Source organism: Silene latifolia, chromosome Y (assembly GCF_048544455.1).
Source record: "Silene latifolia isolate original U9 population chromosome Y, ASM4854445v1, whole genome shotgun sequence".
NCBI classification, from domain to species: domain Eukaryota; kingdom Viridiplantae; phylum Streptophyta; class Magnoliopsida; order Caryophyllales; family Caryophyllaceae; genus Silene; species Silene latifolia.
Genome location: NC_133538.1, coordinates 281,016,323 through 281,088,411, shown reverse-complemented (window position 1 = coordinate 281,088,411; position 72,089 = coordinate 281,016,323). Strand labels below are relative to the sequence as shown.

At 39.0% G+C, this 72,089-nt stretch overlaps 2 protein-coding genes and 1 long non-coding RNA gene across 4 annotated transcripts; 1 reads left to right on the top strand and 2 right to left on the bottom strand.

Annotated features, from left to right (window-relative positions):
• Positions 1-2,874: 2,874 nt before the first annotated feature.
• Positions 2,875-4,763, bottom strand: LOC141630791 (uncharacterized). The gene is made up of 4 exons (XM_074443545.1): positions 4,300-4,763; positions 3,507-4,230; positions 3,264-3,399; positions 2,875-3,074 (listed from the first exon to the last, which is right to left on the bottom strand). The coding sequence occupies exons 1-4, from the start codon at positions 4,761-4,763 to the stop codon at positions 2,875-2,877; spliced, it is 1,524 nt and encodes a 507-aa protein (XP_074299646.1).
• Positions 4,764-28,268: 23,505 nt separating this feature from the next.
• Positions 28,269-33,909, bottom strand: LOC141626241 (uncharacterized). Of its 2 annotated transcripts, none has more exons than XR_012535855.1 (7): positions 32,770-33,909; positions 31,550-31,603; positions 31,331-31,428; positions 30,297-30,500; positions 30,010-30,164; positions 29,268-29,349; positions 28,269-28,703 (listed from the first exon to the last, which is right to left on the bottom strand). It is a non-coding gene; the product is annotated as an uncharacterized LOC141626241 (long non-coding RNA). The 2 variants fall into 2 exon arrangements; XR_012535854.1 differs by lacking the exon at positions 32,770-33,909 and adding an exon at positions 31,717-31,954.
• Positions 33,910-49,014: 15,105 nt separating this feature from the next.
• On the top strand, positions 49,015-53,148 carry LOC141630789 (uncharacterized). The gene is made up of 3 exons (XM_074443544.1): positions 49,015-49,204; positions 49,322-49,647; positions 49,894-53,148. Exons 1-3 carry the CDS (start codon positions 49,015-49,017, stop codon positions 53,146-53,148), a joined length of 3,771 nt encoding a protein of 1,256 aa, XP_074299645.1.
• Positions 53,149-72,089: the final 18,941 nt, after the last annotated feature.

The following is a 72,089-nucleotide window of genomic DNA, read 5'->3' as shown; positions in this document are numbered from 1 at the left end:
CAAGTGGGGGTGACTATAACACCCCACGGTAATTGAAGAGGTCCAGTGATAGGCTTAAATGACTAGTGCTTAAAGGGATTGAATATACTACTCATATCAACAAAGTTCACTTTCTTTTATGGTCATCCATGCGAAAGAACTCCAAAGTTAAGCGTGCTTGACTGAGAGTAGTCTTAGGATGGGTGACCTCCTGGGAAGGTTTCCGGGATGCGCATGAGTGAGGACAAAATGCGCTGTAAAGGACCCGTGTTGATCTGTGGGCCATGTACACAGCCTGGTGAGCTATCACAAGTAACCGCTCCCAACCCGGTTTGGGCCGGGGTGTTATAACATAATCCTTAGAAGTTATAACCCATTAGTAATATTGAGAATCTTCTTGATGCAAAGCCCTGGTTCAAAAGGTTGGTCACTAGATTTAGATTAAAAATCAGCACATAAAACTCCAAATCATCTATCGTTGGAAAAAAAGAGTAATATTGTAGAGAATAAAAGAACTTACGTTTTTGGTTTCATTTGGGCACCCATCTTTCAAAAAACAGAAGAAAAGAAGTCGAATGAAGAAATAACGACTTTTGTTTCTTGGTAGACATGAAGCTATATCTCCGGATTTGTCATTACTTCTTAACTTGTAAGATTAACAGGCAAAAAAGGCAAGTCATTTAACTTCTTCAATATATACTTACATATATAAGAATCTTTATGTTTGTTTCATGGAAACTTACAAACTGTATTCGCTATCAGTGATATTGGCAAGCCGAAGAACTGTGAAGGATACCACATTTTTTACGTATGTATCTGCTATAGAATTGGGCTTCTTGTTAGACACAACTGTAATTTGCTTGGATGTCCTAGCACGGGATAGAGCTACGTACAACTGTCTACGTGAGAAGCAAGGCTTAGGGAGGTACACAGCCACTTGGCTCAGAGTCTGACCTTGTGATTTGTTTATTGTCATTGCAAAGCTAAGCTTCAATGGAAACTGATTCCTCTGGAATTGAAATGGATAGTTATCTGACGTTGATGGCCGCAACTTTACCCGTGGAATGAAAACATGCTCCCCTTTATGATGGCCAACTGTTATGATGCATTCAATTAAGTTAGGGAAAAAATGTATGCAAAGTAGTCGTGTTCCGTTACAGAGGCCAAATGATGGGAGTATGTTCCGTAACAGTATAACCGGACAATTCTCCTTTAAGACAAGCTCGTGCGGACTCATGCCTCCCGGACAAAGTTTGTTAACAAACTCAGCAGGATATATATTACACTTGTCGTCTAGGACTGTGTCATAGCTCTTGTACGTTACAACTTCTCCTGGAAATTTGTTTATCAACACAGAGTGGATTGCATCGATGATACCGTCGTAGAGTACCAAAGATAAATTTATAGTCCAAACTACTACTATAGTTAGTGGCAGTCAGGGTCGAACCACAGAAAGGCGATGCAATTTATAGTTGTCTAATTCTAGTCTAAGGTAACAATTGTGAGGGGGATTTGATTTGAGTTGATCTATAACTACAGGCAACAAATGAAAAGTAAACTAAGCTAATGGATGAAATCAAATATTAAAAGGGTGCTAAGATGGTCAGTTCACTATAGATTCGGCGGCAGTATCCTAGTTTAAGTCTGAAATAAACACATGAGACGGGAAAATAAGAAGTCCTCTCGGTCCATTCTTAACAGGTAGCATCTTTCGATCTCGCTACAGGTCCCTAATATCACTAATGCTAACTTTCATCCTGAAAGTGATTTAAAAGTCTAAATTAACTTGTCTCTCGATCTTATTAATTTAGCCGTCTTAATTAGGCAGTCTATTTTCCTCCCCTATCTTTCGATCTTACTGGGTCGGTCAATTCCTAAGCATTCAACTAGTCGCGTGCACTCGATTCGTCAAAAATAGCAATTAAATTAATTAAAACGAAACTGATCTCACGTGGCCAGTCGATCGACCAGGGTATGCGGTCAATCGACCATGGCGCGATTCAGGTATACTATTCTACACCGCCTACTTCTACAGATTCCCTACATCCTAGCACAGGGCATTTAGCTACTCATGTTTACGATAAAAACAACAACAACAAGATTAACGAATAAAGATACTGAATTCGTGATTAAATTTACTAAATGAACAATTAACATAAAATGACAATTGGCTTTGGGAATTCTAACCTAACAATTCTAGCTATGGAAAAATTAAAGCAGTAAACTGAATAATAGAACAGAAGAATACCGTATGAAAACAGGAGGAAGAATCAAAAGTACAAACGAAAATAAACCAACAAAACCGATTGTATTGAATGATTAAGAAATCTAATGCTAAACTTGAACGCAAATCCTAATTGTTTTTCTCAAACTGATGATATATGACTTGATGATTATTCTGAAAAACCAGGTTACGTTATATAGAAATATTACGCAACTCTTATTCCTAAACCTAATTATAATGGGCTTCGGAATTCTCGTTCTATTAATTCACGTCAGAATTAACGGCTTGGTCGATCGACCACTAGGTCCGGTCGATCGATCGACTGACTTTGTCACGGGAGCTCTTTGGAAGTCGTGCTCTGGTCGATCGACCAGAGGCATCGGTCGATCGACCACTGTAGCTGGTAGTCGTTTCTAAATTCTTCATAAAGTTGTCTTTCAGGCCTTAAAACGCGCACCAAGTTCATTTCTCAAGTCACTACTTCATGTCAAATAAAATGCCAAGTACTTGGGGACGAATTTAGCTTGATTTCTACTTATTTCCGCATAAATCTGCAATATTACATAAAAATACGAAAGTAGACAAAATGGGGCAAATAGTAGCATAAACTACATAAATGAGCTCTGAAATGCGTGTAAAGGGGGTGAAAAACATCATATAAATGACACGCATCAATCGACATCGTCATTGATTGGTGTTAGGATTGCGCGAGTCGTAAAAATGTCTGAATTAAATTCAGTGACATTAAGCTCTGGAAATGCAACACTTGTTATTTCATTTATAGGATCTGGCCCACCTTCTGAAGAACGCCGAACAATCTCACTTGGGAGTTGTACAAATTCATTTTCTTTTGTTTGCAATTCTCCATTTCCTAGAGCCAATTAGAATCTAGAGTAGTCAGGATCTTCCCATGCTCGCATATTTTCAGTTAATCGGAATTTGATAAACCCTGACCAGAATATGGAGTTAACTAAGCTAGCTTCTACTGCTTCTCGTTGGGTTTTATGAGGAATTACTGGCAGTACTTATCGGAAATCTCCACCAAAAACAATGATTTTACCTCCAAACACAAGTTCAGGATGGCACAAATCTCGAAGCAATAGATCAAGAGCTTCAACGTTAGCTTTTTTCGCCATTGAAGCTTCATCCCATATAATTAGACTGGTTTCTCTTATTAATGCAGCAAGGCTGCTTTGCTTTGGTACATCGCATGTCAGCGATCCATCAGTGTCAAGACGAAGTTTAAATCGAGAGTGTGTTGTTCTTCCCGAATGTATATAAGCAGCAGCTATGCCAGAAGTACTTCTGCATATAATGCATATAATGCAATATAGAGGAAAGTTTTACCCGTACCCCCCGGGCCATCAATAAAAAATGCTCCAGGCTTTCCTTCTTTTACATGAGTCACTATACTGTCAAATGCTTCCTTTTTCTTAGCATTTAACATATAGCAACAATCAATACACTCCTGGGGAATAGGACTATCAAGTGCGTCGATAATGTCCTTTGTTCTTCGGATTTCATCATCTTCAAATGCTACTAAGTTCTCTAAGTTGAAACTCTTTAAATATTTACCCATTGCTTCCAGAGAGTTTTCAACGGAAGAAGCCGTGAGATGACTTACTTTATTGGGTTCATTTGGAAATTTATGTTGGAAATTCTGAGACAAATGTGGGTAGTATTTTGTCCACAGGTCAGCTGGATCTTTTGGTTGGCAAAAAATGAGCAACACTGCAAAAAGATGTCTCAAGGCACAAGGCATCTGAACAGTCCATGCTTCGGTTAAACACATATCAACTGTGTTGTCTTCTTCAATTAAGTGACGTTGCAACCCAGCCTCTTGAAATGTTGTGTATGTATGTCCATTAACAGTGCGCAAATCTTCAAAAGACTTAGGTCCGCGTACCTGAAGAAGTAGTATTCTGAGAAAGTAACGTTCCCCTTCGGAAGGTGAAACAAAAACAATCCTGCCAATGACCACAAGTTTTGTTCTCCTCTTGAACCACCTTTTCTGTCCCTTATCCCACCTAAATTTCTTTGTAAAGTTACCATATGTCAATTGTTCAGCACCTTCCTTTGAATTTTATGCAAAAAACTCTATAAGAAGAGTTCGAGCACGTTTCTCATTGGCAATAACTGTTTCTAAATTTTCCTCCATGTTCAAGCGCAATGACTGCATATTTTGCAAATGCACAGGCAACACAAAAACAGGTGGTTGTGCTTCAAACAAATCGAATCCATAAATACGCCACATTGCTTCGCATGGTGAAACCCATCTACCAGATTGATATTGCTCAATTTCATCAACAGGTTTGGGGTCGCTGCTTCGCACAACATTGAAAGAGATTTTATCATGCCCTTTGTATACATATTTGTATAAATATTTAACAGCTTCAATTGTTGAGCATACTTCCACATTCAAATGATAATCGAACATTGATAATAAATATGTGTTATATGGTATAACCCACCTGTTGTCCAATTTTTCCTTACGAACAACTGCAGTTTGTCCATCATTTCGTCTTCTATATTCTGGATAGCCATCTGAATTGGTCGTCATCTCATTTGTGAAGCTCTTTGGGTAGTTGTATTTACACCGACCCATACTGGTTTTTTCTTCATGCATTGGTATTCAGGATTGAATTTACCACAAGGCCCATGCATCATATGTTTCAACACTAATGCACGTAAGGTTGGATTTCCTGAATTAGGTATTTCAGTTGATACAAATTTATCGAAAGTATCAGGTGAGTTAAGCTTGTAGGCTGGCTTTAGGATGAGCAACATGTGCGCGTGTGGGAGCCCCCTCTTCTGGAATTCAACCACATAAATGAAAGCTGCAACTTCTCCAAATATATGTTTCTCCATTATCTGTTTCTTTAGAGCTATTAACTTAGCATGAAAAACCCTTACTACAATATCAGGCCGATTTTTAGCTTCTTCTCCAGGTCCAAGTTGCTCTTTAATTTCTGGCCAGCTTGCATTACATGTCATTGTTAGAAACAGATCAGGTTTTCCATAATCATGAACAAGTGACATAGCATTGAGATATCTTTTTTTAATGTCACGTGGTCCACCTATATAGGTTGGCGGCAAAATAACCTTGCGTCCAACATTAGCAGCACAACACTCTCCAGCATCCACAGTATCTAATATACCTTGATACAATTCAGCCCGAATGGTTTCCTGATTATTTCTCAAGAAATCCAGTCTTGTATTTTTAACTTTCACATACATATCAACAACATATTGCTGGAGACATCGACCCGCCCTTAATAGCATATTCCCAGGTCTATTTTGCAACTTGTAACAATAATATTCCCGGCAAGAAATCTGCTTTTCATCTTCATCATGTGTTGTTGTCGTACCTATCAACAGAGGAATATTTAATTATAATTATAATATAAAAGTGTACATATTTAATGAATATAGTTTCATAAATAAATGACAAGGAAAAGTCAATATGCTCACGTGTTTCTTCGGCTTCTAAAAGGGCCTCAACACTTTCAACAGAAGCTGAAAGTGGTGTTGGTTGAGTGTTAACAGGTTGAATTTGCGGTTTTTTTTTTTTTAACCCTTGTGTCCATCCGGATTCACCAGAGGGAAACAAAAGTGGGTATAGCAATGGATCATAGCAACCGTAATAATGCATGATCCTGTGACTGTCATTTTCCTTTCCAGAGAATGAAATGTGGGGTCCTTCAGATAGACTTGATAAAGAGCTATCAGACCAAATCACAGCAACTTCATCAGAAGAAGGTGCGTTATAGACATTTTGGTCTGCACGAGGATTTTTGTTTATCAAAATTTATGTGGTCTCATCTACACTTATATCTTTCAGTGACCGAAAGAACCGTGCATATGGATTTGTCTGTGTCACACGCATAAGGATATCTATAACATCTTGCCTTAATTTAGACAAACAATTAGCACGGTTTTCAGCCTCGTGTTGGCCATCATAAAAATAAAGTTGCAGATACCTTGGTTTACCATCGGTAGGTAATAAATTAGGTACATGATAATACATTTATCCTTGGAGTTTGAAAAAATAAATGCCTTTTTCGGTTTGGGCGTCAAAGTCTCCACCAATAGAGCTAAAAGCAAATAAATTATTGTACACCCTATCATACTTGTGAAAATGTATTGCATCCTCCGTATTGGCAGTATATAATCTTGCCAATTCAGAAGGATATTCATGTTGAGGAATTTGTATAGTACCATCTCCACAACAAAAGTTTTTGGTCTCAAATCCAATTTTATATGCCAAGCATTTCTGGCATTGCTGAAGAGATGGCAATCGCAAAGGTGCCCGAGGCAAAGGCTGGCCTATGGTTGTAATAGGTATTCCTAATGGAAAGCCAAAATAAATTACATTGGCAAAAATAAATAACATGTCGAGGAATAAATAATAAAAACCAGATTAAGAAATAAGTATAAAAGAGACACTGCAAATCAACCATGAAAAGGACTACAACTTACTATTAATCTGAGTTATAGGATGCCTTGTCCGAGGTTTTTTAGGTTGTCTAGCAACAACGCCACCCATTCCGCTTTACAAGAACAAAAGAAACAAAACGTTAAAACTGATTAGTAAAACAACCATTACCCATTAGAAAAATGGAACTTACACAGATGTCGGTACTTGTGACTGTAAGGAAGCTTGGCGCAAACGTTTAGGCCTACCCATCGCCACTGTCTCTGTATAATAAGGAAAAGTATCTACATTTTGCAATATAAATGTTGTCAAAAATCTCAAAGTTGTGAATGCTATTTCTATTCTCTTCTTAGATAGATAATGATAAAACATTAATAATATAGTCTATTGTAATTTTTTTGGCTCTTAAATGTGTAATCTTACCCATCAAAGTAACTTTTACCAGCACTTGAGGCTTGTATTTTTCTGAATTTTCGATCAAATAATATGATGCTGTGAAGGATAACAGGCAGCTAATCCAAAATTTAAATGAAATTTTGTTTATTAAAGAAACTTATGTAAACCATTAATATCATGGAAACAGAAGCATTTAGCATAAATCATATTCTAGAAGGGATAGCATAATTTACAAATATCCATACACATGTACAAGCAAATTTTCATTTAATATTACATAAGAAAATTACATTCAGAACTTTTCAAAAACAGCAAAATAATTCCTGTTTCTGAAATGTTCATAAGAGTAGTGTACATGAACACAAGATCTTACATCAAAGATGCCTAAGTAAAAACAAAATGGCATAATTACATTATGCTATAAGAACACCCAATACCTAGGTTATATAGCTTAACAACATTCTAGGGTAGCTAAGACATTGCTAAATGCATAAGCAGTTTACTTATGCTTAAGCAAAAACAAAAAGGCCTAAATACATTATTCTAGGATAACAACCAGTACCTAGGTTTTATAGTTGAACACTATTCTAACGTAGCAAATTCCTGGGAAAGTGCCTAAGTAGTGTAGTTATATTTTGCCCTTTTGAAAACTGGAGACAGCGCTTAAGGAACCTTGAAATTTTGTCTCTGTCCATTTTCCATTTTGTTCCTAATAGACAGCAGCATTGACGATCAATTCAAGGTCCTTTTTTTAGGTGGAACTGGAACTGAAATCATAGTAGGAATCTTAAGCTCTTGCTCTTTTGATTTGGAACATTTATGCACAGGTAGCAATCTTGAAGTTGCAGTTGCAAGTTCCAGTCCTAAAAAGCGCTCTTTTGCAGCTATGTAACTTTCCATTTCTAGAGCACATAAGATAGCCGCATATGCTGTGAGTCTTAGATTATAATTTGCATCGATAATTTCCAGGTTGTACAAAGGTATGAGAAACTCAATTACTTGTTTGGCCAAGCTATTCTTTGCATCCTCAATATGATCACAGCAAATACTGTAAAATGTTTTACTGTTGTAGCCGTCTTTTGCATAAGTGATCATGACCCAAGCAGTATATTTAGAGCGACCATGCGAAACTATTTCTAATTCAGAACTTTCAATGCCACATTTGCTTACAATCAACCTGAATATAGCTGTGTAATCTATAATCACCGGTTCACTACCAATAGGTGCACCCCTACCTAGCTTCTCAATTAAGGGAACACCTACAAATCCCTTACTAAGATGACGTATTTCTTGACGTTTTAACTTGTACAGACCAGCACACCGCTCATATTCGCGCCTTTTCAAAACAGATATATCTTCAACCCACACATTAAACCTATCCATTAAATCTTTAACAGCAAATTGTGCAGCTTTTTCACAAGATTTTTCTAAGCTTGAAGATGGGCCACCTACAAAAGTGTACACTCCTGGCCCACTATCAGGGAAAACTAACACAGCTGCATTGTTTTTTTGGATATCTAAGAACTCATATTTCGGGGCAGGAAAGTGAAGGTATTGAGTAATCTGCAATAGCAAAGGTTGGAAAGGGATCACTATTTGTGTAGCCTGATCTGATCCAGACATTTCCATACCCCTCTTAATATGTGCAGTTGTGCAACCGCGTAGCATCAACTGCATGAAAAAATTGCTAAGTATTTTAGAATTTCCAACTACTACATATATCTATCTACATGCTTACATTTTACTGACAAAGTAACTTTATACGTTAGAAAAGAAGTGGTGATCTAAGCACTATCGACTAAAGTAAATAGTATATAGAATTTACTACTTTTACATCGTCGTCTAACAAGCAACAACTACCTCCACTTTAAAACACCAAAATAAAAAAACATTAAGGATTATGGTATTTCTAATTTCGTCAATATGCATTATCATAAAAAAAAGGGTAATCTAATCACTATGAATTAAAGTTAATTGTATGTAAATAGACAACACTTTTGCAAAAACACTTAATAACCAGTAATTAACTTCACTTGTAAAGACCACAATAACCAACATGTAAACCTTTACACTGTCTTTCAATCATTAACAAATAAACATAATATAATCTACACTACTTTTGCATGCACACATAACAGTAATAAAACAATAATTAAAAGGATTGTCCTTCAATCATTAACAAATAAACATAATATAATCTACACTACTTTTGCATGCACACATAACAGTAATAAAATAACAATTAAAACGACCTATACTGTGTGGAATAGAAATTTAGAAATTGTTGAATGGCACCAGTGATCCTCAAAACCAACATGCATGCATATTGACAAACCCAATTTAAAATAAGAAACCTATAAGTTGTAAGGAAGATACCTTTGAACTGGACGATAGCACTGGCTCCAAATTCTGGCAAGCAATATTGACCTTGAACATCAAATGAACAAACTCAATGTTAAAAAGATAGGCATATTCCTATATATATAGGATAAGAAATATTGATATACTAAAACACCTAATTAAAACTCTTATCAACTACAAAACATATATATATATATATATATATATATATATATATATATATATATATATATATATAACAATAGACAATAGACAATAATTAGTGGCCTGCCATGTGAACAGTGGTTGATTACTATTCAGGATCATATGAGAACCACTAGGATGATGAGAACCATGAGAACCACTAATAATACTACTAATATTAACATTACTAATTAATATTACTAATAATATTACAACTTTACGCGCTCAACTCCCCAAACCCTTCAATTTCATTCATTTCCTAATTTTCTCTTTCTCACTCATCTTCTTCTCTCTCTACGACCCTCATCATCCCCGTTTCCGATCGTCGCCATTTCCGTTCGTCTTCTCCGATCGTCCGCCGCTCATCTCTATCCTACCTTCATCGTTTCCGATCATCATCGCTTCTCATATTACGTTCAATCCATTCATCGGGGAGCATTTTCGCGAGATTTATCAATCTCATTCCTACAAATTCGTACTATGCTTGAATAATGGTGATTGTACTGTAATTTTATCATGCATGTATTTTTTCCTTCGACATTCATCAATTCCCCCGACATTCATCAATTCATATTAAACTATTAACCCTAATTTCCAGTAATTTCCCTAATTAAGGTCTTTTAATTGTTATTCTATAATGAATTCTTAGATTCGGAAGAAAAATTGAGTTTTAATGTATTGAAAACATTTGCATAGAAAATCAGAGTTTATACGTTGCTTATAGTTTAGCGATTTCTGCATTTTTGTTCTGATTGCATGTTCAAGTAATTTTTAATAATTGAATTTGCGGATTTGTGAGTTTTTATTCTGATTGCATGTTCAAGTACTTTTAAATAATTGAATTTGCGTATTTTGTGAGGGTCTTTTGGTTTTAAATGATCTATATTGTTTGGATCTGAAAGAATAGTCGAGTTGCTTGTTGTTTTCAGTATTTTTTAGCCAAGTAAGCTGAGGTTTTAGGATACCCGTCCTCTGTCCGTGCATGAAATAAGGTCCAGCGTGCATAAAATAGGGTTCAATGTGCATCAAATAACGCCTTGTCCGCATCAAACACGGCGTCACTTTAAAATTAGCAGTAGGTTCATTGTCGATAAGGTGCCAATGCTTAATTAGTAGAGGGCCCTTGACTCGGAAAATCTGCATATTTTCCAAAATCTAAATGCTCTCGGTTGTGCATTGGCGTCGAAATTTCTATTTTCACTGTGTTAACATCGGTCAATACGTTCACGGATATGAGGCGAAAAGACTCTGTTGCAAGGAAGAAAAGCACACCAGTCAAAATTACACAAATAAAAGGAGGTAGATCAGTGAAAGATTATTTCCCACCAAACCCAACAAATTCAACTCTAAATGATGCTGTTGACCAAAGTATGTTGTAAGAAAATCTGCATAGTTTGTCTGTTTTTATGTTTCATCCCTTCCTTACCGCAAAATAATGATAGACTACATTTTAATGCTCTCTCTAAACTTGGATGCAATACCTGTATTGCTTGCTTAATGTGATATTTCCTGAATTTATCTTAGTGTTTTTCTGCATGCTTTATGTGATTTTCAAATGACGAACTGCTTGTACTCTTTTCCTTACTTGTTCCTATTTCTAGTTTTTTCATTCGAGAGTTCAATTTGTGATGCTTGTAGGTCATTCTCTTACTGGTCAACTAGTTATACATAGCCAAGTATGGCCAATTGGTGCAAAGGGTGGGTAGTCAATATTTATGAAGAAGATAAAGCACTTTTTGTCAAGAATTACGTAAGAGAAAAAAAAGAGGCTATGGGTTTGTCATTTTCTCCCTTAGACAAAGTTCAGCTTACCGACAACTGTTATCAAGCCCAACTTGATGATGTTTTCAATAATCAAGATCTAGTGACTAACATATTTAACCAACTAGATTTTAACGAAGATAAGGCAAATATGGCGTTGGTCTGTAGGAATTGGTCTCAGCTTTTCCTCATACACCCAACTGCACCTCGCATTGAACATGCTTATGGCATTTCTCTACGGACCAATGATATCAATGGTGTAAGAATTGTCCGTAGGGGTCCTAAAATAATTTATAAAAGATGCAAATGCTTTATGACTGAAGATTTGGCAGCTAAATTGCTCCTACATCATCAACAAGAGAAAAATATTTTCCAAAGAGAACATCTTAATGCTCTTGATGATGCTGAACGTGCACATGTGATGAGTTACTTCATGCTTTAGCCACGCCATCTCCTGCACGTGACACAGCAGTTGCCATTTCAACAGACTTAGCAACTCGGGCCAGTTTGCCTTTTTTCGATTTTTTCCTCTATTTAGGCCTTTAACGGTTCAGGTCTTAAAGTTGCCCTATTTTCAGTCTTTTGTGGTACTCTTGTATAATTCCATGTATTAAGCCACCTTTGTATAATTATGTAGTCGGGTTTTCCCATTTTCAATGTTGTAAAGTTTTGTCATGTATGGATGATATGTTTTATTAATGAAGTTTCTTTTCCTTATTTTGTTAATCATCGAGCTTTTCATTGTTTCATAATTACATGAAGTTTTTGGCTCTATGGAACAGCCTTGTAGATGCATCAAAAAACAATCTCAGTGCATTAAAATACCCCTGTATATGCCTCAAATAAGCTGCCTTCTTAACCTACTTACTTTGTCAGATAATCCTCCCAACCCAAGTACTACAAACAAAAGCTAGAACAAATTCCTCCTCCACGTCGACAGAGTCCACGTATCCAACCAAAAGTTCTTGAGCAAGTACCACCGATATGCTTTAAACGGTAACAACAATGGTAAGGGTTTACCTTTTCTTGTCCCTTTTAAAGATTTCCAGTATATGTCGTTTGTTCGAATATTAATGGTGATGGTTTAAGGTGCAATACCCTTATGAATGCATAAAGTAGCCATGTAGATGCATCAAAAAACAATCCATATGCATTAAACAACCATGCCTTGCGGTTTTCTTCTTGTTCGAATGACAATAGCAAGGGAAAGGGCTTAGGGTTGGATTAGGCGGACCCGCGGTAGCGGTCCGCCTAATCCAACACTAAACCCTTTCCCGTCCCGTTTTAGGACACCCGGGCCCCTTTTAAAAATCCCGTCCCCAAAAAAGGGTTCACTCGTCCCCTTCTAGGGTGTCTTTAGGTTTTCGTGTTCGAATGACAATAGCAAGGGAAAGGGTTTAGGGTTGGATTCGGCGGACCCGCGGTAGCGGTCCGCCTAATCCAACCCTAAACCCTTTCTCGTCCCGTTTTAGGACACCCGGGCCCCTTTTAAAAATCCCGTCCCCAAAAAAGGGTTCACTCGTCCCCGTCTAGGGTGTCTTTAGGTTTTCGTGTTCGAATGACAATAGCAAGGGAAAGGGTTTAGGGTAGGATTAGGCGGACCCGCGGTAGCGGTCCGCCTAATCCAACCCTAAACACTTTCCCGTCCCGTTTTAGGACACCCGGGCCCCTTTCTAAAATCCCGTCCCCAAAAAAGGGTTCACTCGTCCCCTTCTAGGGTGTCTTTAGGTTTTCGTGTTCGAATGACAATAACAAGGGAAAGGGTTTAGGGTTGGATTAGGCGGACCCGCGGTAGCGGTCCGCCTAATCCAACCCTAAACCCTTTCCCGTCCCGTTTTAGGACACCCGGACCCCTTTCTAAAATCCCGTCCCCAAAAAAAGGATGCACTCGTCCCCTTCTAGGGTGTCTTTAGGTTTTCGTGTTCGAATGACAATAGCAAGGGAAAGGGTTTAGGGTAGGATTAGGCGGACCCGCGGTAGCGGTCCGCCTAATCCAACCCTAAACCCTTTCCCGTCCCGTTTTAGGACACCCGGGCCCCTTTCTAAAATCCCGTCCCCAAAAAAGGGTTCACTCGTCCCCTTCTAGGGTGTCTTTAGGTTTTCGTGTTCGAATGACAATAGCAAGGAAAGGGTTTAGGGTTGGATTAGGCGGACCCGCGGTAGCGGTCCGTCTAATCCAACCCTAAACCCTTTCCCGTCCCGTTTAGGACACCGGACCCCTTTCTAAAATCTCGTCCCCAAAAAAAAGGGTTCACTCGTCCCCTTCTAGGGTGTCTTTAGGTTTTCGTGTTCGAATGACAATAGCAAGGGAAAGGGTTTAGGGTTGTATTAGGCGGACCCGCGGTAGTGGTCCGCCTAATCCAACCCTAAACCCTTTCCCGTCCCGTTTTAGGACACGTGGGCCCCTTTCTAAAATCCCGTCCTCAAAAAAGGGTTCACTCGTCTCCTTCTAGGGTGTCTTTAGGTTTTCGTGTTCGAATGACAATAGCAAGGGAAAGGGTTTAGGGTTGGATTAGGCGGACCCGCGGTAGCGGTCCGCCTAATCCAACCCTAAACCCTAAACCCTTTCCCGTCCCGTTTTTTTCTAAAATCCCGTCCCCAAAAAAGGGTTCACTCGTCCCCTTCTAGGGTGTCTTAAGGTTATCGTGTTCGAATGACAATAGCAAGGGAAAGGATTTAGGGTTGGATTAGGCGGACCCACGACCGCGGGTCCGCCTAATCCAACCCTAAATTCTTTCCCGTCCCATTTTAGGACACCCGGTCCCCTTTTAAAAATCCCGTCCCCAAAAAAGGGTTCACTCTTCCCCTTTTAGGGTGTCTTTAGGTTTTCGTGTTCGAATGACAATAGCAAGGGAAAGGGTTTAGGGTTGGATTAGGTGGACCCGCGGTAGCGGTCCGCCTAATCCAACCCTAAACTCTTTCCTGTCCCATTTTAGGACACCCGGGCCCCTTTCTAAAATCCCGTTCCCAAAAAAGGGTTCACTCGTCCCCTTCTAGGATGTCTTTAGATTTTCGAGTTTGAATGACAATAGAAGGGAAAGGGTTTAGGGTTGGATTAGGCGGTCCGCCTAATCCAACCCTAAACCCTTTCCCGTCCCGTTTTGGGACACCCGGGCCCCTTTTTAAAATCTTGTTTTCCTAAAATAAGCTTGTATATGCATGAAATAAGCTGTCTTCTTGAAGCTAATCGGTGTTTGGTTTGGTGTGCACTAGTCTTATGAATTAATGGACTAACCTTGTATATGCATCAAATAACTGTTTATGTGCATTAAACAACTTTGTACATGCATGAAATAAGCTGTCTTCCTGAATCTAATCACTGTTTGGTTTGGCGTACAATAGTCTAATGAATTCATGGATCAACCTTGTATATGCATCAAATAACTGTTTAAGTGCATTAAACAACTTTTGTACATGCATGAAATAAGATGTCTTCCTAAAGCTAATCACTGTTTGGTTTGGCGTACAATAATCTTATGAATTCATGGACCAACCGTGTATATGCATCAAATAACTGTTTAAGTGCATTAAACAACTTTTGTACATGAATGAAATAAGCTGTTTTCCTGAAGCTAATCACTGTTTGGTTTGGCGTACAATAGAGTCTTATGAATTCATGGACCAACCTTGTATATGCATCAAATAACTGTTTAAGTGCATTAAACAACTTTTGTACATGCATGAAATATGATGTCTTCCTGAAGATAATCACTGTTTGGTTTGGCGTACAATAGGCTTATGAACTCATGGACCAACCGTGTATATGCATCAAATAACTACCTCTGTGCATAAAACAATTTTGTATATATATGAAATAAGCTACCTTACTAATGCTGACTACTTTGACAGATAATTCTGTCAAACCAAACCCTACAGCAGCAGAGGCAGAAAAAATTTCGCCGCGGCAACGGAGTCCGTGTGTTAAAGCCAAAGTTCACGATGAAGTCGCACCAGAGTTGCCTCCTAACAAGAACAAGAGGAAAGCAGCAGCAACAAGCAAAGAGCCAACGCAAAGTATAAAAAAAAGAAAGCGTTCTGACAAGTATAAGCCTCTCCTCACTCGGATGAGTCCTTCCTTGATCACTAATTTCATCAAGTTGGGGCCATCCGAAAAACAAATTGAAGCCATACACAGTATGGGGTTCGGAGGGTTGTTACAACTTAAGTCAGAAGAAATCAATGGCCATTTGGCTAGATGGATTGTCGAGACATTTAATCCGTTCAATTGTTCATTGATGAACCGCGATCTTGTTATCTCTGATGAGGATGTCCACGTTGCAACTGGACTCCCTATGGGACCGATTGACATTGTCGCAGCTGGAATGTTCTGTAAGGAAAAGGAGTACACAGAGGCATCAAGAGGTATAAGGCTCGCTTTACCACCTCGGATATTACGAAAAAGGTTCTCTTAGATAAGATGATGGAGCAACGGGATGGTGGAGACGATTTCAAGAGGAATTTCCTCATCTATATCGTCAATGTTCTCTTCATGGGGGTAGTAAGTGATCATCCTAGCAGAAGGGGGGTGGCTTTGGCAAGGGCTCTGTTGAACCCAAATTTGCTTATGTTGCACCTCAACATGAACGTGAACTGTACACATGACGTTTACACGAACTCAACCTCAACCTCAAATTGAACCTCAAACTCAACCCGAACCTCAACTCGAACTCGAACTTGAAGTCGAACCGGTTGATGAGAGGAAAGAATCCATCAAGGTTTTGGCAAGCACAACCATTCGACTTGCGACATTTATGGTGACTTTACCAAAGCGATTAGAAATGCTAAGTGTAAGGCTCCTGCTTTCCTACTGTCACGCAAATGTCAAAGTTGGCGATTGTTTATTTGAAGGATTTTCCCTTTCACAACAGTCTGAAAGAAGGTGAAAAAGAAGTCTTGATTGTGAAAGGGAGGGTGCTACCATGGAGAAGATGGAGGAGGATGAAGTGGAAAAGGACAATGAGAAAGATAAGAATGAATTGAAGGAGAGAAAGGAGGAGGTGGCAGTAGAGAAGGAGTTGAAGAAGGATGAGGGTAAAGTGGAGGAGGAGGAGTTGAAGAAGGAGGAGGTTAACATGAGTTGTGCAGATGATGCGTTTCTAGACAATCCCACTTTCATGGCTGAATTAGAAGGGATCCTTAATAATGCATACACTCATGTTGGCAAGGTGTTTGATTCACATCATGAAAATTTGTGGAACGAAAAAAAGGAAAAGGAAAAGAGGGATAAGGCGCTTCTGGAAGGACCGTCTTTCAGCCTTTTTAGTGGTGATGATGCACTATATAACTCTCAAGAGTTCCTTGAGTCCAGGTTGCAGGCTGCTTCAAGTGTTCCTCATTCAAGCACAACAACTACGACGTCTGTTCCAGTAGTTCGTCCTTTATTGCCAATATCGCCAATTCTGATCGCATCCCAACCATCCCAACCATCGCCTGTAGTTATCTCCTCTCAAGTATCGTTGGATGAATCGCCAATTGTGCCCTCTTCTCCAACTGCCCCCTCAGATTATGCCATTGAGAGGCAGGTGGCTGGTAGAAGGGTGCTCCCTAAGAGATGTGTTGAGGTAGCGAATGTTTACCGGTCACCTTACTTTATCAGAAACGTGGACATGGTTCGTGACTTGAGTCGATCGGAAAAACTGGTAGGAGACTATGCATTTTCAGAGGACTTAGATGAAGAGTATGTATCACTCTCCTATATTTTAATCTTATTCGGCATATATGTATTACATTTTCATTGTATAACACTAAGTTACATGTTATCATAACTGTATAGGGAGGTTTTATTTAGCTGTGCGGGCAAGACTCTCACACGAAGTCATATGAAGAGTTTCCTTCTTGATCGTCGAGTTCATACAGATGTCATTTCTGTGTGGTGTGATTATTTGAATGAGGGCAACAAATTCAGAAATCGTAAATGCCCTTGCCGTCTATTTATCACAGAGACAACTGATGTAAGTGTTCCATGGCTGTTCTCAACCTTGGGCTGCATTAGACTTTCGAATGCATGAAATAAGAAGGTAGATGCACGAAATACCAATTTAGGTGCATTAAACAACACTGAACATGCATCAAATAAGTGCCCAATTATTACAAGTTTTTATTCTCTAATACGGGTCACCTAATTTAATGAACAGATTGACTCATTGGATGTCAAATTTGCAGACGTGGAGTTGGTAAGTCCTTCTAGATTTTCACATTTCCATGGCTGTTCTCAACTAAGTGTCTTTCTTTTCATTATTGTCTTTGTTTTCAATGTCGTACAGGTTTTCATTCCTATTGTTATACCCTTGCCATTTGTCTTCTGTTACCATGTTAGTAAGAAGCTGTTAGAAGTGATGCACTTGATGCCTCCGTCAACTTTCTATTCTCGCCATGTTAGACCTGTGGTATATCTTCAGATCTTTTTGCAATAAAGTGCCTGATTTTCGTCTAATTTTTGTGAGAGATTATTTACTTGTCATTGTTTTACCTTTATCAGAAGAACTTGTTGGGTACGCTTTCAAGTAAGATTCCAAACTTGGTGTCTTCATGGCTTTTGATTCCTAAGTTGTATATTCCGCACGTTGCCGTTGATGTCGAGCATGATACTGGAATCTACCTCATGCGTCATATGGAGATGTACAACAGGGCTAAGGGACACTTAGGTTCAAAGGTGGGTCGTAAAGGGAGTAAGTCTGTATTATTTAATTCAACTTTCCCTTGTATGTGCATTAAATATGAAGTCACTGATGTTGATTTCTTTTGTTTTTATTGTTCAGAGAGTTGATGTTAAACGTTATGTTGTGAGGGTTTGCAATGAAATTCTAACTTGGCGATACAACTCTTATAAACTTCAAGTGACAGCTGCAGTAAAGGCTTACAAGAATGGCGGTCAGATTCGGTAATGCGAAATCTTAAGTAGCTTTGTTTTCCGTTTTTCCGTTTTTCCATGTTAATAAAGGAGCTTTTATTTTCCCCTTTTCTCAGTAATGAAGCGCCACATGATGATTTATCATATACAGATGCACACTTGATCAATTATATTCGGAATAATAAGAAGAACAAGGAGTAAGTTCTAACTGACCATACAGCTTTTTAAAAACTTCAGTTTTTGCCCACTCTCTGTTGTTCCGTGTTTTCTAATCTAATTGCAACATGTGCATCATTAGTGAGGTCGTTGTAGAAACCGATTGGTTGCAAGTTACCCAAGACGCTAGCGCTGCACCTTGCTTTGCCAGGAAATTGGGTAATGGATATGGTTATTGATCTTTGTTGGTATTCGTACTACAATCGAAAACCCAAGTGTTGTGTATTTTCCGACAATCATAAAGGTATTCATATTCCTTATTGTGTCAAATGCTTGTTTTTGGTTTTTGAAATGACAAAGAATTTTAACAAATGTTCTCAAATTTTCAGGGAGTTGTCGGTAAAAAGGGGTTTCGAAGTCAATACGTCCTACTTGACTACTTGCCCCTCAATCTAAACACAACCCAACTGGTAAATAAATATTCTCTTACTTTTTTTTTCCATGCAATTTTTTCCCAATGCATTTTTTTTCCATTTGAAGTCGATCAATCCTACTTGACTAGTTTGTAATATTTCAGGCTTTCTTTCCTTATTGTGTGGAGAGATCACATTGGTTTGCATGCGTTGTTGACTTTGGGAAAAGGATGAACTTCATACTCGACTCCAACCTGCCCAAAGCGTCGTGAAGTCGGGGCAAAGTTTTTAGTTGAACAAGTATGATTTATTAGTTTTTGCACAAAAACATGTTACCCCTCACTTATTATATCCGGAAGGTTTTGCTCAAAAGTTTTTGACTGCCCAAAATGCATTATCGAATGAAAATATTGTTGGTGATCTTTATGTGCATGAAATACCCTTGTATGTGCATGACATACCCTTGCATGTGCATTAAATAGCCTTATACCACAATCACAATCACTCACTTTGTCTTGTTTTTGTATAGCTCCCCGCTGCTTTGGAGATCATCGCAAGAGACTCTCGAAGATACACAAGGTTGTTGGAGATCAAGATTTTCAGTGGGAGGTTGTGCAAGTGCCTCAACAAAAGAATGGGTATTCTTGTGGAGTTTATTTGTTAAAGTGGCTAGAAAATTTGTGTGATCAAGCATCATGGAGTGATGAGCGTTCTTACGAGGTATAAATTTTTCAACAAACTTTTGCAAACATTATTCAGTATATTTTATTTCAAGCATTTCAATATTTGTTGTCAAATAAAATTTTTACATAGGATTTGGATGAATATGGTACGAGTATGATTGCACGTCTCATCAAATGGAAGCGAAACAAGAGAAAGGTAAATATAAAGAACCTTGAATGCCTAATTTATATTTTGCCTAATTTTAATCTTCTTTTCATTAGATTCTGTCTCGGAGTGACTTTTACGTAACAGTATTTTCCCCCCCGTTTTTTTGAAGGATTATCACTAGGTGATATTTTCTAAACACTTGAGTCGAGGGATATGCAAAGGGACTGGCATATGACCTAATCCAAAATTCGAAACACTGCCATTTTTTTATCTGATTCCTTGAGTCGAGGGATGTACAAAGGGAGTAGACCCTGGAATATTAGATTCTTGTGGAGTTTATTCTGGAATATGTAGTACACTAAGTCTTGAGAGTACATATTAGATTTTGGAATATGTAAGGCGTGTAAGACATGAAGTCATGTTTCTGGACTAATTCTAAAAACATGTCACGAGGGCAACTAAAATGAGAAACAATTTTCAAAATTGGATAACGAACATGTCACGAGGCAACGAAAATGAGAGACAATTTTCAAATTTGGATAACAAACATGTCACGAGGCAACGAAAACGAGGATAAAAAACATGTCACGAGGCAACGAAAACGAGAGACAATTTTCAAAATTGGATAACAAACATGTCACGAGGCAACGAAAACGAGAGACAATTTTCAAAATTGGACAACGAAAAGGCTGTAATGAAATCTGAAAACATCGTAAATGCATTAAAAACTGTTCCACATGCATGAAATAACAGTGTGCATGCATGAAATATGTAACTCATGTGTCCAAGGTCAAACTTAAAGTAATCTCAAGTGAACTTTTAAAATGTTGCATTTTAATTTAGATGTTGGAATTTTATTATTAACTTTGACGGTTGGGGATGTGGTAGCAAAGAAGGATGTAGTGGTAGATCAAATTAATCGTCGTAAGGTTTCTTGATACTCGCATAATGTGTGCATGAAATAACGTTCTTTGTGCATCAAATACATGTGTATGTGCATGAAATACCGTTGTATGTGCACGAAATAATGGTGACAGGAACACTCAGGCTTTTCATTCTATAAGTGTTACATTCATTCGTTTTAAGAAAAAAAGTCCAACATCTATCAAATAAAATAAAAATTCCTGAATTATTCAATAAGGTAAATTTCCAATATCTATTAAATAAAATAAAATTCCCGAATTTTTCAATAAGGTAAAATAAAAAATTACTCTACTCATTGTCGGTTGTCCTTCGGTCACAATTCCTACTGTCGTGGTTCGCCATCTCCCCACAGGCCCTGCATTTTTTTAGCGCTTTCTTGTTCACTTCCCCAGCTCGTTCTCTTTGTGAGATCAGCCTTTTTCCCGACCCTTTGTTTTTGCACTGCCTTGGCGGCAAAACCTTTATCTCACTAGGGATGCTTGTTCCTAAAAGCATCCCAATTTCAGCATTCTTGTCCTTTACCTTTGCAAAACCAGTATTTCCATTTTCATCAGGGGTAATTTTTACCCTTTCCTTGAACTCACGCAAAATCCCAAGCAACTCATCACAATGCCCAGTACTCTGTTCAACAAGTGCCACACAAGTAAACAACTCTGACCATAACTCGCCAACTTTGTTTTTCTCAGACATCCATTGATGTACAATCAAAAGCAAGCAACCGGCCATTAGGGTCAACGATTGGTCGGGTTGCTAGTTTGCTCCACCGACTAAGCAGGTAGTCACTTGGAACTTTCTGAATTCCCCGATCTTTAAAGACACACAGAGCATGTCGACAGAGCATTCCATGTCTTTCAAACTTCTTGCAAGTGCATACCACTGAAACATCATCCTTCTTAAAACCAACCTTATACGTTTTATTTCGAACTTGATCAATGATATCTGTGTATAAAATTGGATAGGTTTTATCTTTTTCTTTATCCCCAACACCACATGAATAGCAAGTCGCTTTCGACTTCCTTTTGAAACTCGCCGAAAATTGTTGGAGTGTAGATTTCGATGCATGCTTTTCTAGGGCTAATGGAGTCGACAACGGGGAAGGAGTTTTTTTTGTGCAACAAGTTTCGAATGAGTCCATCTTTCAAAGATCCATTGCACTCTCAAATCTCATCCAAAACTCGACTAGGGTTAAATTAGGATTAGTGAAGTTCTTTGAAAAAGTGGTTTTCGACTCGACCTTGAGGTCGTTCTCATCAAGCCTCTTAAAAACAGATCACGAAAGTAAGTGGAACCCACATATTTCTAATGTTGTACTTCTCCTTAAGCCACTCGTTATCTGACAACCCATGAGATTCAATTACTGTTGTCCACCTTTCCTCAAATTCAGGCGGCTCCACATCTTCGCTCCAAACACATCGGTTTATCTTCTTCAGGAACTCAGTATCTTTACATATTATAGGCCCTAATTTCTCAGGCAACTTTTTTAGTATGTGCCACATGCAATATCTGTGTTGCACCTTGTCTTTCCAGGCTAATTTCATTCCTTCTTCTATCCCCACATCTTCATCAGTTATCATACAAACTGGATGACGACCCCCCATAGCCTCTACGAATTTCGTAAATAGCCAAGCAAAGGACTCCTTACTCTCATTTATAATAAGTCCATTTCAAAGGTCACGCATCTCTTATGATTATCCACCCCTGTAAAAGGACCAAATATCATCCTATACTTGTTTTTTCTAAAGGTCGTATCGAAAGAGGTCATGTCCCCGAATAACAAATAGTTTTTAATACTAATAGGGTCAGCCCAAAACACATGTGACAATCGACCTATCTCGTCTACCTCAAAATCAAAATAAAAAATGGACACATGTGTTTTATCTTCATAAAATGCTCAATAAGCATTTGAGCATCTCCCTCTGATAAATAATTTTTTATATCTCTAGAAAAGTTCTTAAAGTCTTCCAATGACGCACCCACATTCGTATAACCTCTAACATACTCCTTGAACAACCTATACGACTTAACTGGACCTATGTTATTTTTGGAGTTGTCAATTGTCATTTTTTTGTGAACTACATTCAACTCTCTCGTTTGTGTCAAATGTACCATTGTTGATGGTGTTTGTGGCATATGATTATGACCTTCATGAAAATCATATATTTGGTATTTACCCATATCAGGACCTTCCTCCAAAATTCGCTTAAATTTAATACAAGAAGGACATTCTATCCGAGTCCTTTGCCTCCTGTGATTTTTCCCTTTCGCTTCACATACTCCAGCCTTATTACACACAACTTTTTTATGCGTAACAACACCATTTTTAGACTTTTGTGAGCTTAATCTAGTCACAAACCCACATTCTTTTGCATATGCTTCATAAAACTCAACACCTAGTTCAAGGTTGTCGAACAGCATACCAATATCAGGCTTAAGATGGTTGAGACACTCAAAAACCCTATTCGTGTTGCTTGAAGAACCTTCTGCTGCCTCCTCGTCCTCTGCCTCCTCTACTATGATATCTGCATATGTGGTGCAATTAAAGTAAGAAAGATGAGGGATACAAAAGCATATGAAATGTATCTTTAAAAAGCTGAAAACATCAAGCAACTACCAGGATGAATAGAATTGTACCTTCAACAAATTTGAAAGTCACAACTTCAGGAACATCATGTTCAACTGCTATTGTAGATATTTCTAATATAGGCTGACATGCATTAGCTTCAACATTCGCTCCTTCGTTTGTAATGACATTTGAAGAAGTTTGTGATAGTATTGAGGAGTTGTCATTATTGCTGCAACAAGAAATGTCAAAAATTAAATAAGCAACAATACAACAGTATAATTCATGAAATTGAGTCCTTGATTTTAACAAATGTAGGCAATTTCACAATCTCTCCAACCCTAATTTCTCAATTAAGCCAATTTGATTCACAAAATCACATTTTGATGCACCTAAACAGGAATTTGATGCATATAAACAGAATTTGGATGCACATAAACAAGATTTTGATGCACATAAACGGTCTCCAACCTTAATTTCTCAGTTTCCCCAATTTAATTCATGAAACCCTAATTTCTCAATTAAGCCAATTTGATTCACAAAATCACATTTTGATGCACCTAAACAGGAATTTGATGCATATAAACAGGAATTTGGATGCAAATAAACAAGATTTTGATGCACATAAACGGTCTCCAACCCTAATTTCTCAGTTTCCCCAATTTAATTCATGAAATTCTAAATTCAGAAGCATGATTTATCAATCCAGAAACTTAAGAGACGAATCAAACCCTAATTTCATGGTTTCAACAAATTTCTCAAATCCCCTAACCCTAATTTCTCAATTTCCCCAATTTAATTGACGAAATCCTAAATTCAGAACCATAATTGTTCAATTCAGAATTCTAATCGGTTAATCAATCCCTAATTTCACGAACAATCTAATTTAATCGACTAAATCAACTAATTTCACAACAAATAATCATAAAGATCGAAATTTTACCTCGAATTTAAAGGCGTCATTGATTGAAGCAGCGTCGCAAGGTTGATTGTCGAAGAATTTATCGTTCGATTGTAGAGAAAGAGAAACAGGAATTTGATGATGGAAGAGGCGATGGCGGAAGGTTAGATGATGAGAGAGAAGAAGAATTAGGAAATGATTGAGATTACGCGGGTTTGGGGGAGACGCGCGAAAAAAGTTGAGGGTTTGGTTAAGGTAATCTCAGCGTATTATTAGATTGTTAAGTTGTTCTCATGGTTCTCATTATATGGGTGGTTCTCACCGGATCTCGACCCTAATTAGTGGCCTGCCATGTGAACAGTGGTTGATTACTATTCATCAAATTACTTTACAATAAGACTAATTCCTGCCTAACCCACTTTGCCTAGAAATTAGCCCTCATAGTTGAAGTATAGTTCGTCTGAAATCTAAACAATTTATTTATGAATAAATTTAGTAAACAATTATTTCTTATAATTTTGTTCTTTTTTAAAAATGTATAGTTAGCAATTTACTTGCGTTAAAAGTAACCGTCACAGTTGATCTTCCCTGGTTAAATGGTGAAGCACAGAGTAAGTGCAAATTTGTAGTGGCAGATGTATGACCAATATCAAATTATCAGTCAACTTTAACGAAGTAAGCCATCACCAAAACGAAATAGGTAATCAAAAGTATTCGCTATTAGGCAAACGATACCTATATTAAATAAATGGCCGATTTTGTGCACTTTTGCTAAATTATAATGTTTATGATCAACGTCTTGATTGAGAAGTACGCTTATGTAAGTCAATTGCTTCGGATATTCATTATGACACATTTTTTAGATAAAAGAAACGATTAGAAAAGTAGCAGAAGTCACCAAAGTTTCCAAAAGAATACATAGAAACTTTAAATTTAACGGGACCACCTTATGCTTATACACAGACACGTTATTCTCTTCCAAAACAAATTTAAAAAAATACAGTAATTCTTTCCCTATTAGTACATTGTGAACATCTCAGAAAATTCAAAACATAAACCTCCATCCATTAGCTCCTCTATTTTTCCATCTCCCTTTTCTGCTGACATCTAATTGTGTTATTGCCTTGGTAAAATGGCATCAAATACTTTTATAGTCAGACACATACAAGTTAAGAAATACAATAGTTCAGGAAAGTCCTCAACTATTTAGGCGCCTCAACATAGTCATGGTTGATAATGCAATCTGAGCTTTATTGAATAACGAAAATCCCACTTTAGGACGGCTCAGACATCTTATTGTTGGTGATAGAAGTCAAATCTCACCAGCAATAACAGCTAATTACGTGTCCGACGGTAAGTCATATTATTGTGTAAATATGATAATGGGTCACCAAATTTTCATTCTAATTTGGCTATGTCGATTCTTTCAGAAGCGGTGAACAGGAAGCGGCAAGAATTAAAAGACCTCAACAATGAAGTTATTATACTCTTTCAAAGGCTGCAAACAGTTCTAAACTGGCATGTGGTGGTTGACCTCTGTTCTCGAGGAGGTCAAATTGTGCTGAGGCCACAAGAAGAACAAGATGAAATCACAATGCTGGGTATTTATACAGATCATGTTGAGGCAGTAATTGATGAAGGACAAAGGGAACAGAGACGAAGATAAGTTGAACCTTCCTCCTCTTCTGATGATAGCTGTAACTTGGAAATATGGTAATCAAAGTTATCTTACAATATAACAAGAAACAAACGTTGTATGAACACCATAGACACTACGTTCAATTGGCATGAATAAAGCTTTCCATTTGTCGCAGCTCTGCTACCTATGCATGTAATAAAACAATATTTCTTAAATAAATATAAGGTTTTATGTGTTAGCTAGCAGCAGCAAAAGCAAAAAATAAAGTGTAAACTAAAAAATTGTCACACCTTACACTTATGTCTTAGCCATCTGATAATTCGTAAACCGCGACAATCTTTGACAACCCAGGAATAGTGGCCCAAAAATCAAGTTATCTGACACTGTCCAAGCGAAGACGAACCCATTCCCTCATTGCTACACTCAGAGGACCAAATAACCTGCACACACACATTGCAACTTCTGATGAAATTTCAGTTTGACCAGCAGCCTTATCATCGTCAAAGATAGCGTTTGCATGATACTTTCCGAAAAACTTATAAAGCAGGTCACGTTGATTCGTATTCATTTGTAGGCAAAAATCGACAGTGAAGTATTAGTGAAATCATCTTCTTTTAAACTAAATCATTAATCTCTTATCGTAAGATAACAAGGTTTGATTTTAATGTTAGCAATCTATTCATGCTTTGTTCATATAACAAATTATGGTAATAGTTGCTTTGTTCATGTAACAGATGACAATTAAGGTAAGTTACCTACTATTTTATTTCCTACTCTAAACTTGCAACAACTTGAAAATGTGAATAAAGAGTAAATACCATGTACTGGCCAAGATGAGCTTTAAGAGCCAGCTGATTTATGAAAAATGAGGCATTTACCACCGCCTTCTCAATGCGAGCATGAGCAGTCTCGGTGAACCTCAAAGCACACACCTTGACTGCCAGAACCTCATAAACAATAACATCATCAGTCATTGCTGCGACCAAAACCACAATCTTTCCATCCTAGTTAATATTAACCAACAGCGCATCAGCAACTCAGCATTTATAAACCAGTCTTTGTTCGTACACCTAACTAACCAAATCAATCCCACTTCGTTCCTCTTAGCAAACCAAACTCCAACCACATGCACAATAATTGACTAAGCAACACTCATGTGGCTTCACAGTAGTCAGGCATATGAAGCAAACTTGCTGCAATATGACAATTAAAATCTCAGACAGGCGTACAATTATTGCTACATATACTCAAACAGAACTTGAGAATGTACTGCACAATATATAGGACCATTAATTGAATATGCTAATTAATCAGCATTATTTCCCCAATTATATTATTTTCTAGATGTTTATTAGACAAATATGGACCTCTCAATGATTTGCTTGAGATAACGAGATCATAAGTATCTAGTGACATTTCAAACAGAAAAAATTCATCACACCTCTGCGACATAGAAACGAGACAGAAACATGGCTGTGAATATGTTCAGTATAAACTTTTATAAAAGCAAGCATCAGAGAAAGGATAAGTAAAAGAAGGAAAGCTAGCCGTCATTAAAAAACTGATAGAAATGGCACACATTACATTATAATAACCACTGAGTCAACTACAAAGAGGAGACCTACTGGGAAAAAAAAAAACTGACAGCCGCTACATCCATATATATAAGGCACACTACAACAACATCCATAACAACAGAAGCAATAAAACCTTAAAAAGGCACACTACAACAGACATTATTCAAGGATAAATAGAACGGATAACCGCAACAACAGCACTATACACGTCATGATCTTCAGCATTCGCATCAACTTCTGCCTCAAACCTAACAGCATATGGAACCTGAACCCAATCAATAAGCGTGGTAAAGTAATAGTTATCATCATCACTAATACCTACCCAGCCATAAGGGTTACGACCACCACCCACATCTTGCATAAAGAAATCATCACGAGAACGACCCTTAAGTGCAAACATCTTCGCAAGTTTGAAATCAGCATGACAATGGCAAGACTGAGTACCGAACTCCACCAATACGGCCTTCATAAACCCCTCAAGACCCCATACAGGCTTCACTCTAGCTACAGGATAACCCATTTCAACTAAAATTGACTTAAGCCTACTGAAACTTTTACATACTGCTTGTCCACCTTGCTCATGAAAAGGCATGTTTGCAAAGACACATGTATAGGGACGAGAAAAATAATAAGAAGGCATGGTACAAGAGGATTTAAACTGGTCTTAAGCTGGATTTCTTACAAGTTTTGGTTGCATATTTCTTGACCAAAAGCAACAGCTATTTATAGCCAAAAGCCATAAGTACACAATGACAAAGACACAGTAACAAGACAATGACAAAGACACAGTAAAAAGATGTAATGACTACTCCATTTACCAAAAAAATGAATGTAAATATTGTCAGTATAGCACAGCTAAAATATTATACTGAATTTTATTACAAATGTTTCAGGCTATACAATGACACAGACACAGTAACAAGACAATGACAAAGACACAGTAAACAGATGTGATGACTACTCCATTTACCAAAAAAAAATGAATGTGAAGATTGTCACATCATAAACTGACTACCCCTCCCCCAAAAGCAATCAGAGGTCGTATTTTAACATAGAAAACGAATAGGAAATTTGAAAGTTTATCCAAACTGTGTTAAATTAGTAAACAAAAAACAAACTATAAAGAGTATCACAGCAAGCAGAACTCATAATCAAGTTCAAACAGCCAAGTTATTGAAGGAAAATGAGAATTGCCTTAAAGTCTTTCTCCGTATAAAGAAAAACTTGTTTGCTAAAACAGTAGGAGTTGTACAAAACTTAGTTGAACAATGGTAGCCCCTCCTTCTATAGCAGCTCTGACAGCATCAGCCATTGAACGGTCCCATTTTGTATTCATTCTAGAATCTGTAACAGCATATAGGAATAAATCTTCCGGCTTGAATAACCGAGGTGCAATTGATCTACCAGCCACAGATTTAAGCTTCATAAAGTGATCAAAGGGCCCTTGAGGTCCTCTACCAATGTCCATATCTTTTCCATAATGTAATGCAGTGTCAATAAAGCGCTTGGCGATCTAAAACATACGAGAATTAAGGAATGTTCAAGTCAAAGATGAAAAACCTGGGAGCGTTGAAAGTGGGCAAATGCAGGAAAACAAAAAGAGTGGACATCAACGTTTTTCACGTGTCATTTGTCAATGAAAATTGTAGAGTTAACAAATAACTTCCCCATCATCTCATGAAACTCTTACGTGAACAACAGTCATCACGTGGCCTCCCTTTTTTACTCTTTCAAGAGAAGTGTCAGAGTGGCATGAGACTTGAGCTGTGTACAATTCCATACCCATAATCTAGAATGTTGGGGTATACGGGCCCGAAAATGAAGAAGTGAAGTAACATAGCTTTGAACACGTTTAAAAAGATTCGAAGACTTGAATTATACAAAGAATTATCTTTAGAAAAAGTAGAGTAAAGATGAAAAGAAGCAAATAAGGAATAACTCAAACTGTATACATATCTTAAAGACAATTAGGGAACTAACGTTAACAAATATTTGTACATTAACACAACTGTATACATATCTTAAAGACAATTAGGGAACAATGAGTTGGTTCTTAAAAGTCATACTTGTACATTACCTTTTCCTGAAGTCTGGTTGTGAAGTAAAGGCTTAATAGTAATCTAGTAATCTGACCTCGATGCTGCTGAATATCGTCAATCCTGTGGCAAGGATTCAACTGATTAAAAAAACTCGCGCACAAATGGTTATTAAATGTGTATACATCAAATGATTAGTAGCTCATGAGACCTAAAGGCCAAATCCTATGTTAAACGTCCGCCGACGATCCTAATCTTACACATATCCTAATCCTATCATGGAAATTGAAAATCACTATTGCTGGTTTTTTGGACCCCAAAATGCAAATAATGTCTTGGTACAACAATAATTAAGAAACAGTGATTAAGGCGTAAATGGGAGGGCACAAAGATTCTCAACATATGCAAGTAAGCTTGACAAACTATTCATTATACTGGACAAACTATTGTGTCTGAACTCCTAAAGTTAATGAATCTGAAAGCAATATGAAGAAGCAAAGTAATGTTACTAACCATTAAATGAATAGTTCGAGCCAAATAATATCAAGGAATTAATTGATATATGGAACTACAAATAATAAACAAGACAAAAGGCAAAATGAAGTCTCGAGAAAAGGACAGGAAACCACACCACAAGACCATTCCATATTCACTAATCATCCATTTCAAATTCGGTGCGTGGATCATGTAAAGCAGAATGTCTCATTAAATTGTTTACGGACTTTACGCTACTTTTTACTGTGAGATCCATGGTTTAGAAACTGTGAATGTAAAAAGTCATACTGCGTGGATCTTAACCATCTCCCTCTGACTGCTTCTCTTTGTAGCGGTCAGCTAGAGTACGCTCAGCAAGGCATTCAAATAAAAGATAGTTGAATTTCTCAACATTTTGAAGCAATTTAAGAGTTGCCCTTGGTCTGTCACCCGAAAATCCAGCTCTGCAACCAATATAAACACTATCAAGCATCCTTTTAGGATTGACTCTCTGAACACATTCATCGAACAGTGTCAGTCAATAATATATTTATATTAAAGCGTCATATGCAGTTGGACTTAGATTGTAACCTAACCAGTTTCATCAAACAATTATCGATTTCATCACCGCCTACAGTTTCCATCATCCAACGGATCAAGTCACTGTACTCCGACGGTTAAGCAAGAAGCTGTATCACCTACGAAAACTCCGGCCTCTTTTTAGGTTGTAAGGACTAACATTGTTCAATTAAAGCTTTCATGGCAGGTGGACATTCCTTTGAGAAAGCAGGCCTCAGATTCTACAAGTTCAAATTCCTTTCTGTTAGAATAACATAGTTGAAATAATAGACAAAACATCGTCAAATAAAAAACCCATGAAATCAATTTCCGTCGAAAACCCATGATCAATACTAACAAGCTCTTAAATATAATCTGTAAAATAACTGGAACGCAGTACTACACTAAGAATACTAATTATTTGTACTTTCTAGATTGGTAGGCTATAGCAAACCAGAAAAATTGCACCTTCAATCTCATATGTTCTAATTTCTAACATAATCAGGTTCCGTGTTTTGACAGGTTAAGTAGATTGATTCCAGCAAGGTTAAATTAACAGGTTCTGGTGTCATGATTTCACCATCTCACTTTTCAAATAAGCAATAAGTGTATTTAAATGATCAATTTCCATACTTTATGCCCACCAATTCAATTTCAAATTGCTACTGTTGTCTGAAAACTTGCATCACTAAATTACTACAATCAATGCAACAGAAGTTCCAAAAATAAAAATAAAACAATCAATTCCACAACTCCAAAATTAATTTTTTTTGGTAATTAAAATTAGGATCATGTACAGCGATTAAATCACTAAAGCATATTAACAAATTCAAGAGTAAATTGGATTATGATCAATTTTCATATAAAATTTGTATAATCAAACCTACCAAGACCACAAACTATTGAATAAGACCGTCTTAAGTCACAGTATAAAATGGTCTACATATTCAAACAACCCAATTATTAATCAGATGTTAAACAACACCACATGCAAAGGATCCATACAAACGCAACAAACCTAAAATAATACATATTCAGACAAATAACGAACCTAATAAACAACAAATCATACCCTCATTGCAGACGAAGACACCATGAGCCAGCCTAATCAAGGCACCAACCACGTGTAATCCATGCGCCAAACTCAGGAAAAATCCCACATGCATGCAGCTGAACACATCAATTCCTCAAGGCATCAACAAAAGAGAAAGAAAACACACGAAAAAAAACAAAAACACTTAAAGTAATAAAATATATAGCAAGAAAATCAGAAAAGACAATAAATATTGACCTGTGAATTGACCAATCACTGGAAAAATTAAAGTATAGCAGCCATAGACGAAAACTGGAAACAAGAGGAGCTCAGTAAGTATATAATAGTAATCAAAAGAATAATAAATATAAATAAAATAGAAAAAGGCAAGAAAATACAGTAAAGATAAGATAAGAAATATCAACCTATGAATTGACCGTTCAGTGAGCCAAAAAAAAAAGAAGATAGCAGCCATAGACGAAAAAGAAGAAACAAGAGAAGCTCAGTAAATATGCAATAAACCAATTCTCAGAAAAATTAGAGATAAGGACAGAGAAAGATAAGAAAACAGGACAGAGACAAAGATAAAGATAAAGGTATAACCAAAAAGTATGGATAATAACATAGAAAAGGCAAAGGGGTAAAATAGATAATAGACAATATAAAATACTGTTAGTAAAGACTTTAGGATTTTTAAAGAAGTATGGAAAAATAAGGTGAGTACGAAATTTGCGCACCTTCGAAGAGGAATGTCCAAATGTAGGAATTGTTGTTATGGGGATGGTTAGAATGGCTCTAGATTATGTCCATTATAAGAGTGAAGTGAGTGGGAGTTCTCATAATAGCACGCAAAGGGAGGGAGGTGCGTGGTCAAGGCCGAGGGAGGGAGTCCTGAAGTATAACACGGATGCAGCTGTTTTCGAGAACGGAGAGATTGGTCTAGGGGTTGTGGGGCGTGATGCGGATGGGAAAGTGGTTGTGGTAGGATGTAAACGGGTAAGAGCATATTGGGAGCCATCTATTGCAGAAGCCAAAGCTTTGGATTACGGGGTGGAGATAGCAACGAGAATGGGATCGAGAAACGTGATTATGGAGAGCGATGCGAAGACGATAATTGATGCAGTGAAAGGCCACCGAGTCACTAGAGCTCCTTCGGGACTATGTATCTCTGATATCATTTTCTCTGCAAATTTTTTCTCTTCCTGTGTTTGGTCTCATGTGAAACGAGGAGGTAATACGGTCGCGCATACGGTGGCTAGACTGTGTACCTCAGTAGGGGAATCAATGTATACTGAAAACTTCGCGGATGCTATTTTGGCACTGGTGGAGATTGATTTAATATAAGTATCCCTCGTTTTCCCTTCAAAAAAAAAAAAAAAAAAAAAAAGGTGAGTAGATTGAACTCGTCCAAATTTGACGTGATACCGCAGGTAAGCTTTAGGTAATTAGACGGTGGATCCATCTTTTTCTTCTTTTACCTCGATTTGTTACCTCCCTTCCCTCATCAAGTCCTCCAAAACCAATCACCACCAAGCTCCTGCTAACACCCACACCAACGCCAACGCCAATAACAACACCAACCCATGTCAACACTGCCGGCGACATTATTGGCAAAATATCAGACGAAACACCGATGGCGACACAACAGTGATATGCGGCACCGATTTCGATAAGTTTATGGTGGTGGTGCGTACGAAATTGATGACGACATCGAAGGAGTTTAATTGCAGATTTGGGGTAAAATGGTTCGCCGACGATAATGGGCTACAGGTCCCGGAGTGGCCCGGGTTTCTCGACGGGTATGGTGGTTGATAGTGTTAGGAGAGATTCGGGATTGAGGTGTATATGCGTGGGTTCGTCTGTCATCGGCGCCTCCTTGGTGGTGGTTAGAGTGAGATTAGGTTGGGGTTTAGGACTAAAGAGGAGGGTGGATATGTGACTTACGGGTGGGTTATTGGGTTAATTTTTCTTGTTTATTTCAACTAGTTTTGGGGCCCGGCTTTGCTCGGGCTGTATCGTCTAAGGTTTTGTGAAACGTATATTTCTTAAGATGAGCATTATGGTGTGATCATCTTTGCTAAAACATTAATAGTAGATCAAATGTTGCCATATATATACAAAACACACTTAAGCCTACATGTTTTTATAGGATTTTCTTGCGTACAAGTATTATCATACTGTCAATACTCCTGCAAAAAAAGTCGTCTGGCAAGTCAATAACATCCAGCAGTACAGTATGCTGCATCCCTTGGATCTTAACAAAAACATTATGCCCCTGGGCTATGCGTCATCTGAGACGGAGTTTAAACAAAAATTTGTACTATGTTGGGATGGTTTGTAAAACGCAGACATTGAGGATGGCTATTTAGAGTTGGTTATATGCAGGCATGCAACTGGTTCTTTGGTGTGCAAGATAAAAGCTTCCTTCTCCAGTTTTGTTAGACTCGATAAATTGATTATCGTGTGTCTTTGAGGCTCAAGAAGGAAGCAATATTCCTTCGGAGTCGTGGGCGTGGAAACATCTTCTGTTTTCGCTGGTTTTGCTTTCACTGGTTCTGGTTCTACTCGAGCTGTAATCTGAGTACAATTAGAATGGTTTAAAGATTTTTCTTTTACTGTGTAAAAATGAAAGTAAATTTGACCAAAATTAAAGCTAAAGAATGAAAATGAAATGAGATACGCGTATAATTTAAAGGATTGGACCTATAGTTGAATGTGCATATGATTGGCGTATTCTATATCTTATATTTCCCCTTGCAAAATAAACATACATAAAAAGTAAGTGGTAAATGAACTCATATTTGTGGAACTTACCTGATTGTAGAGTATTCTCATTAAATAACCCTATATATTATTGTGTTTTGTGCCCGCTGACATTTTCACATCTTATCTATGTTGCAGCTAAACCTGGCATTTATACTGAAGTTTTATCTTTTAGATCATCATTACTGTATTTTAACTAAAGGTGTTCAAATGAGGAGGTAATTGAAAACAAACTCTGAGCCATACTACCTGCATGTCAACATTTAGAAAATAAAAATTGTTGCTCTTATCTATGAAAGGATTTTAATAGATTACTTTGTAACTAAAGATGCAAAAGGTAGAAGCAACACTACAAAGCACAAACACAAATGTCTAATAATAAAGGGTTTTTTGTCAAACACAACCTTTAAATTTTTTTTTTCCAAACACCACCTTTAAAAAAAGTTTGTAAAACACAACCTTTAATAAATTTTTTGTTGTCAAACATGACTTTTTGGTTGAAGGACTTAGCATTTTGCAATGGGGTAAATTTCAATCGATGTTTGGGATAGCATACGATGTCGGTTTGAGGTGTTCTTAGACTCGTTGGAAAGGTGAAAATACAAACTTTCCATGGATTATCAATACGATGGTCAAAAGTGACCTTATGTGGGGTCTATTGTTGTGTAAAGTAAAGCTGGTCGGAGAGATTAGCGAGTGGTCGGGAATTTTTAGTGGGTTTTTGAAAGAGGTTATGATGCTTTGTTTGGTCTGAAAATTGATATGTAGGTAGCGGGGAGTGTAAGGTAGGCCGTAGTTGTGTTATTTTTTGTGGTTGTTGGTTACAAGTGGTGGTTCGAGGAGAGTTAATTTGAAGGTAAAAAAACATTCAAAAGAATGTCAAAGTAGGATTTCTTTTTTGTGGGTGAATTCACTCACCTCAAACCACCACTTACAACAAACAACCACAAAAAACAACACAACTACGGCCTGCCTTACACTCCCCGCTACCTACATACCAATTTTCAGACCAAACAAAGCATCATAACCTCTTTAAAAGAGCCACTAAAAATCCCCGACCACTCGCTAATCTCTCCGACCAACCTTACATTACACAACAGTAGACCCCACATAAGGCCGCCTTTGACCAACATATTGATAACCTCTGGAAAGCTTGTATTTCCACATTTCCAACGAGTCTATAAACGCCTCAAACCGACATCGTTTGTTATCTCAAACATCGACTAAAAGTTACCCCATTACAAAATGTTAAGTCCTTCGGCCAAAATGTCGTGTTTGACAACAAAAAATTTATTAAAGGTTTTGTTTTACAAACTTTTTTTTTCTTAAAGGTGGTGTTTGGAAAAAAAAATTTTTGAAAGGTTGTATTTGACAAAAAACCCAATAATAAATCTGAACTTAAAAATCTAAAAGTATTAAATAAGGATGCTGCTTAAAATACTCCAAACTCGAATTTAACTACCAATAAAACTAACTAATGTCTTCCTTCACTTTAAATAGAATCCGTGCTTTGTTAACTTGTTGTAGCAGGTCATTTTTCCGCTGGCCCACTCTTTTTCCCTTTATTATTCTTCATCTTCTTCCTTGACTCCTTTCTTTTTTTTCCATTCTTCATCTGCTTCCTTTACCTATTTTTTCCTTTTTCAAATTTTAACTCTCTTATATTTCATATAAATGTTCTCAGTAAAAGCGGTCTTCGCCTTTTTCTAAAAGCATGCTATGGCAAAAACCATTCCCTCACTCGCTTGAATCCAACGATTCACCGAATGATTTACGTAATCCGAAGGTGAACATCAAATCAATCAATGCAATAAAAACAACCCACATCAACAATTTCAAAACCCATTTTCCAATCAAATTTAACGATTCACCGAATGATTTACCAAGAATAGGAGAATGATGAGTGCACCATGATTGCACCAAGTTGCTTCACTTTTGCTGTTCAAATGTAATTGAAATTTGCAACTAAGTGGAGATAGAGACCTACAGATAGAACTCCATTTTCCTGGCTTTAATTTAAACGACAATTTTGAAGATCAAATAAACAGAAAAGTGTAGAGATAGTTAAGAATAAAGATTTTGCCTACTTTTTCAGACAATAAGAACCCTAAATCCCCAATTCCAAACGCAAATCTCTAATTTCAGACCTTAATTCTAATTTCACGGGTGAATCTGCCGACCGGAGATTCTTCGACATTCTCTTCTAGCCAATATTTATTGGTAAGAGAAAATTAATTTAAGAAGTGCTTGGTGAGGATCAAGCTTTAATGGGGATTGGGTGAAAGGTAGCAGAAGAAGTAAAAGGTAACAAGGAAAAGAAAAGTAGAGGAGAGGTTAAATGAGGTGTGTGAAAAAAGTTTACCTGCATAGCAGGTAATTGGTCACCCTAGTGCAATATTAGCGAAGGGGGATATTACTTGGTTTTATTGGTATTTAAAATAAAGTCTGGAGTATTTTGAGCATTACCCTCATTGTTTAGAGTATTCTCATTAAATAATCCTAATATATAAACAAACAAAATTATTGATAATTAAAAGTTATGAAAAACAGAAATGGAAATGAAGCACAATGTTGTGAGCCTAAGAATCTCCGTGTAACCAGATGCGTACTTGACGACTAAGCAGAAGGCGGCTGCTTAGTTAAATTAAAAGAGGTGCTGCTTTGATGAATTAATTAATTAGAGAGGCATAGAGCTTAAAACGTATCCATCTTATAAATCCAAAAGGTAACTAATTCACAAGATCAGTCCGGACGAGTTGTTTGTTGGGCTGCTTATGCAGAGCAAGCAATTGGCTGTCTTTCACCCCCATAAAACGATATGCAGCCATATAGAACTAATTTACCTAAAGAATTGATGACAAATATGAAAGAAAAAATAAGTGTCAATCCATAGAAGCACTAACAAACATCAGCAATTAATGTTGGTGTAAAGATAGCGTAGTTATTAGGAGGCACATGCAGTCAAAATTTCGATTCCAACATCAGATTTGAAACAAATGAATTATAGCATTCCTATCTAATGCTCAAACAAAACATAATGCAGTAATCCCTTTGTATTAATCATGTATTTACTTTTTATAATTTTGGAGGGTGTTTGGGCCAAATTCTGCGTATTGGGCCAATGGAGAAATAGGTCCATCAAAACTTGCATAATAAATTGGGCCAAGTGGTTTGATGTCCATAAGGGGTCCACGAGCTAAAGGGATCAGGGAGATCTCAAGGAGATTTCAGGGAGATCAGGGAGAATAGAATCCTCGATAACAAATTATGGAAAGAAGTCCATAAGATCCGGATATAGGTTTCCTTGCCGTGCAAGGGAACTAGATCTTGTTAGGGTTTTGATCCTATAAATAGACAAGGAGAATGAGGAGAAAGATTCATTCAGAGACCAACACATAGACATAACGCATTGTACTAGCTAAATTGCCGTGCCATCTTTCTTGTAATCGTCCTCATATTTAAAGCTAGTGCAATTATTGGAAGGTAACCGTCTCTTCCCGCGGTCGTTCCCACATTGGGTTTTCCGCGTCACCAAAATATCTTGTGTTAATCCTTATTTACATCTTTACTTTCCATTCATACAAACGACATAATCCATATACAACGCATAAGACCACTTTGACCTAATTTAACCTAATTCGGTAGAAAAATACCAAAACAGTTTGGCGCCCACTGTGGGGCATTGTGGTCGTCATCGTTAATTACTCGATACAGAATGGACGGAGGCAAGCAAACATCATCAGCCGGGTCAGGAAGTAGTCAGCTGCTGATCGATACCACCAAATCCTATCCAGAATCCAGCATCAACGGCTCAAACTCAGGCACCTGGACACACATCAAGAACCACACACTTAGCTAAAGTCACCTTACCTCCTAGGACTCCTGCCGTTGCAACGCATTCCAAATCAGATAGGGGACCTGGAAGCTCAAATCTCACCCCACCGCCAAGTCCGACACAAACCCTGCTTAGTGGTATGGAAAACTTGCAGAAAGTGATGGAAAACATGTGGGAGGATCAAAAGAAGCAGAAGCTCAAGCAACGTGAAGGAACAGGGAGCTCTGGGCACAGATAGACATCCTGAGACAGCAATCAAGCATACCAGCAAGCACGGAGGGTGAGAACCAGGCCCCAATAGTGGAGCTCACACTACAAGAAAAACGCGGCATAGTGACGGTCATACCGATGAAAAAAACAAGCCGTCAGAAAACTCAGGATACTGACGGATATTTGACGGAATTTCCGTCAGTAACAATTTCTGACGGATTTTCCGTCACGAGTAATTGGCGCGTTGACAAAGTCAATGGCGCTAAAAAACATGTGACGAAATATCCGTCAGTATTTCCAAAAAAACTGACTGAATTTCCGTCATTGGCTGCCACACCCAACAGTGCATGACAGCTGTATGGCAATTGAAAAAACTGACAGAATTTCCGTCACATGTTTATTTTTTTTTGAAAAACCATATATTAAAGTCTGTCACAATAATTGACACAGTGACGGATATTCCGTCAGGAATTAGAAAACAACTGACGGAAATTCCGCCAGTTTTCCAAATTATGTGACGTGTACAAGTTATGCATTATTGGTCTGATAAAGTTGGTCAGTGACGGAATTTCCGTCAGTTTTTTAGAAATACTGACGGAATTTCCGTCAGGAATCCTATTTAACTGACGGGATTTCCGTCAGTCCTTCCTTTTATCTCAAACACGGGATCATTCCATATCACTTTACCAATTTTCCCCCAAATTAAAAATCGCCAAACCCTCCTCCACCACCCTAAAACCCGATACCACCACCACCCTCTTCCACTTCCGGTGCCACCACCACCACCAACAACACCACCATGCCGTCGCCATCATTATAAGGTAATTTTATTTGTTTTTCTTCTTTTGTCCTTTTTCTTTTTCCTTTTCCTTTAATTGTTTTTAATTTTTTTTTCTCCATAGCCTCCCGCCGCCGCCTCCTACTGCCGCCCCTGCCGCCGCCACCCCTACCGCCTCCTGTCGCCGCCACCGCCGTCACCTTTCCTCTTTCTCATCCTTCTTTTTCATTTTTTTTCTTTGTGGAGCTAATTAGGTATTCTCCTTTTAAGTTTTTTTGTTTAATTATCTTAATTGAATTAGAATATTAGTTATTGTTTTAATTATTGTTGAATTATTGTTGATGTTGATGCATGTTGACTTAGGATAGAAGCCAATTTTGTTTAAATGTATGTTGTGACGGTTTTAATGTATGCATCTTTTTTTGTTAATTAGATTATTGTTAAATTTTGTGAAATGTTAATGTTTTTAAAATGATAATTAGACTAGATATGTACATTAAAAAATTATTCATGTTAGTTTTTAAAATGATAATTAGACTAGATATGTAAAATGAAAAATTATTCATGTTAGTTTTTGTTATTTGAAAATAAAAGTAGTCATTGTTGTATGTTTTTTTAATATTGTTAAAATTATTGTTCATAATTGACCTAGTACCCGTTCAAAAATTACACACTAGGAGTAATTTTTGAATAGTCCCCGTTTTGGGACTGTCTTTAAGTCACTTAGGTAGTAAACATGTGCTTGTGATTTGTTAATGAGAAAAGAGTTTGGTGACAATTCCTTTAATGTTCTCTAAATGCATATGTAGAGTAATTATTTATTCTACATTGTGTATTTGGAGAACGGATGCGAATTGCTGCCGAAATTTTTTCCTCATTAATAAATCACAAGTACATGTTTGCTAGTGACTTGAAACGTACATTGATGAGTTTAGGTTGGAGTGATAAGGACCCAATTCAAAGAAATACAATATTTATATTGGTTAAAATGTTAAATTATTGTGTATTATTCTTGATTTTGATTGTTGTTAGGTTATTATCTTTTTTAATGACATATATAAATGTGTAGATACATAATAACATGAAAAGATTAGAACGACAGTGAATGTATGAAAGATTAGACGAAAAAAAGAAACCCAAGAAAGCATTTGCAGAGGGGGTGAAAGAGTTTATTAAATTCGCGGAAGGAAGTAGTGAGTACAAGAATTTAGGTGAAATGAGGTGTCCGTGTAAGAAATGCAAAAACCTAGGTTTTAAAAGGAAGCATATGTTCAAATTCATCTCTGGTCGAATGGTTTCGCCGATAATTATTATGTATGGACATATCACGGTGAGAAACTACCTAGTACAAATGCTAGTGAGAATCCTTACCGTGAGTTCGTGGAAAATGCATTGCGTGATACTGTTGACCAAATTTTGGAGGAAAGACTTAATCCTGATGACCTTAACGATGAACAAGTGCGTTATGAAACCCCGAACCCCCAAGTTTCTTCGTTCTTTAAAATGTTAGAGCAAGCCGAACAGCCGGTGTTTGGGGGAAGTGATATGAGTTTGTTGCAAGCAGCTGCTAGGTTGTTATCACTCAAATGTGAGAACAACATATCTCTTAGATGCGCTAATGATTTTGTGTCGTTCGTTGGTGACAAAATTCCAAAGGAAAATCAAATGGCGTGCAATTTTAATGACATTAAAAAAGTTCTGAAGGGACTCCAACTTCCCCATAAAAAGATTGATGCATGTCTCAATGGATGCATGCTTTTCTGGGAGGAAAATTATTCTAATCTTGAAGAATGTACAAAGTGTCATGCATCTCGATATAAAGGTAAAAAGAATTCAAGTGGGAGGCGAATTCCATGTAAACCAATAACTTATTTCCCGCTTGCGCCAAGGTTACAACGACTATATGCAACCAAACACATAGCAGGTGAGATGAGTTGGCACTACAAAAACCTAACGATTAAGAGAAAGGGGGACAATGGCACATCCAAGTGATGGAGAAGCGTGGAAGCATTTCGATAGAGAGCATCCGGATTTTGCAAGTGAACCCCGGAATGTTAGGCTAGGTTTGTGTACGGATGGATTTCAACCTTTTGGGCTGTTTGGGACGAAATACTCTTGTTGGCCAGTGATTGTGACACCGTACAACTTATCCCCTTGGTTATTCATGAAGAGACAATTTTTGTTCTTATCTGTGCTAGTTCCCGGTCCTAAGAACCCTAAGTCAAATTTAGATGTTTTCCTCCAACCGTTGATCAAAGAGTTGAAACAACTTTGGGAGACCGGCGTGGACACCTACGATGTCTCTAAGAAACAAAATTTTCAATTAAAGGCTGTATTAATGTGGACGATCAACGATTTCCCGGCATATGGCATGCTTTCTGGTTGGTCCACAAGTGGATAACGTGCCTGTCCTTATTGTCCAGAAAATGATCATAGATCTTTTTGGCTTAAAAATAGCAAAAAGGTTTGTTGGTTTGATTGTCACCGTGAGTTCTTAAGACCTGACCATCCTTTCCGCGACAATTGTAAGAATTTTCTTAAAAACAGAAAAACTGAGAATCACATAGCCGCATCGAAACTAACGGGTGATGAAGTGTGGGAATCCGTAAAAGACTTGTCTAAAATAGTTGATGCTTCTGATCAAGAATTGAAAAGATTGAAAGATCAGAATGAAGGTTGGTGGAAACAAAGCATATTCTGGGAACTTCCCTACTGTTAAACAATGCTGATTCGACACAACTTGGACGTTATGCACATTGAGAAAAATTTTTTTTGAACAACTTATCAACACCATGATGGATGTACCAGGTAAAACTAAATTTGGCCCTAAGGATATAGAAGACTTTAATGAACTTTGCTATAAACGGCCCATATCATCTAGGTTTGTTTTATCAACCGCGGGGAAAAAGGCTCTATGTGACTGGGTTGATAATTTAAAATTCCCGGATGGTTATGCATCAGATTTGAGTCGGTGTGTTGACCATAAAAAGATGGTGTTATATTCCATGAAAAGTCATGATTGTCATGTCTTTATGGAACGACTACTCCCTGGTGCCTTGAAAGAGTTGCTCCCGACAGGTCATTGGAATGCAATAATTGAGATAAGCCAATTTTTTAGAGACCTTTGTACTTCTACGATTAGACTTGATTCTATGGAACGTCTGGAGTCAAACATTGCAGAGATAATATGCAAGTTAGAGAAGATATTTCCCCCGTCTTTTTTCAGTTCCATGGAGCATTTGCCTCTTCACCTACCTTATGAAGCGAAAGTTAAAGGACCTGTTCAATATCGATGGATGTAAAGCTCCAGTTAAAGCTGTTAGAACTTTTCATCTAATTTTAGATACCGGTTACCAGTTAGACTTATGTCAAACTCTTTATGTTCCGTCTATTTCTCGTAATTTGATTTTTGTAGGCGCACTTGATAAGTTTGGATATTCATTTGAAATAGGCAATAAAAAATTCAGTTTATTTGAAAATTCTAACCTTATTGGTTGTGGAATATTAATAGCTGGATTTTATAAACTTCATCTTAAACATAATGATGCTGAAATTTGTCTCACCTTGCATAATAAAGAAACAAAATGTAAGTCATCCAAAAACGATTCTTACTTCGTGTGGCATAAAAGACTAGGTCATATATATGACCAAAGAATAAAAAGTTTAGTAAAAGATGGTGTTCTATCAGACATTAATTTTACTGAAATTACAGCTTATGTTGATTGTATTAAAGGAAAAACAACAAAAAACCACAAAGAAAGGAGCCACAAGAAGTACTCAACTTCTTGAAATTATACACACAGATATTTGTGGACCTTTTGATGTACCAACTTTTGGAGGAGAAAAATATTTCATTACTTTTATCGATCATTATTCACGTTATTATTATCTCTATCTATTGCATGAAAAATCTCAATCCCTGGATGCTGTACAAGCATACATTACCGAGGTTGAAAGACAATAAGAAAACAAAGTGAAAATCATTAGATCTGATAAAAGTGGTGAATTTTATGGAAGGTATTACAAGATAGGACAACATCCTGGACCTTTTGCTAAACTTCTCCAAAAACTAGGAACTCAATACACAACGCCTGGTTCTCCATGGCAGAATGGTGTAGCTGAAAGGCGAAATCCTACATATATGGAAATGGTTAGATGAGATCCATGATAAGTCAGGCTAACTTGCCTATATCGTTATGGATGGATGCATTATGAACAACTGTTTATATCTTAAATAGAGTTCCAAGTAAGTCCGTTCCAAAGACGTCATTTGAACTTTGGAAAGGGTGGAAACCTAGTTTAACACATCTCCAAATATGGGGTTGCTCAGCTGAAGTTAGAAATTACAATCCACATGAAAAAAAATTGGATTTAAAGACAATAGGTGGTCACTTTATTGGTTACCCTAAAAAATCCAAAGGATATAGGTTTTATTGTCCTAACCATAGTACGAGAATTGTTGAAACCGTTAACGCCAGATTCTATGAGAATGGTGAAATCAGTGGGAGTACTAAACAGCAAGAAGTGATCATTCAAGAAATACGGGACCAATCCAAATACCCTTAACTTCGAATGATATTGAAAATCCTCCTATTTTTGAACCCATTCACAATAATGAGGAAAACCAAATAATTGATCAACAACTTCATAATGAGCGAGATTCTCACCAATCATAATGATGATGAAGCACCACAAGAACCGCCTTTACTAAGATCTCAGTGACAACGGAGATTGACTATTCCTGATGATTACGAGCTTTATCTAATATAATCTCAAGGGACTCAGGACCCGATTTCTTTTTCCCAAGCCATTAAGGATGTTAATTCTTATAAATGTATTGATGCCATGAAAGATGAATAAAAATATATGGAAAGTAATCAAGTATGGGAAATCGTTCAATTGCCTCCAGGCCATAAAGCCGTCGGATTTAAATAGGTCTTTAAGACCAAACGTGACTCCAACGGAAAAATTTAACGATATAAAGCTCGACTTGTTTTCAAAGGTTTTAATCAGAAAGACGGCATTGACTATAATGAAACTTTTGCTCCTGGTTCAAGAAAAGATTCATTAAGAATTATCATGGCATAGTAGCTCATTATGAATATTGTTCATACGAGTTATGTATGAGATGACATAATAAATGAATAATAATAATAATAGTAATAATAATAATAATAATAATAATAATAATAATAATAATAATAATAAGTTAGTAATGATAATAATAATAATAATATACGATACATGTATATATATACTTATACTACCATCCTACCCATATATATATACACCCACCCTATCCCTTATCCACCCATCTTATCCATTCACCTCACCACAAAATATTAACACAATCAACATAAATGAGAGGAGAGAAAAGAGGGAGATTTCAAGGGAGATTTTGTCGCTCCGCCTCGAGATCGTAACAAAGCACGACAACAACAACACCAACACAACACACTCGACACCCTTCCTTTAACACCACCAATGCAGCCACTACCACCACAGTGGTCACGGCATGACTCCACTACCCAGAGCCGTCCCCACGAGCCACCATCCTAGCCTAAAACCGACAGCACCCCAACACACACAACACACATACTACTCACACTCCTCCCTCCATTACACCACCTAACCGCCACCAACACCACCACCCACGATCTCCACCATGGCCTCCACTCAATCCACGACATAACCACCCTAAGTCAGGCCACGAATGTGGGTTAGAAACCTTGGTTCATCTCTGACCGTCATTGACCACTTCTTTGACCAACAATAACCGAGATTGACCGAGTTATTATATGCTTGTTGTTATTGTTGTTGTGTTTATACCATCTTAAAACGGGTTTTTAACCCACATTCGTGGCCTAACCTAGGCTGGTGGTAGGGTGGTTATGTTGTGGGTTGAGTGGAGGCCATGGTGGCGGTCGTGGGTGGTGGTGTTGGTGGCGGTAAGGTGGTGTAAAGAAAGGAGGAGTGTGAGTAGTATGTGTGTTGTGTGTGTTGGGGGTGCTGTCGGTTTTAGGCTAGGGTGGTGGCTCGTGGGGACGGCTCTGGGCAGTGGAGTCACGCCGTGACCACTGTGGTGGTGGTGGTGGCTTCATTGGTGGTTATCGTGGTGTTAAAGGAAGGGTGTCGAGTGTGTTGTGTTGGTGTTGTTGTTGTCGTGCTTTGTTGTTGTTATTGTTGTAGCGGTGCTGTCCGTGGACCACCGTGGCCGGTGGTGGTGGCCCATGGTGGCAGTAGCAAGCGGTGGTAGGTAATGGTGGTTTTCGAGGCTAAGGAGGGAGTTCGGGTGTCAGTACGAGTCGGGATTTGAATTTAATTATATTAAGTTATATAATTGTAATTTAATTAAATTAGTTAGTAATTATATTTAATTATCGTAATTAGTTGGCGACTTTTTGAAGGAGCATATTTGTACCCGATTGCTTTATTGTTTAGCGGGATTTGCTAAAAGATAGGTTTATCTTACTCAGTTTCAATAATGTGTATGTGTAGATACCCAGTATCTGCTGAAACTCCAACAAACACCCGATGATTATCGGACTACAACATGCTTTGGAATCGCAGAGTTTGATCGACAGTTCGTGTACAACTTTGCGTCGGAAAACTTAAAACGATTTCGAAAAGAAAACATTTCAAAACTTTTCAAAAGTACCTGGAGTGTTTAATGCAGGACGACAGGGTCGCAATGACACTAACTAGAGTCAAAACCGACACCGGACCAAAAACCGACTCAAAATTCAAATCCCGACTCCAACAACGAGTCAAACCGAGTCAAACACAAAAAAAAACCATTCAAATGCTTCCATGTTAAGATTTCCCGGGATCATGAATAGTCAAGTACCAAACATGTGCATACAAATCCTAGGATAGAACAAATCATGATTGATTTGTGTGAAAGCGACAAGACACCTCGAAGACGTGCGACGTGGCTCGCGCCTCTTGGAGCAGCCCAGGTGGCCACGTCGCTCAAAAGTCACACAACCACTCATTCTCCTATAAATACCCCTCAAATTCCACCATTTGAGAACTTACGCGAGTGTCCGCCCCCTCTTTTCTCCCTTAAAAATCTCGACTCGACTTCCTAAGTCACAATTCGACACGTGTTTACGACCTATCGATCGTAAACACATGCCTTACACATTGTTTGGTACCATCATCGTGCATTAAATCACTTGACCGACCATTTCAACCACTACACCATCACTAAACTTAACAAAACACTCTTTTTACTTACTAAAATGGTTTTAAACCGAGTCTTTTCCGACCAAACGAGTTGATACACTTACGTCGGTTTCTCACCATAAGCCAAGAATGTAAGTATGAGGGTGTAAAAATCCTTTTTTATCATGTCCTTAATTGTTTCATGACTATAACATGCTAAATCATGCATAACATGGTCGAAAACATGGGAAGAATGAGCCAAAACCGGACTTTTTGGTTGAGGTAGAGGCTACTGTAGCACATAGGCTCGCACCTAAAGCACCCTGCCCAGCCTTAAGTCCAATCCGTGTTTGGTCTCTTCATCCCCCTTTATTTTCATATTTGTAAACGGTTTTTATCAGAGACTTAAGAAGAGAGAGAAAATCCCTAAATTTAGAGAGAGAAATTCCCTAAATTTGAATGACTGAGACTACCACAGGTCTCCCGCCGGAGACCACCCAACCACCCATTTCCTCGCACAACTCTGATCAGCATGGAGCTTTATCCATACTCACTCCCCATACAAATCAAAAAAGTGCTAAGAGGAAGACAATGCATATTGACGAATTCCTAGCAAGCCCGAGTACTGTCATTGCTGCTAACAACCACTCTACGCCTCTGGGTGAGTCTGGAGTTCAACAAAACCCGTCGATCTCGGCCCCTGTGTCGTATAGGGCAATGGTGCAAGGGTTTGTTTCAGGTGAGGGCTCGTCGGAGGATCCATTTTTTGAAGAAATTGAAGATGATTCAGAGGATGATATTGCACCAGAAGAGGATGAAGAGGATGCTCTGTGTCCCAGAATTTCATTAACCAAAGAGGAGAAGGCCTTAATCCAAAAGCCATGGCGACACTCAATCATCATCAAGATGTTCGACAAAAAGATTGGCTATCTCGCACTAATGCGAAAATTGCAAGCGAAATGGTCAATCAAAGGCAAGCTAACCTTGACTGATCTCACTGGCAATTATTATGTTGCAAGATTCTCCACGAAGCAGGATTACGATTTTGTGATGACGCAGGGGCCTTGGATGATAGAGGATCACTACCTTAAAATCCGCAAATGGATACATAATTTCATTCCATCTGAGGATAGTATCAAATATCTAACGGCATGGGTCCGCATTCCAAACCTTCCTGTCGAGTACTTCAACGAAATGTTTTTAAGAAAGATAGGGTCGAAAGTGGGAAAGGTTATTCGCATCGATAAGAACACGGCCTCTGCTGAACGGGGTCAATTCACTAGACTAAGTGTCAAGGTCGATATTTCGAGGCCTCTTCTTTCATAGTTTCGACTCAATGGTAAAGTCTATTGCATACAATATGAGGGGTTGAAGATGATATGTTTTAAATGTGGTCGTCTAGCCCATGAAACAGAGCATTGTCCAAAGAGCTTAATGTATAGCACTAACATGGTTATTGAGGATGGGACGGTTCAACCTATTGATCTAAATACCACAGTGGGCGAAAATTCACTTGAGGCAGGCCTGCATCCAGAGGAAAGCGACGATTTTGGGGCATGGATGTTGGTGAAGAAACCTCCACGGAAAAAACCAGATGCAGTTCTGAACAAACATGGAACAAGTGCTACCACCTCGAATACTTTATTCAATTTCGGGCAAAGCTTGAAGAAGACGGGTTCGAGATTTGAAATCTTAACAAATAATAAGGAAAATTCCGAGAATCCGTCAAATTCCGCTATTTCAGCCATTAATTTAACAAATAATATTCCTAACCAAAATAACACCCAATCTCCTATAATCAATCAAAGAATAATATCTTTGACTAAGAAAACTAATAGTCTAGTATCAAGCCATCCCTCCTCTAAAAACTCTTCCAAATTTAGCCAAAAAAATAAAAATATTCAACCTTCCAATTCTAATATTATTCCTAATACTATCCAAAATAATAAAAATACTCAATCTTCTAATTCCAATAATAATCCTAATAATTCAAATACCCTAAAAGATATTACCAATATCCCCTCAATTCCAAGGATATCAAACGCAACATCGTCAAATCCGCAAACTCACAATACCACCTCTGCTACTACAGCTTCTATGCTTCGTCCCATCCAAAATCAACCAAACAATGAATCCACACCCTTATTTCTCATATCTAGACCGCCCTCTACCGCAACCAAGGTTTCTCCCCCAGAACCCTCACATAGTTATGATCTAGGTAGCACGGACACTTCTCCTAATCAGTCGTCCCGTGTCGGACACCGACACTTCTCGGATACACGCCGAAACGTGTCGGACACCTATAAAGCCGTGTCTAACTTTCTACATTTATTCGGGCACGTGTCCGACGCGTGTCCATGGTATTTGGGCCGTGTCCGACGCGTGTCCATAACATTTAGACTTCATTTGGGGTGAATGATGTTCTTTAAATGAGAAATGAGTAGTCGAAAGAGATTGATTAGAAGATGCGTTTGGATGATAAATGAAAATAAGTTACAATCAAGGGCAAATTTTACCTTCACTTATTTAAATTTACTATCAAATAATTTTATAAAAATAAAATCTAACGTTCATAATTATAAACTATATATTTAATTTAATTTAAATAACGTGTCTCGTGTCCTAAATTTTATGGGATGCCGTGTCACGTGTCCGTGTCGTGTCCGTGTTCGTTTTGGTGCTACCTAGGTTGTGATACCACCCACACAGCAGCTGAGAGTGTCGAACTGGCCGGAAATGGCCGCTCCCAGTATGGCGGTGATGATTTCGGAGTGCCCAATAATGGATGTGAAAATTGCATTACTGAAGGACAATCCTTCGAAGCTAGAGATCGAGCTATCGATACCATGGAGTATTGATAATTTGCTTAAACACGTAAGTCGTGCCTATCTATTCTCGCTCAATTATTTACCTGATCATATGAGTACACAAATACGGAATTTATGTCCCAACCTACCCCATATCACATTCATGGTATGGAACGTACAAGGTACCGGTAATAAAACTAAAATCAATGCTATTAAGGAAGTTGTGAAAACATATAAACCGTCTGTCCTTGCTCTTGTGGAGACACATATGGGGGAAGAACATGCCATTAGACTTGGAAACATCCTTGGATATGATGGTCAGTCGCGAGTTAACGCCACAGGGTATAGCGGAGGTATCTGGCTGTATTAGAAGACGAATGTGGTTAGTGTTTCTCCGGTGAAAGAGCATACGCAATTTATTACAGTAGAAGTAGCTCGACTCGGTGAATTCCCATGGTTCTTTTCTGTAGTATACGCCAGCCCAGACCCGACAAATAGACGGGAACTTTGGGCGGAATTGGAAGAATTCACACGTGTTAATAACCGGCCATGGCTATTAGCGGGGGATTTTAATGAAACGAGGTCCTTAAGTGAGAGACACGGGAGTGATAATAACATGGCTCGGAGATGTGAACGATTTAACAACTGGATTGAAGATTGTGAATTGATTGAGCTTGCTTTTACAAGCCCTATGCACACATGGGCTCGCGGCAATAGTGTCGAAACGAGACAAGGAGCTCGTCTGGATAGAGCATTGTGCAACTCGGACTGGAGCGAATTGTTTGAAGATGCGTTGGTACGCCACTTACCCGCTATAGCATCTGACCACTGCCCGCTTTTAATCTCCCCAAATGGTTTCGCACCTTTAGCTGCCGTGAATCGCCCGTTTAGATTCCAAGCATGTTGGTTGACATAAAAGAAATTTAAAGAGTTTGTTGAGGAAAATTGGTCACAACACGGTGTCTTTTCTGCGAGACTAGAACAATTATCATCGAAACTGCAAGACTGGAATCAACAAGTGTTTGGCAATATTTTTCGTCAGAATAGGGAACTCAAAGCACGTATTGAGGGATGTCAAAGAGAACTCCCCCTGAAAAGAATTAACTACCTTATTAAATTGGAAGCGAAATTACGACGTGAGCTCGATGAGGTACTAGCCCGTGAAGAACTATTATGGTACCAGAAGTCACGCATGGATTTTATACGAGATGGTGATCGAAACACCTCTTACTTTCATGTCAGTACTCTTATTCGAAGATGGCGGAATCGGATTACATCGTTAAAAAAAGAAAATGGAGAATGGACGTCAGAACCACATGAAATAAAAGAAATAGTAGTTAATTACTACAAATCCCTCTACTTGGAAGAACAGGAGAATGACGTAGAGGACAAGTTGCCTTGGAATTTATTCCAGGACTTCTCGAACACCGATTGGGAATGGTTAACTAGACCATTCAACATTGCCGAAATAGAAAGAGTAATAAATAATATGGGAGCGCTAAAGGCGCCTGGTCCGGACGGTTTTCAAGCTCTTTTTTACCGGAAAAATTGGGAAACTATTGCTGATTCCTTATGTGAGATGGTCATAAAAGCTCTAGAGGGTAAAGGGATGCCAGTAGGATTAAATGATACTCATTTGGTCCTTATACCCAAGGTCCCTTCTCCGGAGACTATTTACCAATTCCGTCCTATTAGTTTGTGTAACGTTGTTTACAAAATTATATGCAAAACTCTTGCTAATCGAATAAAGAAGGTCCTTCCGCATCTCATCTCAGAGACTCAAAGTGGCTTTGTTCCGGGAAGGCAAATTACAGACAATATCGTGGTCTTCCAGAAGGTTATTCACTCTATGAGAAAAAGAAAAGGAAAGCAGGGATTCATCGCAATAAAAATTGATCTGGAAAAAGCGTATGATCGTCTTCGTTGGAGCTTTATTCGAGACACCATGAAGGATATGGGTTTTCCGGGTCTTTTGGTGGATGTGGTTATGGAATGTGTAACTTCAACAAGAATGCAAGTTTTATGGAATGGTGAGCCGACTAAGCAATTTACCCCTACTAGAGGCGTCAGACAAGGTGATCCTTTATCATCTTATTTATTTGTTATGTGCCTAGAAAAATTACAACAAGCAATTGACCTTGAAGTCCGGAACAAAAATTGGCGTCCTATTGTTGTCGGTAGAAATGGCCCTTCGATTACTAATCTTTTCTTCGCGGATGACATGGTTTTGTTTGGGGAAGCCAATGAGGAACAAGCCTTAGTTATGCGATATGTTTTAGACAATTTTTGTGAAGCTTCAGGCGAAAAAATCAGCTCGGCTAAGTCGCGGGTCTTCTTTTCTAGTAACACGGCTGAGGAGATTCGATCGAAGGTTAGTACGACGTTGGGTTTTGAAGAAACAGCTGATCTTGGGACTTATCTAGGCATGCCCACCATTAATGGCAGGGTAACCCGTCACACCTTTGCGCATTTAGAAGAGAAAATGAATAACAGGTTAGCGGGTTGGACTATAAAAAAATTGTCTCTAGCAGGCATGGAGACCTTGGTTAAATCAACTTTAACAACCATGGCTAATTACAGTATGCAGACAGCTAAAATTCCGCGAACTATTTGTGATTCTATAGACATGAAATCCCGTCGTTTCCTATGGGGTGGAGATGAAAACAAAAAATCCATCCATTTAATCAAATGGGAAACGGTCCAACAACCTAAGGCTCGAGGAGGTTTGGGCATCGTCTCAGCTAGGCAAGCCAATGCAGCTTTTTTAACAAAACTTGGGTGGCGAGTTTTAGCCGAACCACATAGCTTATGGTCGAGAGTTCTCCGGGCGAAATATTGTAAGAATCGGTGTGATATTGACATTTTCCAGCCCAAGACAAACATGTCAAATGTCTGGGCAGGAATCTCCTCACAGTCCAAGACAATTGTACGAGGCACAGCTACTGCAGTTGGGAATGGAAGAAGAACTTTGTTCTGGGACCACGCTTGGGTAGACGGTATCTGTCTCTCTGACCATACTTTAAATCCCATACCGGAAGAAACCTTAAGGGCAACAGTCAGTGATATGTGGTGCGAATTTAATGGGTGGAAGTGGGACTTATTCGCCGATCTTCTGCCGCAGCCCATCCTCCTTAGGATCGCCTCGATCTCTTTGGTTCACGACCCGAGTTTGGAAGATTCTTTGTACTGGCAAGGCACGTCTTCAGGTAAATTTACAATTAAATCCGCTTTGGGTTATTTAAAGGGAATTGATTATGACCAATTACCTGAGTCTCCAGTCTGGCCTACCATTTGGAGACTACCAGTCCAACAAAGACTTCGTATGTTTCTATGGTTAGCAGCCCATGGTCGCCTTATAGTTAATGTTAATCGGGTTAGAAGAAATATGGGGGACGACCCCCTTTGGCCGAGATGCCACGCAACTGAAGAAACAGTCGAACATCTCCTTCGTTCATGTCCAATATCTATACAAATTTGGAACTTGGTGGGCATTAATCCAAGCAACGCCTTCTTTTTTAATATCCCGTTTGAGGAATCGCTAACCAAAAGTGCAAGCAATGATGTCGAGTCTTCTATGAAGGATTGGCCTATGAATTTCGCAATCACTTGTTGGTGGATTTGGAGATGGCGCAACAATGTGGTCTTTGGTCGAGAAGGAGAGAACCCCATAGATCCTCATACTTTTCTTTATCAACAATTTGCCAGTACGAAACAAGCTCTAGACCGTCACAATCTCTTCACTCCTATCCCCCGAGGGGCCACAACCGAAAAATTTATTCGATGGTTACCACCTCCCCACGGGTGGGTGATGTTGAATACAGATGCAGGATCAAAGGGAAACCCGGGTCTAGCAGGAGGTGGAGGTATTTTTCGAGATGAAACAGGTAACTTTATTACTGCTTACTTCTTTTCATGTGGGGTGTGTACCTCTATGAAGGCCGAGATACTCGCTCTGTTGGCGGGCTTAGAAAGAGCAAAGGAGCTGCGTATTCCGAAGCTGATTATACATATGGATAACTCTCCGTGTGTCGATCTCATAAATGAAGACCAATTAGTGAGCAACAGCTTGAAGTTCCTCGTCAAAAGATGTAAGGACTTGTTGAAAGGGTCTCATTGGAGGGTCAAGCTAGAACACACGTATAGAGAAGCGAACAAAGCAGCTGATTTTCTGGCCAACAAAGGATTTAATTCGAGTACTTTAATTACGCATCTAGATATTCCTCTTAATGAGCTCCGTCCAATCCTTAGGGAGGACATTTTTGGAGCTACCACTCCTCGTGTAATAGCTAGCATTTAATTTTCGGGGCTTTGCCCCTCTTACGTACCAAAAAAAAAAAAATTTATTTGTAAACGGTTTTTACCATTTCAAATATTTTTTAAATCCTTTTATTTTTACAAGTTTTTAACCATAAAACATTTTTCACCCTTGGTTCTTAATACCATGTTGGTTTAATCCGTGTTTCGGTGATAATATTTGGTTAATTTCATTTAAAAGGTATTTTAAAGCCTTTTATTTCATTTATTTACATTTTGAAGGGTATCTTAAAGCCTTTCATCATTTCTTTACACTTTCAAAATAAATGTATTAGTCAACAATACGAAGTCATCCATGGTTCTACATACCATGTCGGATTTTAACGCGAGTACGATGTTGAATATTGACTAATTATATTCAAATGAACTTAAAACAATTAGTTCATAATCATTTTCAAAACTATTCATGTCAAGCTTGCAAAGTCGAACCCGACATCGAATATCGTCAAAACAATGACGATTATTCAATTCTCGTTCTTCGAATCAACACAAAAGCGGCCTAAACGACCTTTTCAAACCAAAACGGGTCAAATACCCATTTTTCAACACGTTTTATAAACATTTTTCAATGGTCAGAACACGTCATATACCGTTGAATGACCCGCGCCTAAACAAGGCAGTTCTTTTCCTATTTTCAAACCAGGGGAGACCCCCTTACATCGCCAATAGGCTCGCGCCTCTTCTGGCTGCCTGATGCAGGGTCTGTTCCCCTTCCAGCATTGGTCTAGGATGATCCCGACTCCGGCTAACCCGGATATAGGACGGATCAGACGACTAATTTGCCCATTCAAATATCGTATTTGCAAAATGTCTTACTAAGACAAATGGATCACGTTATGCACCATAAACCTAATTTGGTAAATGGATGTTTAATTTCTATCTTGCATGAAAATCAACCATAAATCCCAGTCGACATCTTATGCTTGATATTTGGATTAAATCAACCGACTTAGAAAGCTCTTACATGTTAGGTTTAAACTATTGGATGCGCATTCATGCATTTAAACCGTTGAAACAACTTTTGCATTCAACCAACCAAGATCGATCAGTAGACGCCGCTACCGCGGGTGGGATTGGGTGTCTGATTAAAGGGCTTCCCAATACGTACCTTCACCTCTTACTCAAAAACTTTGGATAGTGGACGACTTTTTCCAGGGCGTACTAGAGTCATTCTAGAGATAGGATGCTAAAGAGGGACGATTCCTTATCTTTAGTACCTATGTCAAACACTGCTTTGTGCTTCGTTTGACCGAGGTATAAAGTGGATTTGAACGGGTTCCAAGCATCCCACAAATGCTTGGTGGCGACTCCGAACATCTCTAATCGTTTCGAGACCCTTGCCAAGACGAAACCGACAGATCTAAAACGATCCGGTCGAAAGCATTTTTACGCCGCCGAGCATGGCTTTCAAAAGACCGCTATACGTCCACGGATTGGCTTGGCGTGTAGGTGGCCATGTCCATAGATTGGCGACTCCGCTGGAGAAAACTAGGACGTTTGTGTCTTTGTGATCCCTGGATGGTGAGACTCGAACGAGGTCTTGGTTGGAATGAATTAATAGATATTACGGTCACGGTCGGGTTCCTTGTCCGGGCCCACAACCTAACCCTTTTCGACCAATTGGCTCGTCTCGTCGGCGTGAGTTTTCTCATCCCCGCGTTTCGAATCCCGATTGAGTCAAGCATACCATTGACGATACACATTTATGTTTCGTCAAAGTGCTTTCATTACCTTCGAGCACGAGGCTAGGGCACCCTCCTTACACATTTTGTTTGGATTGGTATCCCTCTCACAAATCGGGGTTTGATTGCTTGGTGTGTAACCCACCCTTTAAGGCAAAACCCGTGTCAGCATTATGCAGAAAATAATGAAACTGTAAGTGCTTATGTGCTATATGATCATAAGTCCTTCCGTGTCATTTTCAAACTTTCAAAAAACACCTTTTTGCGCCGTTATAATGGCCATTTCAAACCTCCGTCTTTCGCCGACCGTTGCTTTTCAACACGCCTTTCTAGGCCGTCGTAATGACGATTTTCAAACCCGGTTTTTATAACCATTTCAACACGCCTTTCTAGGCCGTCGTAATGCCGATTTTCAAACCCAGTTTTTATAACCATTTCAACACGCCTTTCTAGGCCGTCGTAATAACGATTTTCAAACCCGATTTTTATAACAATTTCGACACGCCTTCCTAGGCTGTCATAATGACGATTTTCAAACTCGGTTTTCTACAACCATTTCAAATCACCTTTTTACGCCGTTATAATCGCCGCGTCAAAACACGGATTTTAACCCGTTTTGCGTCGGCAATGGCTCTTTCAAAACCCGAGAGGAGCACACACCCTTTTCTCGAGACGCTTTTGGGATCCCGAGGACCATGCACCGTCCCTGAGACCTTTCAAACATTTCAAACTCGATTTTCAAAACATACAATTTTGAATTTCAAAAACCGTCTTAGGAAACAATACATTGTTTTCCGAGCCGACTCAAACTCAAAACCGTCTTTTGCAAACAAAATTAAGACAACCCTTTCAACTGATCGACTTGCGGAGATCCCTATCTTCGGAAGACGTCAATAAAGCGACAAATGAATCTTTTTGAAAATTTCTATTTTCGAAAACTTCAGTCCACCATTCCTATTCCGCCTCGTGTTTATCGAGTCGAAGCAAACGTACTTATGGGTCTTTACTTATGAGTAATCTCACCACGAGACTCGTCTAATGGCGTCAGGCCGCTACGTTGGACGCGTGCCAATAGTTCGGTCAACACCGTCACGTCATAAATCGAGTCAGCACCGAGGTACCACACACGGTCACCCTCGTCTGGTTGAGTCTGATCTTTGTCCTGTCCTTTATGTTGTCTGCGTTCAGTCTTTGAACCGTATCGGATTGAGTTGTAATGTGAGCCATTTTTCTGCCTCAGAACCATGGCCCCGTCTTCAGCTTCGTCCAACAACAACAATGATAACAACAGAGATGTCACAACTGCTCATTTAGCCAGCCTACTCACTGCTCTTAAGGTCACTCTGGACCGTGTCGAGACCCGTATCGACACCCTAGAAAACAAGGAAACTGGAGAGTACAACACTCTGCCCTTGACTGAAATTGAGAAAAGGCTCAAGCTCTTGGAAGAACAACTCCTAGCCAGGGGTAACAATATCCATCTTGAGAGAAACCGAAGGTTCGAACCTGTTGGGGATCAACTACCTGACAACTTTACCTTGACCGATGTGCCCAAAGTCATGAGAGTGGAGGCCACTCTCAATCATATTCGAGCCTTCAAAGACTACATGGCCATTAAAGGGGTTAAACAAGAACTTTTCACCCGGATCTTTCCATCATCCTTGAAACCGATCCCTCGCCAATGGTACTTCTCCCTTGACCCGAAGAACATTACTACCTGGGATGAGGTCGTAGTTGAATTTTCTAAGCAATATGCCGACAATATCGAAATCCAGGCTAATACCCGTACTCTTGAGGTCCTAACCCAAAACGACAAGGAGGGATTCACCGAGTTCTTAACCCGTTGGAGGAGGGTAAGCACTCAGTTGGTCAGCAAACCTTGTGAGTCAACCTTGGTAGAAAAGTTTGTCAACAATATCCGCCCGGTGTATGCCAACTTACTGAGATACCAAAACATCAAGACGTTCCAAGATCTACAAATCCTTAGGACAGGCAATGAAGACAACCTTTGAAAGGGTGTTCTAGCCAAAACCACCGGTAGAGGCTACCAGGGGTCCACATCAACCGGATCTCGCCCCTATGGTCAGACAAACAAGATTGATGAGGTCAACTTCCTTGAACCAACCGCCAAGAGAGCTGAGCGCCCCTAAAGTGTGTTCACCAATATAGGGTCAACTTATGCAAGCGCCCTGAAAAGGCTTATGGACCAAGGGAAGTTACAACTAATCGGACCCACCTCGGATCCCTCTGATGCTAAGAAGCCCCGCTTATGGAACCCTAATACCTACTATTAGTACCACCAAGGGAAAGGGCATGACACGGAAACCTGCTTCAAGCTCAAACACATCATCCAAGACATGATCGAGAAAGGGGAATTGCCTTTGCCTCCACCGACTAAACCGAACAACAAAACAAACCCTTTGGGAATCCATGCTATCTCCGATGATGAGCCGACCTTAGACTGCTCACACCTCATCCTGCCAATTGATGACGAGGTGAATGCCTTGGAGAGGGATGCCTCGGACATGGTATATGTGTTCAGTGCCGCAACCATGCTTGCCATGTTCCAACAAGTTGAGGAAGCTATAGCCAGTCTCTCCGAAAGGATTACCCGAGTTGACGATGCTTACCGCTGACTGATTTTCAATCCTCCAACGCCACGCCCAAGGGAAGGTCCCCCAGGCCCCCAAAACTACCCTCACCAGGATGGATTGCTCCCGCGACCATTCTGGCATACACCTCACGATAATCACCCTCAGAATAATCACCCCCACAATAATCAACCTCACAAAATTTTCCCTCACAAAAACTACCCTCACAAAAATTTCTATCACAAAAACTGCCCACCGAGGAATACCCCTTCAAGGTACCCTCGAGATCCCGAAATCAATGGCATATGGAGAGATGATGTGGAGGATGTTTAAATAGTCCTAGGGAAAGTGAAACAGGCGAAAGAGATCGGTCATCTTACCCGGTCCGGACGCCCCTATCAAAACCTAATAGTCGTTCCAACAATGAGCGACCAGGTTGTCCCGGACGTGGACACTCAACCCAAGGCTCCCGAGAATTCGATCCTCAAACAACTGCAAAAGGCAAAAGCCGAAATTTCAATTTGGCAACTGATTGCCACGTCCTTCGAGCATCGACAAGCTCTACTACAAGCCTTGGGAAAACTGACCGTGCCCTCTACCTCCTCCCCGGAAGAAGTGGTAGCACACATGACAAGGGATGTCCCTGATCTGAGCAACCCGGTCATCTTCTCCGACGAAGATATCCCTCCCTTCGGAGCCAACCATAACCTGGCCCTATACATCACAGTACAATGCCTAAAAAATAATGTGCTTATGGTTCTTGTGGATGACGAATCTGCGGTTAATGTCATTCCCCTCAAAATGGCTCACAAACTGGGTATCAAAGAAGCTGATTTGGTCCCAACCAATCAAGGAATACGCGCTTATGATGACACTCATCGTAAGGTCGCAGGGCTTATCACTCTAACCGTCGCAACCGGACCACTGGAAAGGCAAACCAGTTTTCAGGTAGTTGACATTGACGCCTCCTTCAATATGCTTCTGGGACGTCCCTGGATTCACGCCGTCAAAGCGGTTACTTCTACCCTTCATCAAATAATCAGGGTCCCCTTTAACGGGAAAACTATCACGATTCCTGCTTCCCCGATCAAAGCCGTCATGAAAAAGGGAATAGCCTCCCAAGCCATTAAGGAGGACGACGATGAAATGTGGGGATTTCAAGCTGTGAATACACTAACTGATGAACCAACACCCTTTGATTGTGACCCATTTGCCAACTTCACAGTCAACCGCATTCTGATGCGCCAGGGTTATTTCCCGGGCTTACCCCTTAATCTGCTGAAGAGCGCCTTACCTCCCTTGAAACAAGCTAAGGTCCCCAACATCCCCTTTGGGCTGGGCTATGAACCTACCAGTGAGGATATCCAGGAGATGAACCTCCTAGTTCGGAAGCGCAAGAAGCACAGAGTTATCCTTCGTCCCTATCATTTCACCCTCAATGGATACTTTGTCCCCGAGGGAGAGTCCGAGCTCTACCATGGCTTTCCTGAGCCGATCTATAACTCTGTGGCCAAGGTCAGACACCCGGGTGTAGAAGTCTTCCAGGACTGCTACTTCATCCCCAAAAACACCGAAGCTGCATCAACCGAGTCTAAGTCGTCCCCATGCCTCGACGGACAAGCGGTCACTCTCCTCTTTAGAGAGGATAACATCAAGCACCTCGACTATGAGGACATTATCAAAATCGCCTTGAAGGACAACCAGTTCGACCCGACCGCCTTGATCTTCGATACTAATCCGGAGAAAGCTACACAAGGCTGGAGGAAGACCGTCAAGTGGACCGATCGCCAAGGCCGCATTCTCAAGATCACAACTGGAGAAGGCCCTATGTTCAAAGAGTGAAGTGAAGAAGAATCCGAGTCTGAGTCGGAGTCAGAGTCTTTCATAGCTCCTAGCACTCCTGATGTCCCAGTCAAGGTCCCCTTCCCGCTGTTTTATCACAAGCTTGTGGCTGCTCCAGAGGGTGGGTCAACTAGGGTTGTCCTCACTCCCATGGAAGGTGACAACCTGGAGCCTGTTCCAGGGACCACCTCCTCTGCTGTGTCGCCTCTGGCTGACCATGAGATGTCTGTCCTCTCTGAGTTTTTAGCTCGTGTCAACTTAATGAACGCTAAGTTTGCTTATGACTCGTCTTAATTTAACTGCAATGCAATTCTGAATGACTATGAGGAATTTGACTTGAGTGGCTACCCACCTCCCTTAGACAAAGAACTTGACAAACGGGAAACCAGGACCCCCATCATTGAGGAGACCGAACCTATTAACGTAGGAACCGACAACACACCTCAAGAACTTAGGATAGGGACAACCCTTGACCCATCGGAAAGACAACAGTTCATTGACCTCTTATACGAATACAAGGACGTATTCTCCTGGTCCTACAAAGATATGCTTAGGATTGACAGGGAAATTGCAGAGCACCGGATACCCATTAAACCTGGAGCTAAACCCGTGAAGCAAAAGGTGCGCGGAATGCGTCCTGAATGGGCCTTGAAAATCAAAGAAGAAGTGGATAAACAATTCAAGGTCGGGTTCATCAAAGTGTATGAGTACTCTGACTGTGTAGCCATCATTGTTCCTGTACCGAAGAAAGATAGGAGGATTCGGGTTTGCGTCAACTTCAGGGATCTGAATAATGCGAGTTCAAAGGACGACTTCCCTTTGCCACATGTTGACATTCTGGTGGATAATACCGCCGAGCATGCTCTCCTATTATTCATGGACGAGTATGCTGGGTACAACCAGATCAAAAATGGCTGAGGAAGACATGCATAAGACTGCATTCACTACACAGTGGCCTTCGGCCTCATCAATGCCGAAGCAACCTATCAAAGAACCGCTGCCACTCTCTTTTATGATATGATGGACAAGGAGGTAGAGGTATATGTCGATAATATGATCGTCAAATCAAGAGAACGGGACGGCCACATCAGCGCCCTCCGGATGTTCTTCGCTCATCTGCGGAAGTATAACATGAGACTAAATCCTCAGAAATGTGCATTCGGGGTCACCTCCGGAAAACTCTTGGGACATGTCGTCAGCAAAAGAGGCATTGAGATTGATCCAACAAAAATCAAAGCCCTTCAACAAATGCCACGACCTAAGAACGAGAAGGATATTTGGGGATTTCTCGGTCAGGTTCAATACATCAGCCGCTTCATAGCCAAGCTCACCATGATTTGTGAGCCAATCTTCAAGAAGCTTCGCGCCTCCGATCACACCGATTGGGACGACGACTGTCAGAAGGCCTTCGACAGGATAAAGGAAATCCTATCCAAACCTCCTGTCCTCATTCCACCTCAACAAGGGATTCCCTTATCCCTATACTTGACTGTCAAAGACACAGCCATGAGAGCAATGCTAACACAAACCGTTGACGGTGAAGAACAAGCCATCTACTACATCAGCAAAAAATTCATCGATTATGAGATGAGGTACACCCAACTGGAAAAGACATGCCTTGCCCTAGTATGGTCAACAAAGAAGCTGCGGCATTACATGCTCAGCTACACAGTCCACATCTATTCCAAGATGGACCCGGTCAAATACATCTTCAAAAAACCCGTACTAAATGGAAGGCTGTCTAGATGGACACTCATGCTGTCCGAATTTGATCTCAAGTTCATACTGTTGGATTCATTAATCTAATGAATTTACATATTCATATATGTTCTAATTTATTTAGTCATAAAATAAATCCTAGATCTTATGCATGCAAACTAAAGCAAGATAAAAGAATAAATCGTCAATCTTACATTGAGGTTTCGGATATTAGGGCACCAACAAGATCACCTTCTTGTTAGTTCTTGAGCTTTCCTAATAATGGATGAACAAAAGGTCCAAAATAGAACCTCTCCCAAAAGTGAATACCCAAGGAAACCTCTTAATAATTAATATTATTTTGTACTAGAAATAATACAAGTCTTACATAAAAATATGACAAAAAATATTAATTTTGTTCTCTTGTAATTTTCGGCCAAGAGAGGAAGAATTTTGAAAGATTTTATTTCTCTATGTTTTCACAATTGTAGAGAGAAATTCCTATTTTCTTACACTAGAAAATGTTAGATGAAGTAGTGAATCATAATTAGAGAAAACCATTTTGTTTCTCATAGTGGAAAACCGGTGGGAGGGGTGGTAGAGGGAGCCAATGCATGAGGTTCATTTTCTTCGCAAGAAAAATAGGGTTGCATGTCTACTATTAGGCTTTAACCATCATGTGTTTCCACCTAAAATAAAAACACAATATAATTCTTAAACAGCCTCCATTTTTCGGCACATATTTATAAAATGGGAGGTCCATTTTATTTTTGTCATTTGTCAATTGTGACATATGTGACATGTTACTTGACATGTGAAATTGTAATGTATTTTTAACATATTAAAAATCAACATACTCATAAAATATGTCATATACAAAATCGACTAGTAATTCGTAATTACTTGTACCAAAACAGTTTATCAATTATAAATCACAACGTCTTGTATTTATAATAAATTATTCATTCAATTTCAATTTCAATTATTTCGTAAACAATAGTTTTATCCAAGTAATAAAACAATTCGATTACTTAGACCGTATCTAATTTAATCGAATTACAATAAGACACGTTAACTTTACTCACAAAATCATCCGTCAATTTTAAGCAATTTAATTAACTCGTATCGGCATACGATTAATTAAATAATCAATTAAGTGTATTTCCCTATAGGTATGACCTAAGGGGATCAACTGATCACCACCGTCGCACGACAGTAATGTCAAACTCTAGTCAGCCAATCATTACCGATATGTGTGGACCAGTTGACTGTAAAATATTACATCCCACATGTATTCTTAAAATGAGATTTAAACATGTGATCATCATGATCGACAGTTGTGATCGCATTATTGTCGGAGGACACATATTCCAACAATCTCTCACTTGTCCTCGACAAGTGTGCGTCACCAATTCTCTTGTCCTATTACTATCTCCCACTCAATGCAAGGTGTCTTTCAGGTCGTAATTGCAAGTGATCATATCGAGAGTGGTTTCCTCGATCTGGAGAATAACTGATTGACCAGAATTATCTACCATTGATACCTTCCGAGCGTGGCCACGCATTTCCAGTTCATTACTCCTCGAGTGGCCCTGAGATATTGTTATAACCCTGACAAGGGGTGGACAATTCCTATCGCACTTATTCCCTTCGACTAGCCACAGCCATCATAACCCAAAACATGCTCATTTGACCCCATTTACGAAGGTCGTAGTAACATAAATCAAAGTTAATCTGAAACTGTGCCACCTTTGGCGAATAGTCTTTAGTCAAAAGAATCGACTCATTAGAATACTATAGTAGTTCTCGCCACGACCAGGCTATATAATTTTGCCATAACTCTATAAGCGGTCATTAGCCCGAGAAAGTGTTCCTAACAGTCTGCTTATGTGATCGACTAGTCATTCTCATATGACACTTGAACTTGCAATCAATCGCATCACACTCTAGTCACTTCGAGACGTCACCTCATACAAGTGACTATGTGCGATTACTATGTCAATTTAGTTCACTTTAATGGGGTTCCAATCTTGTCTCTACAACCCATTTGTATATGACAAAGAAATGGAAAGATAAAATAGAAGATAAATGTGATTATGCATATGAGCAAATAAAACAACTCTTTTATTTCATATCAATATCTAACATAAAACTGGCATGCGTTTAAGTCCCATGGACGCAACATATCGATCATGCTTAGCCTGCGATAAAGGCTTGGTGAGCGGATCAGCTATGTTATCATCCGTCCCAACCTTACATATCGCAATTTGCTTTCTTTCAATGAAATCTCTAATTACATGATATTTTCTAAGTACATGTCTCGATCTATTACTAGACTTTGGCTCTTTAGCTTGGAATATTATCCCACTATTATCACAATAGAGAGTGATGGGATCATTGGTGGTAGGTACTACTCTTAGACCTTCCGTGAATTGCCTGATCCATACAGCTTCCTTGGCAGCTTCTGATGCTGCAATGTACTCAGCCTCCGTTGTTGAATCCGCAGTCACAGCTTCCTTGAAGCTTTTCCAGCTAACAACACCACCATTGAGCATGAAAACAAAACCAGCTTGTAACTTCATGTCATCTCTATCCGTTTGAAAACTTGAGTCTGTGTAACCATTAACACGGAGCTCGGTGTCTCCTCCAAACACTAAGATAGAATCCTTAGTTCTTCTCAAGTACTTAAGGATGTTCTTGACAGCTATCATGTGACTCTCACCTGGATTTCCTTGATATCTAATCGTCATGCTCAAGGCATACGAGACATCAGGACGTGTGCATATCATGGCATACATGATTGATCCAACAGCGGAAGCATATGGGATCAACTTCATGAGTTCAACATCATGGGGTTCGGAGGGCGATTGAGACTTGTTCAATATTGTCCCAGTTACCATAGGTACCACTCACCTTTTTTATTTGTCCATGCTGAAACGTCGAAGAATCTTATCAACATAAGATTCTTGACTTAGTGCCAATATCCTCTTGGATATATCTCTATGGATCCGAATACCTAATATGCGTTGTGCCTCTCCTAAATCCTTCATTTGGAAGTGGTTACCTAACCACTTCTTAACGGAAGACAACATCGGAATATCATTTACAATGAGTAGTATGTCATCGATATACAAGATTAGGAACACAACAATGCTCCCACTAAATTTCATGTATAAACATGGTTCCTCAACACTTCGAGTGAAACCATTCTCTTTTATCACATGATCGAATTGATGATTCCAACTTCTTGATGCTTGTTTAAGTCCATAAATGGATCTCTTAAGTTTGCATACTTTGTTAGGATTTTTAGGATCAACAAAACCTTCGGGTTGTATCATGTACACCTCCTCTTCTAAATGCCCATTTAGAAAAGCGGTTTTGACATCCATTTGCTATATTTCATAATCATGAAATGCGGCAATTGATACGTGCATTTTATATAGTCATTTTAGCCTATTTTATGCACGTATTTATATTCTTTTATCGTAGTTTATGCTACGAAATGCCCCAAATATGCTACTTTGGGTTATTTTGTCTTATTTGCAGGAATGAACCAAGAAGTAATGAAATCGAGCCATTTATCATCCGTTTTGCATGCATTTGGAGGAAGAGTGAATTTGGAGCGGAAATATTGCTGTCTTGGGATGCGTGAAGCTGTTTCGGGAGCTAAAAGGACAAGTCAAAGTCAAACTAACGAGAATTATGAGCTGCTAAAGTTAGTATTCACTCGATCGAGCACTTTACTAGTTGATCGAGTGGTTTTAGATTCAATAATTAGTCGATCGAGCACTTTATATGGTCGATCGACCAGTTGCTTATTTGTGTTTAGTCGATCGAGTACTTCTTTTGGTCGATCGAACGGTCTGAGCTCTAATTTGCTCGATCGAGTAGTTTAAAACCACTCGATCGAGTGGTTTACCCTACGGGCTTGGGCTTTTTAGGTTTATTTCCTTCATTAGGTTAAATAATTCCTATTTTCTTATAAATAGGAGAGTTAGGACGTCAGTTAAAGGGGGCTTCTCCTCTCTTATTATTCTAATACACTGTTACTGCTACTTTTTTCTCCCTTATTTTTCCGGATCTATTTCTACTGTAATTTCATCTTTTCCCTCTACTCCTATTTAATGTTTATTATTTCTTTCCCTTTTGTTCTTGCTTATTTAATTATGTCTAGCTAATTCCCTTGATATGTTAGGACTAGGGAAGCCGTGGTAGCAATATGTCAGGATCGACTTGATTAGATTAGTTTAGCGATAAGAATTGTATTAAGCAATATAATTGTGATTAGGTTGAATGAATGCATGCAGGAGACCAATTTATTTAGTTACCCCCGACCTGGATCGAAAGATTGGAAGGGAAGGCTTGCTTAATTACAATAGGTGATACCTAATTAGGGCGAAAGCTAAGTTAGGGAGACCCTAGGGCGATTAGAGACCGAAAGGTTATAATCGTAGGTTTTAGGACCGAAAGGTAACGACCTCGCTCTTCTTATCAATATTTTAATCAACTCAGTTGACCCGATAGTGTAGCTGCCACGGTAGACCGATTCCTAGCATATTCCTCTCTTTTATCTGATTTACCCTTGCATTTATCCTTTATTTCCTCTTATTAATTTCCCTCTTGCCTTTAGCCTCATTAGTTTAGTCAAAATATTTCAAACCCCCAATTGTGACATTAGACAGATAGAATAGACAAGTAGATAGTAAACCGCCTCCCTGTGGAGATCGACCCTACTTACCGCTGACTTCTGTTAGTAGTAGCTAGGTATTTATTTTTGGTACAGAAACGACCGTATCAAATTTTGGCGCCGTTTTCGGGGCGGCAACTATTTATTTATTTGTTTAATTCTGTGTGTTTTTAGCCTCAGGGGATTTTTCCCTTGAGGCCGTTCTAATCTTTTCTTTAGTGCTGTTTTGATAGGCCTTACGGGTTCTACCTAGACAGTTCTAGGTGAAAGATCGTGAAAGGGAAGGCTTGAGTACCTTTGACCCATCACCCATGTCCCATTATATGGCACATCAGGTGATTTACTGCGGGAGATGTGGTTCTGCTGAGCACAATGCAGTTTTTTGTATGGCAGAAAATGACGCGGCCTACGAGTTCAAGCGTTGGGGACGTGTTAGGCATTCCCCTGTAGTTGTGCTGCCACATCCACCCTATCAATGGCCACCGTAACAAGATCCTCCTGATATACAGAAAGAAGAGATTGCGGAGCTGAAGTCTTTGTTGGAGACAATTGCATCCCAAATGCAAGATGATGATAGACGCACTTGTGCGCGATTTGATAAGCTCGAGTCAGAAATTGCTCAGTTAGTAGCTGAGTCGGATAGTTGGCAACCAGAAGAGGTATACTTCACTGAGAGCGGTTTTTCCCATGAAGAAACTGTGTTGCCCAATGCTGAGGATGATTTTTATGACTCGGACGACGAATTTCTATCATATTTCAATAGCTTACGCAAAAATTTCAGCGCTGTACAGGAAGAATCACTCGATCAAGTGACTAATATTAGTCGATCGAGTGAATTTCAAGAAGAAAGCTCTCGATCGAGTGATAATTCTGCTCGATCGAGTAAAAATCAGGAAGGAAGTGGTCGATCGAGTGACAATTCTACTCGATCGACTGAATTGGCCAGCGAGAGCATTGATTCTTCATGTGGATTTGTTTTAGACGACGATTTTGATGATGAAAATAGTTATGGTGAGTCTCTCTTATTCAAAGCCGAGCTGGATGCGCTTGAGGCCGCGATCTACGGGACGAATTCCACTGAGGGCGACGAAAGGACAGCTGAGTCAGCATTTGCTTCAAGCACGGATGAGGTATTACATTCTTTTGTCGATGATTCCATTGAGAGCAACCTACCTGAGGTAATTAGCGATAATTTTATTATTATTGTTAATATTCAAAGTACGCTACCTCACTTGACTTATGCTTCGCCTTTTAATGCTATACCCCCTCCTATGTGCACGTTTAATTTAACGAATTTTCACCGTCCTTGTCATTTCAATTTTGTTAATCTAAAACAGAGCCTTAATTTATCGTCTATTGCTCCCGCGTTCCTATATTTTGTGGATAAATTTAGGAGCTCACATAGGAAATTTGTTAGGCTTAAACAGTTTTACATATTTATTTCCTATTTCTTTATTCCACTGTGGTGCTACTTACATTTTGTGTAGCACATGCGCAGATGTACGATCTCATGCTGCGCACTTTGAGCTGTTTTGATTATGACTAATTAGAGAGGCTCGAAGAAAAAGAAGGTCGAGCTGGGACCTGTCTGAAGCTAGCGCTACCCGGGAGGAAACTCGGAGATTTATTTTTAATTGTTCTTCATTTTATTTCAGTTTTAGTTGTCATAAATGTTCTTCGTACCATAGAGTATCTCAGTATGCTTGTTTAGTTAGTTTGCGGGCTGTTTTTATTTGCGTTTTGCAGGAACATGCTGAGGATCACTCGATCGAGTACTTTTTGTACTCGATCGAGCGCTTTTGCTGATAAATCCACTCGATCGAGTGATTATTTTACTCGATCGAGCACCTGCAAAGAGATAACTACTCGATCGACTGCTATTCTTCTCGATCGAGCAGTTTTAGACGCCCAGTTCACTCGATCGACCACTGTTCGACTGCTATCGAGTGTTCTTGACTTGGATTCGCTTCCCGTGACGATATTTGAGCTGTTTAGCGACCTCCCACGTTGCTGGCTGGTTTGGGGAAGTCCCTTATTCGCGCAATCTTGTAAGTTTTCCGTATTCACTCTCTTTCTTCCTTTAGTTTTCATTTCCTTTCCATGTTTTGGTATAATGAGGGCATTGTACAATTTGGTTTGCGGAGGTTACGCATCCATATCTGTGTCTGCATATTGTTTTTATTGCATTTCTGTTATCATATTTAATTTATGTATGCATTGTCCGTTATTTTTATAAAATTTGAAAACCTCATAAAAATTAAAAATTGTTAAAAATTCAAAAAAATTTCATGTTTATTTTTGCATATAGGTTGAGTCGGAACGGTAGATTTCAATGATGTTACTGCACTATTATTTGTCTTTTTGCTTAAGCCTTGCATTGAACTATTATGTTTTTAGCTTTGTCTTTTGCATATCTACGAGTTTATGTTAAATTTAGCTGAACATATAGACTTGACCTGAAATCTTGGCAACCTACTTATAATTTCTAAGGATTAGAGCCTTATAAACTGGTGTCATTTATGACCGGTTTCATGTAGGATTGTGAGTAGTTACTCCTTGCATAGCATGTTCATTAATTTGCACGTATATGAAATTTAATTGCTTTTTGCCGTCATACATTCGGGTTAGTGGTTGGTGTCACATGCAGGGAGGTGCTTACAAATTTCCTTTTCTTTCATTTTTACCCATTTAACTCCACATTAGCCAAATTTGCCTGTTGACCCTTAGCTACATTCCAAATTTAGCCTGCCTTGTTAAGCTAGTTTAGATTGTTCTGCGGTATAATGTCTATTGTATCAAATTTTGGCGCGTATTCTGTTGATTCGGAGTTGGTATTCTATGAAGGAAGGGAGGATGCTGAAAAAGACGTGAAAAAGAAAAAGAAAAAAAGAGAAAAAAAAGAAAAAAAACGTGAAAAATAAAAAAAAAAGATTCGAAAAAAAAGAAAAGAAAAAAAAAGAAGAAACCGTGATTTAGAAATAGAAAAAAAAAGTTGTTGTTTGATGAGACGGTTTCGCTCCTATGCTTTATCTATATCTTTTGAGGAGTTAGTTCAGTTTGGTTTGATGAGTTTTATGCCAAATGAAGGGCATTGTGCTTAATACATAATTGAGTTGGAAACGGATGTTGTCATATGGTTCTGTTTAGGTACTAGCTTGATCACCTATATCTCCACATTCCCATAAATGTTTTGCCTTTTCTTACCCATTGCCTCACTTTACCATATTTTTGTACAATATGTCTCCCTTGTGACGGTCACAAATAAGAGACGGTCAAATGTGACCACTTTTTGATAAAATGTAACCACTCATAAACTGTTCATAAAATGTTACCTATGAAAAAATGGTCACATTTTCTCATAAAATGGTCACATTTGGCCCGTCTCCAATTGGAGACGAATAGTACCGGTCGTAAATAAGAATTTACGATTTTTGTAAGCCCTCGGCTGTGACAGGACCTCGTTTGGTTGGAATGTATGTACGGTAGCTAGAATTGTCTATCATATTAGTGGCATGCATGTTTATGTGGGTCGTAGTTTAGGTGAGCGACTGTTTTTCTTTCTCTCTTACATATATATGTTCACCCTTTGCTTCATGAGAGAAGAGTGACCCGTGAGAGTCCATTATTAAAGGTCTTGCAAGGTCGACGGTTCAGCTTTATTATAAACATCTTATAACTCGTTTGCATTTGACTGTTTGCTATAAATGTTTAGTTTGCTTGCATTAAAGTGGTTTAAGTGGGCATTTGTAGCTAGCTCTGAGTTATCTTTTCCGTTCCATTAGTTTGCATTTAGTTTACTCGAGGACGAGTAAAGGTTTGGTTTGGGGAGATTTGATACGTGCATTTTATATAGTCTTTTTAGCCTATTTTATGCATGTATTTCTATGCTTTTATCGTAGTTTATGCTACGAAATGCCCCGAATATGCTACTTTGGGTTATTTTGTCTTATTTGCAGGAATGAACCAGGAAGTAGTGAAATCGAGCCATTTATCGTCCGTTTTGCATGCGTTTGGAGGAAGAGTGAATTTGGAGCGGAAATATTGCTGTCTTGGGATGCGTGAAGCTGTTTCGGGAGCTAAAAGGACAAGTCAAAGTCAAACTAATGAGAATTATGAGCTGCTGAAGTTAGTATTCACTCGATCGAGCACTTTACTAGTCGATCGAGTGGTTTTAGATTCAATAATTAGTCGATCGAGCACTTTATATGGTCGATCGACCAGTTGCTTATTTGTGTTTAGTCGATTGAGTGCTTATTTTGGTCGATCGAACGGTCTGAGCTCTAATTTGCTCGATCGAGTAGTTTAAAACCACTCGATCGAGTGGTTTATCCTACGGGCTTGGGCTTTTTAGGTTTATTTCCGTCATTAGGTTAAATAATTCCTATTTTCTTATAAATAGGAGAGTTAGGACGTCAGTTAAAGGGGGCTTCTCCTCTCTTATTATTCTAATACACTGTTACTGCTACTTTGTTCTCCCTTATTTTTCCGGATCTATTTCTACTGTAATTTCATCTTTTCCCTCTACTCTTATTTAATGTTTATTATTTCTTTCCCTTTTGTTCTTGCTTATTTAATTATGTCTAGCTAATTCCCTTGATATGTTAGGACTAGGGAAGCCGTGGTAGCAATATGTCAGGATCGACTTGATTAGATTAGTTTAGCGATAAGAATTGTATTAAGCAATATAATTGTTATTAGGTTGAATGAATGCATGCAGGAGACCGACTTATTTAGTTACCCCCGACCTGGATCGAAAGATTGGAAGGGAAGGCTTGCTTAATTACAATAGGTGATACCTAATTAGGGAGAAAGCTAAGTTAGGGAGACCCTAGGGCGATTAGAGACCGAAAGGGTATAATCGTAGGTTTAAGGACCAAAAGGTGACGACCTCACTCTTCTTATCAATATTTTAATCAACTCAGTTGACCCGATAGTGTAGCTGCCACGGTAGACCGATTCCTAGCATATTCCTCTCTTTTATCTGATTTACCCTTGCATTTCTCCTTTATTTCCTCTTATTCATTTCCCTCTTGCCTTTAGCCTCATTAGTTTAGTCAAAACATTTCAAACCCCCAATTGTGACATTAGACAGATAGAATAGACAAGTAGATAGTAAACCGCCTCCCTGTGGAGATCGACCCTACTTACCGCTGACTTCTGTTAGTAGTAGCTAGGTATTTATTTTTGGTACAGAAACGACCGTATCAGCAATCGCTAACAAAATTCGTATGGGTCTTAGCATGGCTACGGGGGCGAAGGTTTCATCATAATGAAGACCTTGGACTTGGATAAATCCTTTTGCCACTAGCCTAGCTTTGTAGACATCATCATGTCCTTCTATGCCATTCTTGACCTTGAAAATCCATTTGCATTGAAGAGGTCTTGCCCCTTTAGGCAAATCCACCAAGTTCCAAACTTGGTTTTCATGCATAGAATCCATCTCGGACTTCTCGGACTTCATGGCAAATCCACCAAGTTCCAAACTTGGTTTTCATGCATAAAATTCATTTGCATTGAAGAGGTCTTGCCCCTTTAAGAATTTGGACTAGAGATTGCGGCTTTGTAGGTGGCCGGCTCTTCACTTTCTAAAAGCAACACATCGAGTGTTCCATCTTCTTCGATAAGTCCCACATATCGATCGGGATGGCGAATAACTCGGCCCATTCTTCTAAGTGGAGGAGGGACAACCGCGCTAGACAACGAAGGAACATCTTCTTGCGTCTCTACCTCTGTTTGTGGCTCTTGAACTTCATCAAGTTCAAAATTTCTCCCACTCTGTCTCTTATAAATAAATTCTCTTTCTAAGAAGATAGCCTCGCAAGATACAAACACTTTATTTTCTTGAGGTTTGTAGAAGTAATATCCTCGAGAAGTCACGGGGTAACCTACAGAGATGCATTTTTCGGATCTTGGGGCAAGCTTTTTGTCGGTCTTTGCCTTGACGTAAGCATCACATCCCCAAATCTTCATATAGGATATATTGGGATCCCTTCCCCTCCACATCTCATATGGAGTCTTTTCGGTTGTCTTTGTGGGACTATTATTCAAAGATCTGATTGCGGTTTGAATCGCAAATCCCCAAAACGAGTTTGGTAGCTCGGTTTGACTCATCATTGATCGAACCATATCAAGTAGGGTTCAATTTCTCCTTTCGGCTACACCATTGAGTTGTGGTGTTCTGGGTGGAGATATTTGTTATATTATGCCACAACCTTTCAAGTGTGAATCGAATTCATTACTAAGATATTCTCCACCACGATCGGATCGTAGTGCTTTTATCCTTTTGTTCAATTGGTTCTCTACTTCATTTTGAAATTCCTTGAATTTCTCAAAAGCTTCACTCTTATGCTTCATTTAATAGACATACCCATGTCTACTCAAGTCGTCGGTGAAGGTTATGAAGTAATCATAATTTCCTCGAGCG

Bases quoted from the DNA above. Each gene is read 5' to 3' on its own strand.
- LOC141630789 (XM_074443544.1), top strand. From the start codon at position 49,015: ATGGTATGGAACGTACAAGGTACCGGTAATAAAACTAAAATCAATGCT. The intron at 49,205-49,321 runs GTATCTGGCTGT...TCTTTTCTGTAG, and splicing joins CGCCACAGGGTATAGCGGAG to TATACGCCAGCCCAGACCCG. The intron at 49,648-49,893 runs GTACGCCACTTA...ATTTTTCGTCAG, and splicing joins AATTGTTTGAAGATGCGTTG to AATAGGGAACTCAAAGCACG.
- LOC141630791 (XM_074443545.1), bottom strand. From the start codon at position 4,763: ATGACGACCAATTCAGATGGCTATCCAGAATATAGAAGACGAAATGAT. The intron at 4,231-4,299 runs GTTTTTTGCATA...AAAGAAATTTAG, and splicing joins GCTCGAACTCTTCTTATAGA to GTGGGATAAGGGACAGAAAA. The intron at 3,400-3,506 runs GTACTTCTGGCA...GATGTACCAAAG, and splicing joins TATATGCATTATATGCAGAA to CAAAGCAGCCTTGCTGCATT.